The sequence below is a fragment of the Acanthochromis polyacanthus genome, chromosome 23 (assembly GCF_021347895.1).
Source record: "Acanthochromis polyacanthus isolate Apoly-LR-REF ecotype Palm Island chromosome 23, KAUST_Apoly_ChrSc, whole genome shotgun sequence".
Taxonomy (NCBI): Eukaryota; Metazoa; Chordata; class Actinopteri; family Pomacentridae; genus Acanthochromis; species Acanthochromis polyacanthus.
The window spans coordinates 25,217,808-25,285,440 of NC_067135.1; the positions used below are offsets into that span (position 1 = coordinate 25,217,808).

General features: G+C 40.2%; 6 protein-coding genes across 7 annotated transcripts; 3 read left to right on the top strand and 3 right to left on the bottom strand.

Moving 5' to 3' along the window:
- The first annotated feature begins 10,452 nt into the window (after nucleotides 1–10,452).
- On the top strand, nucleotides 10,453–12,138 carry LOC110971358 (tripartite motif-containing protein 16-like). Its single transcript, XM_022221706.2, has one exon. It carries the CDS (start codon nucleotides 10,462–10,464, stop codon nucleotides 12,136–12,138), a length of 1,677 nt encoding a protein of 558 aa, XP_022077398.2. The 5' UTR covers nucleotides 10,453–10,461.
- A 1,967-nt stretch (nucleotides 12,139–14,105) lies between these two features.
- On the top strand, nucleotides 14,106–19,254 carry LOC110971360 (RLA class II histocompatibility antigen, DP alpha-1 chain-like). Its single transcript, XM_022221710.2, has 4 exons — nucleotides 14,106–14,239; nucleotides 14,346–14,591; nucleotides 14,986–15,270; nucleotides 16,028–19,254. Exons 1-4 carry the CDS (start codon nucleotides 14,167–14,169, stop codon nucleotides 16,147–16,149), a joined length of 726 nt encoding a protein of 241 aa, XP_022077402.1. The 5' UTR covers nucleotides 14,106–14,166; the 3' UTR covers nucleotides 16,150–19,254.
- Nucleotides 19,255–21,941: 2,687 nt separating this feature from the next.
- LOC110971359 (H-2 class II histocompatibility antigen, E-S beta chain-like) lies at nucleotides 21,942–25,657 on the bottom strand. Of its 2 annotated transcripts, XM_022221709.2 has the most exons (8): nucleotides 25,549–25,652; nucleotides 24,978–25,080; nucleotides 24,577–24,849; nucleotides 23,738–23,951; nucleotides 23,375–23,442; nucleotides 23,183–23,296; nucleotides 22,917–23,030; nucleotides 21,942–22,400 (listed from the first exon to the last, which is right to left on the bottom strand). In XM_022221709.2, the coding sequence occupies exons 2-8, from the start codon at nucleotides 25,030–25,032 to the stop codon at nucleotides 22,378–22,380; spliced, it is 861 nt and encodes a 286-aa protein (XP_022077401.2). In that variant the 5' UTR covers nucleotides 25,033–25,080; nucleotides 25,549–25,652; the 3' UTR covers nucleotides 21,942–22,377. The 2 variants fall into 2 exon arrangements, with proteins under 2 accessions (XP_022077401.2, XP_022077399.2); XM_022221707.2 differs by having other exon boundaries at nucleotides 23,183–23,442; nucleotides 25,549–25,657.
- Nucleotides 25,658–39,043: 13,386 nt separating this feature from the next.
- On the top strand, nucleotides 39,044–43,004 carry LOC127532387 (uncharacterized). The gene is made up of 5 exons (XM_051943980.1): nucleotides 39,044–39,245; nucleotides 39,503–40,503; nucleotides 40,859–40,928; nucleotides 41,205–41,370; nucleotides 41,932–43,004. Exons 1-5 carry the CDS (start codon nucleotides 39,044–39,046, stop codon nucleotides 42,050–42,052), a joined length of 1,560 nt encoding a protein of 519 aa, XP_051799940.1. The 3' UTR covers nucleotides 42,053–43,004.
- Nucleotides 43,005–45,928: 2,924 nt separating this feature from the next.
- LOC127532499 (tripartite motif-containing protein 16-like) lies at nucleotides 45,929–47,638 on the bottom strand. The gene is made up of 2 exons (XM_051944245.1): nucleotides 46,967–47,638; nucleotides 45,929–46,885 (listed from the first exon to the last, which is right to left on the bottom strand). Exons 1-2 carry the CDS (start codon nucleotides 47,636–47,638, stop codon nucleotides 45,929–45,931), a joined length of 1,629 nt encoding a protein of 542 aa, XP_051800205.1.
- A 10,684-nt stretch (nucleotides 47,639–58,322) lies between these two features.
- On the bottom strand, nucleotides 58,323–60,014 carry LOC110971361 (tripartite motif-containing protein 16-like protein). The gene is made up of 2 exons (XM_051944246.1): nucleotides 59,717–60,014; nucleotides 58,323–59,482 (listed from the first exon to the last, which is right to left on the bottom strand). The coding sequence occupies exons 1-2, from the start codon at nucleotides 60,012–60,014 to the stop codon at nucleotides 58,323–58,325; spliced, it is 1,458 nt and encodes a 485-aa protein (XP_051800206.1).
- Between the last annotated feature and the right edge of the window lie 7,619 nt (nucleotides 60,015–67,633).

Below are 67,633 nucleotides of genomic sequence, written 5' to 3' on the forward strand. Positions count from 1 at the left end.
GGAAACCGACTTCATCATGGTTTTTGTGCCAGGTTAGTCCCATGTATGTACTTTCATGTTATGATGTATGGGTGAATGACAGATAGAAAAGTTTGATGTGATTTTAGGCAGTTGTGGTTATTTTGACTTTGACCATTTTCATGCATGGAGATGCATGAAATACGGGCCGCTGAAGTTTAACGGGGTAACCCGTTAAACTTCAGCGGCCCATCTGAGCTTCGACAACAGCCTCCCTGTTCATTCACATGATTTCCAATTCAACAAACAGCTGACAGTTTTCTGTTCCCTATTTTCTGTTTTCCGTCCAACCTGCAGTCACTTATCAGCCTCATATGACCTGAACAGGCTCCGTGTTGTTCACCTGTTTCTGGGCTGTTAGCCGCCGTTAGCATGAGGATGCTGTTAGCCATATGCTAACAGCTGCAGCAGCGTACAGGCGGACAGGAAAACGTATTTTACTAAATTGACCGAAGTTGAAAACTCGATGATAGAAACATTATACACCCATGGAAAGCTTAGATTCTCAAGAATCCGCCGGTATAAACCACTTTCAGATGTGATTACCACAGCGGGTAATATAAACACATTTGTCCAACAAACAGCAAATAACGTAAACAGCACAACTCACCTTTGAAGGCTCAAAACTAGTCAAAAATATTCCACAAAAAATGGCGATAATCCAACCTTGGACATCCAGACAAAACAAGCCAGTAAAATATTTTGTCCAAAACATGTCTTCAAATCAGTAAACAATCCATAGTTTTCGTGAATGTGCACCTCGCGCTGCGCGTCCCATATTGACAGAATGGAAACAAAATGGCTTCAAATCCCCAGTTGTCGCCACTCTCATTATATAGGCACTCTAACTAAACCAAACAAATTTCGATTTTAAGACACTTCTTCAAAGCTGACCAAGGTGTTGATTTCACACTGCAAGAATCTGCTGCTAATTATAGATCATGTTTAATAAGGCATTTTAACTTACATATAAAGCTTGTGTATAATAAACAGATTTTTTCATTAATTTAAAAAGTATGCCTGTCATTAAAACAATGGGTTTATTACTGTTAATACACAAATACAGACTATAACTACAATAATAAACTCTCAAGTATATGATGAGTTTTAATACATAACTTCAGATAAAATAAAGCCTCGTTATTTTACGTTATACTCTGTATATTTTTTGTAATTTTAGGAATATGTTTTGTGTATTTAGGATATGTTTTTACTTGGAAGTTCACTTAAAAATATCAGGTATATTTAACTTGTTTATGATTATTATATTTTTCAACAGATGTGAAAATTTAATATTTTTTGCAATCTCATTAATATTTTTATGTTTTTAAAAAATGCTGAAAAAATAGAGAAAATAAAGATGAAAAGTTTCAGAAAATGGCAGATTATTTTCTTATTGCTTTTTGTACAGCACAGAACCCTTTAAACAGTCACTCAGGCAACACGTATATCTGATAGTTTTGTTTGATTTTTTGCGGTGTTTTAACTGTGGACTCAACTATTTCAAGCAATAATGGAGTTATGTTTGTCGTGGCCTTCACTACTATGTAATGCATCCCTGAATACAAGAGTTCTTTAAATAGCAAACACAGCCTCGAGATAAAAGATAATCCATAAACAGAAAACCTGCATGACTGTATTTCCTCTAAAACCAGGAAGTGACTGTGACAACTCCCAGATAAATTATCCCTAAAAACCAAAAACGCTGTTCTTCCCTGAGTTATTCCCAGCTTTTATGCTACTATAAAATCTTCATGTTTAGTGATTAATGAGCTATGTTGTTGTAAGGAACACAATACAAAAAATGGGCTGTATCATGATCTTCTCTCATATCCCACTCCTGAGCAGTTTTTGTGTTGAGTTGGGGTGCATTGTCCTGCTGAGTGTGGCAACTGGCATCATGGACTGCTGTTGCTTCTTTTTTCAAATTTAACCTGTATTTTTACAGGCAATCTCATTAGCTGGGTTTCCATTACCCTTAGATATGCGCAAAATGTAAATAGCGCAATAAAAAAACTGGTAATGGAAACACCTGAATTTCAAAAAAGGACTAAAATATCGCTAAAAAGTTTTTATGCTCTCATGAGGTGGTTTTTAAGACATTTCGATATTGAAAAATATCGCAAAAGCGCAATGGAAACACTTTTTCTGCAATTATACATCACCGGACATGGCGTACCTGGTCACATGACCAGTTCTCTCGGAGTAAACATGGCGCGGTACGTGTGGACAGAAGAGGAGACCGAGACTTTTCTTGCAATTATTCTTGAGAAAAACATCACTGCCATACTAGACAGCAAACAGCAGAGGAATGCAGAGTGTTATAAGGAGATAGAAACAGGTTTTGGGCATCCATCTTCCTGCAGTGAAATCTCGCGGGATGATATTTTACGAGAGTTACGATGCTTCTGCCCAGAACAACCTTCAATGGAAACACGTTCAAAGCGCAAATATACTTTGTCAAAATTTTAGAAATATCGCTTTTATTTTGCGAAAAACTGTAATGGAAACCCAGCTAGTGAGACATGAAGTCTCACTCTCAAGAAAGACCTGTCCTCAAACAGCATAACAAAACAACACTGAGTTACTGACAAACAACACTAAGGGGCCTGTACTAGTCTGCCCATGGACAGTGATGACCAGTTAACCAAGGAGCTCAAAGTTCAGTGATGTGTGAGAGCTTTACAGCCTGTTACAAATCTAAGTGCTCCACGATAAACAGTATCCAACAGTTTGAGAAAGTGGGTCAAGGCGTTCATGTAAACTACATCTCCATAATCAAGTAAGAAGGTGGCATGCACAAGCTGTTCCTGGCATTAACAGAAAAATCGGATTCTTTCTGGAAAAAGAAACCCAATTCTCAAAATTCTCAAAACTCAGTGAGTGCCATGAACGAATGAAGGGCTGGATGGTGGATCTCTTCCATCGCTGAGTCTGCACATCTGATTTTGTCTCACTAAACCTTGATATACATTGTGCCTTCTCTTGAGGAGTAGCCATTTTTTAGGGTTTCATTTAACAGTACCTCTTTCACCAACAGGATACCTGAAACACACATTTTCAATGTAATTATAGACTTTGATAAACACTGATCACAATAAAACAAATCTAAGATATCTTATCAACTGCCTTTGTAATAAATTCTTAAAATTGTAAAGAGATTTTATGGACACCCTGTATGTCACAGCAATATTCATTGATGGGCTGCACAGTGGCTGGTGGTTCACACCGTCGCCTTGCAGCTAGAAGATCCCAGGTTTGCGTCCCAGCCTGTACCTGGGATCTTTCTGCATGGAGTTTGCATGTTCTCCCTGTGCATCCCAGCTACTCTGGCTTCCCCACACAGTCCAAAAACATGCTCAGATTAATTGGTGATTCTAAATTGTCCATAGGTGTGAATGTGATTGTTTGTCTCTATATATGTAGTCCTGTGACAGACTGTAACCTGTCTTCACCCTCAGTCAGCTGGGATAGACTGCAGCCCTCCCATGACCGTAATGAGGATTAAGTGGTGTATAGATGTTGGATGGATGGATATTCAATAAATTATTAAGAACTCTGTGCATGGTTGAGAAAAGCCAGAAAATGAACGGCATGTTGATTAGAAACGTGTAAAATGTTTCAGACAAACATAATCCACGATGAATTATGTTTCTGCTGCAACATCATTAAGAATGCAGTTTAGTTGTGTGATAACATGATTTTGTTGAGACAGGGTTGTCATTTGTAACCCTGTGAAACCTTTCAGGCTTCACTCCTCCTCCACCCCAAGTTCCCTGACGGCTCTCCAATTCCAACTGAAAGCTAAGTAATGTAGTTTCTGTTTTGATTATTGTTGACCATTGTTGTCTAGTTCAGCTAGTTGTGTATTCTCTCACATTATGTTTATTTAGTGTTGCGCTTTACCGCACGTTCTGCCAACGTAGTATTGTGAGTTCATGTGTAGTGTTGTGCAGCACTTTTGCATTCTGTCACTGTGCTTTGTATTCTGTATGTTAACTGTCCTAGACTTGTGGTATTTGGTACCTTCTGGTTTGTTTCCCAACGCTTTCGCTTAATAAATTTGTAGGATTAAGTCTGTACTGTCTTCTGCAGGACAGCAACCCCACACTAATTGTCCCTTGTGGGCTTCTGGCTCAGAGTTGTACAGAAATAGGTGATACTCACATGTGAAGATGTTTGACGGATGAGTTAAATGTTTTTATTTTAGCTGACCCGGTTTGTCATCATCTTAAATCTACACAACCAGACTCGTACATAAACTATTTCTATCAGACCTGATGTCAGTTTTTTTCCTAGCTGTTCTGTGTTTTATTTTAGATACTGGCGATAATTTGAGCTACTCAGACACAAAACACATGAGAAAATGTTTGTATTTATTTATAATCAGCAGAGTTCATCTAAAGGCTGCTTAGAAAGAACAAGAAGCTCAATTTGACAATTTCAACGTTAACTTCTACAGTAAATCAACCTTAAATTCTTCTGTTTTAAAGACATTTATAGATGTAATATCAAGTTTTTCTTTTTAATGTCTCTAATGTGATGATTTAGCTGCATTAAATGACCAAACATGTCCAGACCTGAATATTATAGAAGCTTTATGACATAAAACAGACAGAGAAACAAATTAAAAACAATTCAAGTCTAAAGAAAAACTCCAAAACACTGAAAGAAGATTAATTTAATAAAATACAAGATTACTGAAGAAAACCTTAAGACAGGTTACACATGAAATTTGAAGATTTTCAAAAGGAAGTTAAATTGAAAAACTGACTTTAACCTGTAGAAGACGTTTTGTTCTGATTGTTTTAATGTTGTACATATTTCTGGTCTTCTCTGTTGTATCTTCTGTTCATTACAACTTTGATAAAACAACAAACCTGATGAGTTTTCCACAGAACTGAACATGAATTTGTTATATACAAAATGGATATCTGAAAACAAGATTTTGAAAACAAAGAAACAACTGAATTTGATATTTATTTTAAAAAAAAAAACACTCATCTTGGTTGATCCTGACAGAAAAATGATGTTTTACATGTTTTTTCACATTACAGCAGTCTGGCAGTCTTTCCATCGTCGGTGGTGAGGTAGATTTGATCTTTGTGTTTAGGCCTCCAGTCCCGAACGGCTGGACATGCCAGTATAACATCTTCAAGATATTTGGTGTACTGGTCTGGACTCCCCCAATAAAACAAAACTGCACCTTCCAGAGTGTCCTTTTATTGTGGGCAGTCTAAGGCACACCTGTGCACTAATCATGGTGTCTAATCAGCATCTTGATATGGCACACCTGTGAGGTGGGATGGATTATCTCAGCAAAGGAGAAGTGCTCACTATCACAGATTTAGACAGATTTGTGAACAATATTGGAGAGAAATGGTGATATTGTGTATGTGGAAAAAGTTTTACATCTTTGAGTTCATCTCAAAAAATGGGAGTGAAAACGAAAGTGTTGTGTTTAGAGTTTTTGTTGAGAGTATTTGAGGGGGAAATGATGTATATTAAGGATTATAAAATGGTAATAATTGATGTTATTTCACTGATATTGATCATTTTGTTCAATTACAGATAATTAGTTGTAAAATGACAGAAAATAATGAACTTCCATGTGAATGAAAAATGAAACGACAGACCAAAAGTGTGAATAACATCAACATGAAAAAAATATGAATTGGCTCTTTTCTGGTGTTTGTCCATAAAATGACTGTTTAGCTGTTCTTCAATCTGCTAAATATGTCTTTATTTTAGAAATGTCCTGTCTGGTTCTCAGTATTTTTCCAAATTTTGAAGCTTCCAGAAGCATTTGAACATATTTAGTGTCCCTTTGCTGCCAGACTGTGAATGTTTTTTTTTTTCTAGAGCAGATGAGATGTTGGTGGACACTCAGAGACTGTTGGTTTAAATGGAGCAGCAGTAAATCCATGAGTGAAGAGTTCGTGCAGTAATGAAGCTTGATGACTGTCAGCAGTTTGTTTCTGCAGTGAAATGTGCAGAGAAACACACCTGATGCTGACAGTGTGTGCAGGTGTGTGAGCTTGGAGCTCAGTGTGTTCACTCCAACACGCTAACATGAAGCTGCTGCTCTGAACACGTCTGAAGTTCTGATGAGCTGCTGATCAAACTCATTGATCTCCTCTGGTCTTTATTCTCTCTGCAGCTGGAAGAAGCACTGATCAGGACGGTGTTTGTGCTGAGAGGAAGAAGTGTGTCCTGAAGATCCAGAGGTTGAAGCAGCAGCTGGTGTGTACAGACTCTGACTGGACCATGTTACTGGGAGCTGGACTGGGAACCAGTGGAAAGTGTGCTGTTATCATATATGTATATTATAAAAGGTCATTTTGTGCACATTTTTATGCATTTTGGAGTCAGAGAGAGAGCAAACTTTCATTCATCTGGTCTTGTGCACGTGGAAGGTCAGTAAAGGGTTAATATCTAGTCTTTTTTTTTGACAAAAAGTTTTAATATTTTGACTTTTTCATGCCGATTTCTGTGGCTTCCATAAAAATAAAGCAGATTTTCAACATTTTAATATTATTAAGATATTTTAAATATTAGATATTTATATTAATTTTCTCTGACTTTTATTCATATTTTGAGGATATTTTACTTATTGTAATTATTATTAATTCCATAGCTTTCAGTTTTTAAAGACATTTTATTAATTTTCTTACATTTCTGGGATATATTATTATTTAGAAATAAAATAATGGTTTCCATTAAAACAAAGCAGATTATTAATTTATTTAATGATTTTAGTAATATTCTTGAGGTATTTTATTTATTTCTTGAAACACTATTATTGTTGTTATTACTTTACATTCATGGGATTTCATTCACATGTTTAACATTTAGTTTATATGTTTATGAATTTTTGTTTTGGGGATATTGACTTTTTAAATTTTATCATAAGCTTTCATTTTTTAAAACATTTTAGAAATGTTCTTAGATCTATGGTATATATTATTAATATCTTTAGCATTCTTTTTTTATTACTTTAAAGAATGTTTTTGGAATATTTTATAATTTTTTTTATAAATTCCAATATTTTTAGTATATTTACCTTTTATTTTCTAGATGAACAGATCAGCTGTTTGCTCCTCCTGCTGTATAAAACTATTTTTTCTGTGCATATAAAAAGCTGAAAGGTCATTTTACACAAGTTTTTATTCAGTTTGGAGTCAGAGATCAGAGTCTATATATTATTATTGACAATCTAAGTTGGTGTCTGAGCTGTACTTCTGTTTTCCATCCAGCAGGTGGAGCAAGACTCAAACAAAATCCGTAAAGTCTGAGGTTATTCAGCTTCTATTAAGTTTTAAAATTCACATTCAGCTGCAACAAAGACCTGTTAGAGGGTTTTTATTCATTGAATTCACAGATTATTTTGGAGAAACACATTTTGTCTGCAGAGGTAGAAGAAGTAAAAAATACCTCAGTGTAGAAATAATTTATACTCAAGTTCCAAGATCAAAGTATGATGAAAGAGATGAAAGTAAATGTTCTCTTTATGCAGAATAATAAATATTAAACCTGTAATTAAGGTGATTTAATGACTTTATATCTCCTGTTTGTGGACTCCACCTCAAGGATCAATAAAACTTTATTCAAATCAATTGAGCCACCTCATAATTTCTATAATTTCTGAGAATTATTGAATTAAATCTGCAAAGTAACTATAATTATGAAATAACTCTAACCAAAGTAGCAACAATCAATCTATTAGTTCAACTAATCAGTCAATCAACAGCTTTTTCTGATCATTAATATCATTTTATTTTCTAATAAAAACACAATTTGTTTAGTTTTCTTTAAAAAAAAAGTGCAGTAAAATGTTCAGTATTTCCCTCCAAAGTGTCTCGGAAAATGGAAATACTCGAGTACAAGTAACTAAAATGACCCTGAACTGCAGTACTTAGTTACTTTCATCTGGAACTGCAACCATTGATCAGTTTGTCGACATAATAAATTACCAAACATTTTGATGATTGATTCATCAGTTTGAGTCATTTTTCAATAAAATCAATCTAAGTTCTGTGATTTCAGCTCCTTAAATGTGAATATTTTCTGGTTTCTTTTCTCTGTGACAGTAAACTGAAGATCTCTGGACCAAACCAGACATTTGAGGAAACTCTGATCCACACTTTGAGACCAGATATCTGATTAATTTATCCAGAAAGTGAACCAACAATGAAAATAACCACTGCTTTAAATGTGTCAGAGGGTTTTCCCAACACATCAGAGTAGAATAGCAGCACCTTCAAAACATGGAAAACTTAATACATTTATTTGGTCAGAAACAAAAAAGACAAACTGAGAAACTCCAAAAGAGAAAAATACTGAAGATAAAGACTTCTTCATGTTAGTGTCTGTTGGCAGGAAAGCAGTCCAGGGTTAGGGTTAGCTTCAGACATCCATCAGCATGGCTTCTCTTTCACTGGGACGGAGGGCAGGAGGAGGACAGGCTGACCTTCTCTCCAGTCTCTTAGTACCTCAACTTGTGATATCTTTCTTCATTTTTAAAGTGTGAAAACAAGCTTCATGTTCTCAAGATTAACAACTCAAGCACGAGAGAAATTTACAAAAAAACCCCACAGTTTAAGAAACTGCAATCCCAACACAATCGCACTATTTTTAAACTCAATGTGGCGTTCTCATGTTGTCATGAGGAGATGATGACCCTCCACCACACCAGATATTCCCGTCTTGTCTTTCCAGAGCTGAAGGAGGGTCTGTAGAGGGCGGGCCAGTTGCCCCTCTACGTAAGATCTATGAGTAACCTGATCACTCTGTGTATTAACACTTGTAATTTAATTCTAAGTTCTAGGTCTCAAAATATCTAAGTCTCACCATTGAAACATCAAAGAATCCAGGAGTCAAATCTGCAGATGCCAAGAAGAAAAGTGTTTATTCGGTACAGTACAGACACAAACAAACACTTGAGAAAGGTCCCGGGAGCCTTCTGACCTTACTGTCTGACAACTGAACCCTTTATACCTTCTGAGCAGAGGTCAGTTCACGCCCTTAACCCATCCCTCTTTTTGCCACTGCCAGCTGCCAGTATTGTACAGTTAAGTCAAAGAGATGATGTTTAAGCGAATCTCTACTCCCAGTGGGAGACAGCCTCCCCCAGGTTTTCTCACGCGAACACCTGCACCTTTATCTCTTAACAATTACTGGAGTGATGTTGGCAGTTCTCCCAGAGGGAACAGCCTACAGGCTACCTGTAAGCCATTTCAGTCAGAGGGCAAAGGGCCTGCTGTCAGATACACACACAGACATGGATTTATTACAGCAGTGGATTAATTTTTACATAACAGGTCGTCATCTGATTGAACCACACCCAGCTACCTCTCTGACAGGAGCACCAGCAGCACAGCATTTGGGTTTCTGTTCAGGGTTGTTCATGCATAGTTTTGCTTGTTTTGAGTTCAAATCAAACTATTTTAGTCACCACAAAGTTACTGTATCTTCTGAACACTGAATACGACAAGCACACCAGGTTTGGTGCCATCAAGACTGGAAACATGATTCTGTATTCAAATTGTCAGCATTAACATCTGAAACCACCAGAAGGCTTCTGCAACGGTGATATTTGCAATCACACCTATTTATCTTTAACCTTTCCTCTTCATTTTTCCTGCTTTCTTTCCATTTGAAAGGATGAAACCAAACTTCTCATCGATCGCTCTCAAGTTATCTTCGGATACTTCAGTATACTCGCTGTGTAACCCATTTACTTTGACTGAAGTTTAGATTAAATGCAGGATTTCTACTTGTGAACGACCATTTCATCATAGTGTCAGTAAATGCAGAACCTTTACTGTCTGTCAGCAAAACATCTGACTTTCTGCAGGTGATGTGTAACATATTCTGGATATTTACTGGAAATATTCTCTGTGAATGTGTACAAGTGGCTCCACACTTCTAACATTCAAACTGGGAATGCTGTCAAACTAGAAACTGTTTCCTTGAACCATAACATACCAGGACAGGGTAGGACAAACTGAATCTGATGATAATCTCACTGACAAACAATGAAACAGATTTTTTATTTGCAGCCACAAGCTTTTTGCTCAAGTCCTAAACTGAAGAACAACAGGAATGGCTCAAACATACAATTTAAAGAAGTCACGATATGAAGTGAAAACCACAGATTTAAATCTGTAGACGTTGGGTGAACATGCTGCCAAAGTAGCTGACAGAAGGTTTTATATCACCTTGAATGTGATGAACACTTCTCTCCAACAGAGTCCAGATCTGATGGTAGATTTCCTGCCTCCTCCCCTTTTACAAATCTGCCAGCTGACAAGCCCAACTCATGAAAATCATACACAAAAGGACAACAAAAAAAAATCCTGGGTGTGGCCTCCTGAGTGATGCTTTAAGTTGCTTTGAAGGAAGAAAAATCTCTGCAGACGTTTGCAGTTGCTGGGAGGTGAAATGGCGCAGAGAGGAAATCAGCTGAATTCAGAGAAACTTTCTTGTTCCATCTGTCTGGATCTATTGAAGGATCCAGTGACTATTTCCTGTGGACACAGCTACTGCATGGACTGCATTAATACACACTGGGATGGAGAGGACAGGAAGAGAATCTACAGCTGCCCTCAGTGCAGGAAGATTTTCACGCCGAGGCCTGAACTGGAGAAAAACTTTATGTTGGCAGAATTAGTGGAGGAGCAGAAGAAGACTGGAGTCCAAGCTGCTGCTGCTGATCTCTGCAATGCTGGACCTGAAGATGTGGCCTGTGATGTCTGTACTGGGAGGAAGATGAAGGCTGTCAAGTCCTGTTTGCGCTGCATGATCTCCTACTGTGAGCAACACCTCCAACCTCACTATGATTCACCTCCATTAAAGAAACACCAGCTGGTGGAGCCCTCCAAGAACCTCCAGGAGAACATCTGCTCTCGTCATGATGAGGTGATGAAGCTGTTCTGTCGCACTGACCAACAGTTGGTGTGTTATTTCTGCACAATGGATGAACATAAAGGACATGAAACAGTCCCAGCAGCAGCAGAAAGAACAGAGAAGCAGAAGGAGCTGGAGGTGAGTCGACTGAACATCCAGCAGAGGATCCAGGACAAAGAGAAAGACGTGGAGCTGCTTCAACAGGAGGTGAAGGCCATCAATGTCTCTGCTGATAAAACAGTGGAGGACAGTGAGGAGATGTTCACCCAGATGATCCATCTCATTAAGAAAAGAAGCTTTGATGTGAAGCAGCAGATCAGATCCCAGGAGGAGACTGAAGAGAGTCGAGTCAAAGAGCTAAAGGAGAAGCTGGAGCAGGAGATCAGGGATCTGAAGAAGAAAGACGCTGAGCTGAAGCAGCTGTCAGATACACCAGATCACACCCAGTTTCTCCACAACTACCCCTCAGTGTCAACATTCAGTGCGTCCACAAACTCATCCAGCATCAACATCCATCCTCTGAAGCACTTTGAGGACGTGACAGCAGCTGTGAAAGAGCTCAGAGATCTACTGCAGGACATTCTGAGGGACACCTGGACGAACATCTCAATGACAGTCACTGAAGAGGATGCTTTACTATCAGGACCAGAACCAACGACCAGAGAGGAATTCCTGCAATATTCACGAGAAATCACTCTGGATCCAAACACAGCAAACAAATATCTGTTGCTATCTGAGGGGAACAGAAAAGTGACATTAATGAATCAACAGCAATCCTATTCTGATCATCCAGAAAGATTTAATACATATTTTCAGGTCCTGAGTAAAGAGAGTCTGACTGGACGTTGTTACTGGGAGGTGGAGTGGAGAGGAGGAGGAGGAGTTAAGGTAGCAGCCGCATACAAGAATGTCCCTGAACAAGGGACATCAAATAATTATGTATTTGGATTCAATGACAAATCTTGGGCTTTACGTTGTTACACAGACAGATATACGTTTTTGTACAACAAAGTCCAAACTCTCCTCTCAGGTCCTCGGTCCTCCAGAATCGGCATCTATCTGGATCACAGTGCAGGTATTCTGTCTTTCTACAGCGTCTCTAGAACCATGACTCTCCTCCACAGAGTCCAGACCACATTCACTGAGCCTCTACATGCTGGACTTCTGCTTTGTAATGCTGGAGTCACTGCTGAGTTCATTGAACTCAAATAGAGTTTTTCAGTGTCTGACAGTCGGCTTCTGTTCAGCCCTGATTTCGGTGCATCATGTATATTTTACTTCTGTAGTTTTCTGAAGTAGCTTTGAAATTTTGGCAGATGATAAATTCATGACATTAGTGACAGAAGAAATTCTTCCTTTGTGACTTTTAAAGTGGTGAAAACTACAGAAGATGTGTTAAGTAGCAAAACTTGAGTTAGTATAACAGAAATGTGTCTTCCTCTGGTGTCTGAAAATAATACTACAGTGATTAAATGTGTAACTACATTTACATTTATAACTGTAGTCTATCGTTGCTGTAAACATTTTCCTGATGACTGTCAAGCAGAAAAACATGAGGAAACTGAGTGATTTGTAAATGTTTAAATCATTTTTAAAGCTGTTTACAGCTTCTGAAACATGAACATATGCTGGTTTTCTGCTTAAAACGTGACATTAAACTGAATTTTAGTTTTTGATTTGAACTGTCGCACAAAAAAAATCTGAATTCTTGAACTTTTCTAGATCAAAATGGTGTTTTTTATTGTTGCTGTGCAGTCAAACTGTGAGAATGATTGAAAAGTGTTGGTTTTTGTTTGGATTTAAGAGTGGAATGTTTGGTTCTACATGAAAATATCTGTCACAAAGAGATTTCTGTTTCTCTCTCAAACACTACGGTCACAGTCATTAAACTGGTTTAAAACCAGTCCAACAGGTTAAAGACATCATTCATGACTGTTTCCTCTTTTGACCATCTGTCACCAGGTTAGACAAGATCAAACCTGCAAACAAAGATCAGAAACTGAGTGAAACATCCAACCATGACGGTTTATTCAGGAATCAAAGCAACATGGACACAGAGAGATTTCCTGTCAGTAAACATTAAACACTAATGCCTCTAAACCAGGGTCCCCAAACGTTTTCCTGTGAGGGCCACATAACTTTTCCCTCCTCTGGTGGGGGGCCGGGGTCAGTTTGTAACAGAAAAAGTGTGACGATTGCAGGGGTGCCTAAATGTAAACATTGTTCTCCAGAAAGCCACACATAACCAAATATTAATAACCCTTTCTGGGATGTTCAAAAAAAAATCTGGAAATAAATAATAACACTATTTATGAAATAAATAAGAACCAAATAACCCTCTCTGGGTTCTTCACAGAAAAAAAGTCTGTATGTTCTAATGTCCTCTCTTTGTACTCCAGCGCTGAAGCAGCAGCATCAATGCAAAGAAACCAAAACATGTCCTTTAAAGAGTCCAGTCTGGTCACACATTATCACACACACATCAAAATATAACCTAAATGAACCTAAATTATTTGACATGATGATGATGATGACATGATGAGAAATAGCTGTTAAAAAATTCAGAGTTTTATCTTTAATAATTCCTGAAAAATTGTTGTTCAAACAGCCTCAAATTTCAATGTGTGGAACGCAACAAATGCTGAAAAGTGTTTGATATATTGAGTTGAAATTTCACAAGTGTCTTTATAAATATCCATAATTTATGTAATGAAAAACTGAAAAAAGATGGTTGAGTGGATGTTGTTCCTCATGATTTGAAATTCTACTTCTGTGCTCAGTACAAAGTGAAACAACAATGCCACTAGAATCAGTTACAGTCTGACCACTGAAAGCTGCGGCTGAGCAATAAATCATGTAGTTTTGTTGCATCTGCTTGTATTTCCTCATAATAAATCTGTACAGTAACCAGAGAGAAGTAAATAGTTCTCTCTGACACGCGAACCAAAGTCCAGAAAAAGCCACAAAGAAGTTGATCTAAAACATTTTCAGTCCATTTTTTTCTCAGACAGATAAAAATTCTTCTTTAAATGTTTAATTTGTTCATGAGAAATGTGCTTTTGTTTCACATCAGCTGAACTGTGGGAACATTCATCTGATCGAGCTGTGAGGTTCAGAGCTGCTTTTTTCTGCCCGGAAACTGGTGACGCTGCTCTGTGATTGGTGCACTTTGTGTCACTTTGTGTCCGACTACCTCATGTCCAAAGTTCAACAGCCAAACTGTTATTGCTGCTGCTGCTGATGATGATGATGGTCATGAAGATGTCAGAGCTGCTCCTCGTCCTCTGCTGCATCCTCTGGGTCTCTGCTGATGGTGAGTTTTTACTTTAAACTGTCAGTCGATGGAACCTTCTGTTGGTTCATCTGAAACCCAACAGGTCAGCAGGTTAAGGCTGACTTTGATTCTGTTTTCCCTTCAGGACTACATGAAGATCTTGCGGTCGGTGGCTGTTCAGACTCTGATGGAGAGATGTTGTACACACTGGACCGTGAAGAGGTTTGGTACGCCGACTTCGTCAGCCAGAAAGGAGTCATGCCACTGCCAGACTTCATAGATCCACTTAGTTTCCCAGGAGCTTATGAAGCAGCTGTGGCTGATCAGCAAGTCTGCAAACAGAACCTGAATGTGTGTCGAAAGGCAATGAAAGATCTCCCATTGGAACACGGTAAAGAGAAATATCATTTCAATCTCTTCTTGAAATTCCTGATGTAACTGAGCTGATTTTACAGTCACCATAAAGTGTCAACGGTAAAAACAGCTTCATCAGCAAATGGACAAACATCCACTGGCTTTTATTCATTTTAAGCATAAACATTATGTGTTAGTACAGGTGACTATTGGTGAAAGAACCTGTTCTGTATTTTGTATTTGCACAAATACACTTTCCAACAGCCATTCAGATGTTTTTGTCTTTAATGTTGCTGATATTCAACTTTGCAGTAGTGATACACAATTTTTATACGGAGAGCACTGAAAAGTAAAGAGTTTGCTGCAACATGTACATTTTTATACCAACTGCTGCAGCTGTGATGATTGATAGGAACTGTGCTTCTGTTCAGATCCTCCCTCCGACCCGATCATCTACATCAGAGACACCTTGGAGCTCGGCAAGAAGAACACGCTCATCTGTCACGTGACTGGTTTCTATCCGGCTCCTGTCGGAGTCTTCTGGACCAAGAACGGAGAGAACGTGACCGATGGAACCAGCATCAATATTCCCTTCCCCAACAAAGATGGTTCCTTCACCCAGATCTCCAGACTGGAGTTCATCCCACAGCTGGGAGACATCTACGTGTGTTCAGTGGAACATGTGGCCCTGAGCCAACCACTGACTGCAATGTGGGGTGAGTAGTTTACTGAAACAGAGACCTGACCTCAACATAGCCGCTCACAGACAACTGACCCCAGATGTGTAGGTTCATGTATTCAGATGTGCAACTTTATGGGTCCCAAAGTGCAAGTTTATGTCTACAGATGTGCTGTTGATGTATCCAGATGTGCAGGGTCTCATCTCTGGGTGTACACGGTCAGGTTTAAAGATGTGTATGTTTCAGTATGTTCAGGTTCATGTGTCTGGATAGGTAGGTCCTCAGATTCATATTACTGGATGTGCAAGTTTATGTCCCCAAATGTTCATGTTTATGTGTCCCAAAGTGCAGGTTTATGTCTTAGATGTGCTGGTTGATGTGTCCAGATGTGCAGGGTCTTGTCTCTAGATGCAGGAGTTCAGGAGTAAAGATGTGGATGTTCCCATATGTTCAGTTTGATGTGTCTGGATATGCAGGTCCCCAGATGTGCAGATTCATGTGACTGGATGTGCAGGTTTATGTGTCCAGATTGTCAGGTTTACGCATCCAGATGTGCAGGTTGATGTCTCAGATGTGCTGGGTCCCATCTCTAAGTGTACAGATCCTTGCATAATAATGTGCAGGTCCCCAAGTATGCAGATTTATGTCTCCATTTGTGCAGGCTGATATCTCCAGATGTGAAGGGTCACGTGTCCATGTGTACAGGTTTCAATGTAAAGATGTACATGTTCCCATATGTGCACGTGGCTGCGTCCAGATGTGCAGGTCAATGTCTCTGTGTTCCTATGTCCAGATGTCCAGACGACTCCGCCCAGTGTTGGACCTGCAGTGTTCTGTGGAATTGGTCTGACTGTCGGCCTGCTCGGTGTGGCAGCTGGACTCTTCTTCTTCATCAAAGGAATCAAACGCAGCTGATTGATCGAGGCGGATGATGACATCATTGTTTGGTGTAGATTTATCTAGAGATAATCCAGATGTTTCCCTTTTTATTGTCAATGAATGTACTCGTGCTTCATCCACATGAATCAAACTTCTTCACTGTTCTTTCAGTGTTTAGTTTGAACAACTGGTTCCACATGTTTTCACCTGAAGATCCACTCTGACTGTTCTCTGCTGTTCAGCTGCTGCAACAACAACCTGAAAAGTGTCTGCTCCGTCAAATCATCAGATCTGTTTCAGTTCAGTTCCAATGCTCAGTGTTTCTCCTTTCTGACGGGTGTGTTCAGTTTCTGTTCAATCTGAAAAGTTTCTGTTCCGTGTGACCCACAAAACCTCCGTTCTGTTGCTTTGACTCAGACTCCTTGTCAGACTTCAGTGAAAATGAGCATCTGTGATACAACCAGCTGCTGCTGTGAATTTAAATAGTCTTTTTATAACCAGCTTCAAGTCACTGTGAAACCAGAAATGCATTAATGACAAAAACAGTATTTATTTCAATCATAGCAGCTTCAATAGAAATCAGCTGGACTTCTCTGTAAGTCCAGCTGATTTCTATTGCGACTCCTGTGATGACCATGACCTGGATGACTGAGAAACTGCACTGATGGTGTTTACTTCAGTTTCTGAGTGTGATTTATTGTAGCTACTTTCAAATACAAATCATATCTAAGCAGTATTAAACTAAATGTAAACAGCCATTAACTACAGGTCACTTCAAAACCATGATAAACGATTACATTCTTGAATGTAACTGTACTGTAACTTAACTGTGTTCAGTGTTTGTCTGCTCTAATTGTTCCCTCAGCACTATTGGAAGTCAGGGCTTAATGGTTTTTGCTGATTGAAATAAAAGTTAAAAGACTGAAAAATGGAACGTCAGAGATAAAGTTTGAGTCTAAAGTCAAAGAAAGCTGTACTAGTCTGGGTCTTCTGCCTTCTGAGAGCTACTAAATGTTAAATGGTTTCTTCTCACTTCGTTCTTACTTTTTTGTAAAAGAAAACTGATCCACAAAATTCAGCACAGAGCAGCAACTCCTCAGGAACAATTCTTCTAGCAGAAGGGATCAGTTTATCTCCTGAGTGAAGATTGTCCATCAGGGGAAAGCTTTTTCAGATCCATCCATGCTTAAGTCAGATGAAGAAAAGATCGCCATGGGAGCCTCAGCACTGATTCTGAGCCTGATCTTTGGTTTGACTGGATTCTTCTACTACAGGAGCAGGACCCGGGGTCAGACAAGTTTACGCTAGTCTAACATCTGTTCACACCAGTTCAAGACCAGTTTACACCAGCTTGCATCAGTTTAACACCAGTTACTGACAGTTCAATGTAGTTTATACCAGTTTTCGCAAGTCTTTTATCAGTTTACAGTGGTCTAAGTCCAGCTCATGCCAGTTTGCAGCAGTTTATACCAGCACCCACAATGTATACCTGTCTGACCTGTCTGTCTCTCTGTCTGTGCTCAGATCAATTCTTGCTTGAGTCAGAGAAAAACAAGATCTCCGGTCTACTCCAGACAAATGGAAGTTCATACCAGTACACACAGTCAAAACCAGTTCACACCACTACCAGTCCAACACCAATATTTACCATTTTACACCAGTCTAACGTCATTCTTTTTGCAAATTCCTGCTTAAAAGCAAATTATGTAGACCATGATTCAACACTGACACACTTCCAAATGGTTGAATACTTTTTATAGTCAGTTTCATACCAGTCAAACATCAGTCAAACACTAGTCTAAAACCAATCAAAAAAATTCTTAAAACATCAAACTTAAGCCTTAAAATATTATTAGAACTTAAATGTAATATTAACATTATGTTGATGGAACATTCCCTGCCAGCTGGGGTGAAAGAAAATCAAAAAACAGCTGAATCTGTGCAGATTCTCAGTCATTCGGGTTGTGGTAAAACTCAGAGTTTCAGTAAGAAGCTTCAGGCCCCATCCACACGAAGACAAACCGAGGTCTGAATGCAGAAGTTTCTTGCCGAATCTGCGTACCATCCACATGAAGACGGCGTTTTGGGGGTCTGTAAATGATCATTTTTGAAACCAGGTTCCAGAGTGGAAAGATTTTGAAACACCTTATACACAGCTCCGTGTTTACTGGCTCTCCGCTACTTTTCAGATACACTTGCGTTTCGTATCTTCATTGACATGCATGCGCCACACGCGGCAACGACAACAACAATGGCGGCGTACAGTGTAGCAAATTTGCTGACGAAGCTAGTGACCCTACTATTCCTGTTGCAGCAAAATCTCCTTCTTCTCAATCACTACTGAGTTGAACAAACTATTATCGAGGACACATTATGGCCCACTCATTCTTCCCGGCTTGGTCTCTGTTTACAACTTTTGCCGCAAGTGCGCATGCCCCCTATTTTTTCTTCTGTTTGCGCGTGTTTCCGTCATATCGTTACAGCGCCCCTAGAGGTCTGGCATGCGTTTTACAGCATTTCCATGCGTATCAAGTGCATTCATGTAGACGTACACATTTTCTGAGACGCCTTCGTCTTTATGGCGATCGTTTTTGAAATTGTTAAGCGTTTTGTCTTCGTGTGGACGGGGCCATAGTCTCGCTACTTTCTCTTTTACATGTGACGACCCTCCATCTCAACACCAGGTGTGCTTGATCAGGAGCTGAGGGTCGCCACCGGACTGAACCACACTTGCAATCAGGGCTCAGCTGTATTTAACCGCCTTCCTCTCTAGTTGAGACTGGGCCTCGCTGACAGGAGCGGGTTTTGTGGAGCTCCAGACCCACATGTGGGTTTTTGTCCCTGTAGGGTTTGACAATCGCGTGGAACTCTTTTTGATTGGCAAAAAAAAGCCGTACAGTGGTTGTCTCCGCGTCTTTGTTGCAATTAGAGAGCCGAGTTGTAACATGCTCCATAATTCACTCTGTGTTTTTCATGTGTGTTGACGTCTTAAGTTTTCTTCCAGACTGAAAAAAACAGAACAATTTTTTTTAAAAAAAAAAAACTGTAAATAACTAAACATATACAAAGTTTTCATGAAAGACATTCATGGCCAAACTGTTTTAGATTATTTTTTAAAATAAAGTTGTACATTCAGAGTCCTTCCTTCTCATGTAAATAAGCAGATGTTATAAGTTCTGTATTTACATTTAGCTGTCCTTCAGGCGAATGTATTGGCTCAGTGATTTTTTTTCATGAGGAGAAATCCAGCTGTGATTAGAATGAAATAAAATCAGCTGCTGCCGTTCAGACTCTTGTCTTTGTGCAAGTGCAGAGTTCAGCCTGTAGATGGCAGCGTGCCTCCTGAAATGATTCGCTATGTTTTCACATCGTCAAACACTCGGTTGGTAAAACATGACCTTAGGAGTTTTACTCTCGTGGAATAATACTCCACCCACTACTAACTGTTATTCATTTATTAAGAATTCAGTGTGGCGCTTCAAATAAGAAATTAAATTCAAGTAAAATATACTTCAAATATTTTTTCCCGTCAAAGCTGATGTCCAAAGTGGTTCTGATTTGATCATTTTGTACAACAAAAGTGTATCAACTACAAACATTTACGAGTTAAATCCAGACCTTCAAACCGTTCTCTGAGATTATTGATCACTTATTAGAAAAATCAGATGATGCTTGTCTAAATATTCCATGTCCCTGCCACACATCACACTCTTTATATTTACAGTAGTAAAGCATCACAGCACTTTTCTTTACTCAGGAATTCATCACCTCCTGAAGCTCTGAGTCGACTCCTGCATCATCAAGAATATCAGCCTGAGAACAGAAAAAACACTCGATGACCAGACCCGTCTGGTTCCTACAGTTTATTGATGACATCCCTACAGGGCCGTAGCCAGGATTTTGGAATAGGTGAGGTCCATGATGAGCGCGCAAAGCGCGTGCCGAAAATTTTTCAATGTTTTTTAAAAATATTTATTTTTATATACAAGTCACACAAGATGTTTGTTGTTTAAATATCTTTTAATGATGTGAAATCAGCATTTTCCAAACAAAAATGTATATTTTTTCAAAAAAACAAATCAACTTTTTTAATCAAAGGCTAGCTGAATCCTCCTGTGACCAGAGGCATCCCACCGTTGAAGGATATTCTCCCGGTTCACCTCCACTTTCTGATGCACATGCATCATCGCCAGGCCTGTCAGTCTGTCGTTGGACATGGTAGATCTAAGCCATGTCTTAAGTCTTCGCATGGCTGAGAATGACCTCTCACAGACACAAGTCGTCACTGGCAAGGTTAGAAATATCTTCAACATACATTGTATGTTGTCTGATGAGCCAGGCGCTCATCAAAAAAAAAAAAAAAAAAAAAGCGCCGGACGCGCTCTCCGCTGTGGATAAAAGTAATTAAACTCTTTGATCAGATGATCTGACAGGCCGAACTAGTGCCGAATTATCTAAAAAAATATATTGTGGTCACCTTGGTGTAGATGGGCGGGGATGTGGTCTACAAAGTGCTAATAATAAAAACATTAGTCTTTGAACGGGGTTTGGCCCGCTGCCAAGCGCGTCACAGGGCGCATTTGCGGGTACGTGCATCAGCTGATCAAACAGCTTTTCACCGCAACACGCACACAGGCACAAACAGAACACAAAGCCCATGGATGTTTACCACAATTTACAATTTACAAGCACGTTTCACAGAGAGGTTTCAAGTTTTTATGAGTTTATGTTTTATTCAGTTGGGCATATTTGGCGAAAAAAAAAAAAACTCGGAAAAAATAGGTGAGGTCCGGACCTCGCTGACCTCATACCTGGCTACGGCCATGCATCCCTACTGTGTAAACTGGAATAAAATGGCTAAAGTGGAGTAAACTATTTTTAAAACTGCTATAAACTGGGCAATGCTGGTGTAAAATATTCTGTACACAGGTTTAAATCAGTGTAAATTAATATAAATTGGTTATGAAAAGTGTAAGCTGGTCTGTAAACTGTTTAAACTGGTGTAAGCTAATTTACCTGGTGTAAACCACTCTGTCCACTTCTTCACACCAGTGTAAACTGATATAAACTGGTTTAATCAGGTGTAAACTAGTATGTTTAAAACTGGTGTGAAGTGCTGCAAACTAGTTTTATCTGGTGTAAACTGGCCTGTGAACTGTACTAAACTGGTGCAATCTGGAATAAACTAGTTTAACTGATATGAAATAGTCTTTTAACCATTATAAACTGGTGTAAACTGGTATGAAATGGTTTAAATTGATGTCAACTAGTCTTTAAAATGCTATAAAGTGGTGTAAATGGCCATAAACAGTTTTGAACTGTTTTAAATCGGTGTAAAATGGTATAAACTGGTAATGGGCAGAAATGACAGTAGAACAAAAATGTGAACACATCTGCATGTGTCTGCCCAGGTAAATAAGTCAAAGTCAATTTAATTGTCAATTCTTCAATATGTACATGACATACCAAGAATCGAAATTACGTTACTCTCTCTTTGTGCAACAGTAGACATTAAATAAACACTTAGAAGGTTCTGAAATTAAGAAAAAATACTGTATATTTAGAAATGTAATGTACAAAATAAGATATAAAAAGGCAAAAACTACGTAAATGAAGAACTAGAGAGCAAAAAAACAGGGAAACTAAGAACAAGGAAGCAAAACCAGAACCAAGCAACAACTAGGAACTAAGAAAAGCAGAACTGAGTGAAACGTAAACACAACCATGAGATATAGCGGCGGGTTTAGTGCAGAATATTCAGAACAGTGCAAACGAGTAACAACAGTCCAAGAAGTGCAAATATGCTTGACCAAGATGAACGACACAAATCAGATTTTAGGATGCTTTATGAAAAACATACACAAAAATGGATAAATGTGAAGCAGTTGAACTACAGCCACATATCAGTCAAACATCTGGTTACAAATGATTTCAAAGCTGTCGGTCTGCAGATACAAAAGGCTGGAAATGTTCTGTTTTATACAGTGAAGATCAGAGACTCATATTAAACCTGATCCAGGACTGGACCAACACACATCACTGAAACATTGCAACAACCAGCAGAACTGGATTCACACTGTGGTGGTCCTAGACCAGGTCCAGACTAGGGTAGCATCAGACTTCAGCCGTGTCAGGTTTAGAGAATTCAGTCCAAAAAGGATCATCTGTCTGCTGAGCTGCAAACAGAAAGCAGATTCAAGCAGCAGCTGATTTTTCTGTCATTTAATAGACAGAATCAGGACCAGGACCAGGATCTTGCCTTGGTTAGTAGGGACCCAAAATACGTCCTGGGAAACAGAGAAGAGACAATGACTGGGTCAGAAATAGAACACTGACAACACTGGTTCCATCAACTGTAATGGTCCGAACTGAAGTAAACTGGGCTGATGTCGTCTGAACTGGTCTGGATTGTTGGTACACTGGTGTGAACTGATCTGGATCTGGTTTAAACTGGTCTGAACTGGTGTGGATCAAACATTACCAGCCATTATTGATTTCATTACATCAGGAAAATAGACGACTAAACTGGATTTAAACTAGTGTTGACTGGTGTTTGACTGGATTTAAACTGGTGTTAGACTGGTGTCAGACTTGTGCACAGTGCCTACTAAAATGTATCCACCCACCTGGAAGTGTTTCCCTTCTATTGCATTTCAACATTGAATGATAGTCAAAATGTTTTGATTCTTGGACAACAATTTGCAAAAAGAGTGATGCTAGACTGGTGTATAGTGGTGTTAGATTGGTACAAACTGGAGGTGAACTGGGGTAGACTGGTTTTGACTGGTGTAATGCTGTCTTACCTTGGGCATTCTTCTTGTAGTAGATGAATCTAGCAAGAGACAGGACTTGATCCAGAGTCAGTCCTGAGGCTCTGATGGCGATTTTGTTTTTCTCTGACTCAAACGAAAACAGATCTGAGGACAGACAGAGAGATAGACAGTTAGGCACTGCGGGTGCTGTTATAAATTGGTGTTAGACTGGTACTGATGCAAGACTTATGCAAAGTGGTATAAACAGGTATTGAACTGTTGTGAACAGATGGTAGACTGGTGCAAACTGATCTGACCTTGGGGCCTGCTCCTGTAGTAGAAGAATCCAGCCAGACCAAAGATCAGACCCAGAATCAGTGCTGAGGCTCCGATGGCGATCTTTTCTTTATCTGACTTAGGCATGGATGGATCTGAGGACAGACAAACAGGTGAGAGACAAACAGGTGAGAGACGGACAGACAGACAGGTAGACATGGACAGGTGTTTACCCCAGTAGGTCTTCAGAGGTGCTTCCAGGCTGGCATGTTCCACCACACAGGAGATCGTCTCTCTAGATCTGCAGAAACACAAACCAACATCACTCAACCATCAAACTGGACTTAGACCTGGACATGAACCTAAACTTGGACCTGCACCTGGACCTGCACCTGCACCTGGACTTGGACTTTAACCTTGTCTTGAAAATAAGACATGAACCCGAAACTGGACCTGCACCTGCACCTGGACTTGGACTTTAACCTTGTCTTGAAAATAAGACATGAACCCGAAACTGGACCTGGGCCTGACCGTAGACATGAACCTGGACCTACACCTGCACCTGCATCTGCAGCTGGACCTGGACCTGGACTCACCTGGGCGTGTACTCCAGGCGAGAGTGGATCTGGTAGTACCAATCACCATCCTCCATCACATTGGTGGAAGTGACTTCTGAGGTGACCTCCTGCCCGTCTCTGAACCAGCTCACTTTGATCTGTTTGGGGTAGAAGTCGTAGACGCTGCAGACCAGCACGGCTGGATGGCATTTAGAAGGAGGCGCTGTGGTGTGCAGAACCACATAGGGCCGAACTACAACACACAGATTACTGTTAGTGCTGCTAGTCACAGTAACAGAATCAGTGTGAGTCTCAGCTATTTCATGAAGCAGATGTCCAGTTTATCCAGATTTACTACAGGTTCAATATTTGGAAATTCAGCTTTGGATTGAAATCCATGAAGTCCAAAACCTAATGTGGTCTTCAAAGAAATCACCAAAAGGACACAGTTTATCAACCAGAAACTGTACAAACAGAATGAACTGTCAAATTTTGAACTTTGAGACTGAAGGAAACTTAAGAACAAGTATTATAATAATTAGTTTTATTAACAATGGAAAATTGTATTATCACCTGCTATAATCAGTGGTTGTAGTGGCAGAGGTTCAACACCAGGTGGAGACTTTAACCTTTCCATTATAAGAATAATTTAATCAGTAATCATGACAGTCAAAATTTTTATGACTGATTTTGTTGTTGTTTTTTCCCCCAGAAATTAACGGATCAGTAATAGACAGATGTTTTAAACTTGCAGCAGAAATGCTGATCATTTGATCTGTAAGTTAAACTCTGTTAATGAGAAAACAGTCAATGACAAAACTGTGCTGTGTCAGTGATTTGGTGAAAGTGCTGATGGTGTCACACAAAGACCGACTCACCTGATTTGGTCAGAACATTACTGTACCATATTCCAATATTGTGTTGGCAGTACATCTCCTTCTGAGCTCTCTGGCGGTTCACCTCTAGGGTGTCATTGTTCAATCGTTCTGCAGTCTTCACTCCAAACTCAGTGTATCCAACAAACTTCCCCAGAGTGCTGCTGAACCTCAAATACTCCAGTTTGTTGTAATGGAAAGAGGAGATGTACTCGATGTCCTTCAGCTCAGTGGAGTTAAACAAACAGCGGTACATATGATAGTGCAAAAATCCATCTGAGGGACAAAACAGTAACAGATTAAACCTCAGTGAGTCTTGATCAGCAATCAGAATATTGGTCCTGCCTGCTGTGTGGACGATGATGAAGTATAACAAGTGAGTTTGATCAGAGTATTGGTCCTACCTGCTGTGTACACGGTGATGAAGAAGAGCAAGAAGCTGATGGAGGATGAAGCCATGATCCTCCTGTTAACTAACTAATACTGATTCAGTGTGACAGTCAGCTGCTGTAAAAAACAGAACAGGAAGCTGTGACCTGCAGCATCAGCTGTTACCAGGCAGAGGACTGGCTTTCGCCGCCCTCATAGGTAACAAAGACTTTTCCTACGTGACATTTGCGGCAGCATTAATACATTTACATTGTAATGTGTCCAAACCAACAGTGATCATTGGTCCATTCAGTACAATTAAAAGTACAAAGACAGATTAGACTATGATCAGATCTTCACCTGATGGAGTTATACAGACAAAACCTTTCTGTCACGAAAGATAATAATGATAATTGTAGAAGATCAAATGAACCTGATGCAAAACCTAGTTTAACATGTCTCATTCTTTTGACAGCAACATATTTCTTCACAGTAAATATTTTCTTTCCAGAGTGAACTTTTCTGAATGTGTTCCACTCCAGACACATCGTCTCATTTAAACCAGATTTCACGATCAAAAACAGATTTTCATGTTGAGGCACTGACCTCCTGCAAACAGGAACACCTGTAAAGACAGTGTGTATCACAACAGCAGCTGGTTGTATCACAGATAAGCAGGTTCAGACCTGAAGCTGAGCAATCACAGCTGATGGGATCATGCCCATCTTCACTAAAGTCTAACAAGGAGTCTGACTGAGTCAAAGTAAGAAAACTGAGGTTCTGGGTGTCAGAGGGAACAGAAACTTTTCAGATTGAACAGAAACTGGACACTGATCACAGCTGACAGAAAGGACAATCACTGAACATGGAAGTGAACTGAAACAGATTTGATGATTTGATGGAGCAGACACTTTTCAGGCTGTTGTTGTTGCAGCTGAACAGCAGAGAACAGTCAGAGTTGATCTTCAGGTGAAAACATGTGGAACTGGTTGTTGAAATTAAACACTGAAAGAACAGTGAAGAAATTTGAGTCATGTGGATGAAGCACGAGTACATTCATTTACAACAAAAAGGTTCATTGGTATGAAACACTGATAAAACACAAATGACATCATCGGCAAATTCCACAGAACACTGCAGGTCCGATACCGGGTGGAGTCATCTGGACATAGAAACACAGAAAGACAGAGACAATAGCCTGCACATCTGGACACATGAGTTTGTCCATATGGAGATGTAACCCTCCACATCTATACATGTCAACCTGCATACCTGAACACATCAACCTGCACATGGGGACCTACACATCTGGACAGCTGCACATCTGGAAACTTGCATAGCTATATCAATGAACCTGCATATCTGGAGACATCAGCCTGCACATCTGGACACCTGAACATTTGAAGACTTGTACATTTCTGGAGACCCTCTCATCTAGACACATTAACAAGCACATATGAACACATAAACCTGCACATCTGGACAGCTACACACCTGGGAACCATATCTAGATCAATTCAATTCAATTCAATTCAATTTTATTTATATAGCGTCAATTACAGTCAAATCGTCTCAAGACGCTTTACAGAACCCATATGCCTGACCCCCAGAGCAAGCCCAAAGGCGACAGTGACAAGGAAAACACCCTTTTAACAGGGAAGAAACCTCGAGCAGAACCCGGCTCTAAATAGGGGGGACCCATCTGCCTGCTGGCCGGGCGGGTTGAGAAGGACAGAAGAGGGCAAGGGGGAGGGATGGGAGAAGAGGGAGGGGTGAGAAAGCAAGGAAAACACAACACACATTTGGATACATGCATGACAGGATATGTGACACAGACAAAGTATAAGCTAACATTGAAAACTGACTCATAGTTTACTCTTATGATGTACGGCTCTGACATTAAACATACTCCTTATATAGCTAGCAGTAAAATTCAAACAGTATGTAAGTTAGCATAACAGTATATTGAAGGCGATGCAGAGTTGACTGGTGGAAAAAGGGAGTTGGAAGCAGAGGGCTGGAGGAAGGTCAGTAGCAGCATCCCACAGTGGACATGGTGGAGACTGGACCAGCTGGTGGAACATCGACCGCAGATCTGAAGCATCCAGCTCTGGGACCAGGGACACTCGGAGAAATAACACAGGGGGAAACAGAGTGAATGTACTGCAATAACGGTATACATATTAAATGTAAAGGTAGATAGAGAAGGGCTCAGTGCGTCAAGAAAAGTCCCCCAGCAGCCTATAGGCCTATAGCAGCATGACTAGGGGCAGAACGAAGGGACGTCCAAGAGGGGGTCAGCTGTACAATGAAGACACAAGCCGAACCTCTGTGGGTCACCCAGTCAGCCCCAACTATAAGATTTGTCAAAAAGGAACGCTTTAAGCCTGGTCTTAAAAATAGAGAGGGTGTCTGCCTCCCGAACCCAAACTGGGAGCAGGTTCCACAGGAGAGGCGCCTGATAACTGAAGGCTCTGCCTCCCATTCTACTTTTAGAAATTCTAGGAACAACAAGTAAGCCTGCAGTTTGAGAGTGAAGAGTTCTACTAGGATAATATGGTACTATCAGATCTTTAAGATATGATGGAGATTGGTTATTAAGAGCTTTATATGTCAGAAGAAGGATTTTAAATTCTATTCTGGATTTAACAATCAATGAACTTGAATGTCTGGACACATGAACCTAAACATCTGGGGACTTTTGCATCTAGACACATAAACCAGAACATGTGGACACATAATCTTGCACATCCAGACCAGTGGCGCCTGCAGAAATTTTTCATAGGGGTGGCCAGGTGGGGCCACTTAAAATCTCACCAAAACTAAAAAGTCATCATTTGAGGAATTTTATTTTACTAGTACTATTATTACTCTTTTTATTATACTGTACTATGTAGGCTAGCAGAAAACTATCAGAAAGGCTTAAGGAAGCCCCTATTGATAAACTTGTCTTTATTATGGTATATTTAATGTTACTAATGATCTAATGTGCACAGACTAATAACAGTACAGTTAACATTTTGAGTTTATTTCCTCCCTTCCTTCCTCCTCCGTCTCCTCATCACTATGCCTCTGCTGCTCGACCGTTGGCTCTCTCTCTCCTCCTGTGCTAGTTTTCTTTTTGAAGTAAGAAGAGATGTCTGTTGACTTCTCTTCATGGTCTGCAAATTGAAACGAGAAAAGCGTTCAGAGAGTGCAGTACTCTGCCAAGGCTGCTCAGTTGATGTATTATTTACAACAGATGAAATCTTTAATAAAAAAATGACCTTGCGCTGAGCACAAGCATGTGTTTTGCATGTGCCTGCTATGTATGGATACGGAACTGCATGTAAATTACACTTGTGAAGGTGTGTTGATCAGTTCATCATTTTTGGCAAGCTAGTGTTAAAATAACCGTTCCCTCAATGCTTTTAATTTGAAGATGTATTTTTAATGTTGCAGGCTTTTATTTTGTCACCGTTCCAGCGGCACAGGAAGTTTTGTCTAAGAAGCAGTTTCTTGACATGAAGAAGACGCTGTCGAAAAGTCCTAAAATCACATAAAGATGACAGAAAACGGTTCAACGCTGTTGCTGTCTAGTAAAGGATGTTTTTAAACTTATAAGCACCTAGTGGGGACAAGGTGTTACGGTGAAGAAATGAGGGAAGGACAGAAAGGTGAATGTGTGTTCAGATAAGGCTGACGGCTGAACTTAAAGCAGAACTTCGTTTTTTTTCAACCTGGGGTCTGTTTTCATATGTCATTTCATACATGTGAGTGATGGAGAAATGAATTTTCGACATAGCTCCAGTATTTAGCCAGGCAGGCAGCTTAGCAGCTCAGCTAGCAGCTCAGCTAGCGAAAAGTATAGGTCAACTTGCCCCCCCGTGTCAAAGTCCACCCTAACGTGCTTTTTTCCCCACACTGACCAGCTCGGATAGTCTCAATGAGTGTCCCACAACATACTAGAGATGAGAAGTGAATGAAAACCTCCACATTACCTGGCGATCGCTCTTTGTTGTGGTCTGTATCCAAATCTCAGGACGCTAGAAAGCAAATCTCGTTCCGAAATCGTGCGATAGCTCCCGCCAAAACCGGTGTTTTGGCGGGAGCTCTCCCACAATTTCACGAAAATTCATTTCTCCATCACTCACATGTATGAAATGACATATGAAAACAGACCCCAGGTTGAAAAAAACCGAAGTTCCCCTTTAACTGTGTGGTTAGGATTTGCTACATCGTGTGGCCAAAATATGTAGTGGTCGGCAGGAATTGATGGGACTCAGAAATACCCCACAGTTTAATCATTTGTTCCTTGTATGATTTCCAGCTGATAAATCATGGTCAATTTATAGGAGGATCGCAATCATGTGATCATCAGCAGGTAGCAGACACAGTGTTCACATCATGGTTACAGCTGCTGTGCAGGCTGCTGTATCTAGCAATGGGAAATCTTTAACAAAGCGTGCTGAAATTTAATCACTTGGTCCTTGTGTCATTTCTGACCTTCCCTGAAAATTTCATCCAAATCTGTTGCTCTGTTTTTGAGTAAGGTTTCACACGGACAGACAGATTCACAGACTAACAATCACAGACAACATACGCCGATCATCCCATAACTCCACCATGCCTTGGCGAAGTAATAATAGCAGTAGCTAACGGGAGCTGGCTATGCCTGTAACTCAAATAAGTTGGCTGGGAAAGTGTGGGCAGTCTGAGCCTTGTCCTTGCTACGGTGTGAGTTTAACTGGCCATTGATATTTGTAACTGGCCAGCAGATTTGTAGGGGTGGCCGCAGCCACCCCAGGCCACCGCCTGGTGGCGCCATTGATCCAGACACATGAACCCTAATATCTGGGGACCTTCATATTTATACAAATGAAGTGGCACATTCAGACATACAGTCTTGCATATCCGGTAATGTGCACATTTAGACACATCAAACTGCATATTTGGACACACAAATGCACAGATTTTGGACATTCATGTCTTCACACATGAATTTGTACAGCCCTAGTTTTGAACCTGGGCTGCACAGTGGAATAGTGATTAGCACTTTCACCTTGCAGTGAGAACATCTTTGGTTTGTGTCCCGGCTTTCCTGGGATCTTTCTTCATGGACTTGCATATGTTGAGGTTAGCTGATTATTTTAAATTGCCCATAGGTGTGAGTGTGATTGTTTGTCTGTATATGTAACCCTGCGACAGACTGGCGACCTGTCCAGAGTGTTCCCTGCCTTCGCCCAAGTCAGCTGGGATGAACTCCAGCACCCCCTGCGACCCTAATGAGGATCAAGCGGTGTATAGATGACGGATGGATGGATGGATAGTTTTGAACGTGGATATCTGAAGACATAAACCTGTGCATTTGGGAACCTACATATCTAGAGCCATGAAAGTGTGCATCTAGACAGGAACCTGCACATCTGGAGACAGTCGAATCTCAGAACCTGAATATGTGGACATGTGAACCGGCACATCTGGATCCTAATGTGAACCCGCATGTCTGGACACATGAACCTGAACATCTGGAGACCTGTACATCTAGACACACAAATCTGCCCATTTAGGGACTATTTGCATCTAGACACATTAAGCAGTACATCTGGGGAACTGCACATGCAGTCACATGAACATGCACATCTGGGGACATGTGCATCCAGCCGCTTGAACCAGCATACCCAGACACTTGACCCTGCACATCTGGACAGAAGAAGGCAAACACCTCGGGACCTGCACATCCAGACCCACAGACCTCCAAGTCTGGGGACCTTTGCTTCTAGACGCATTAACCAGCACATCTCAATACATCTGGACAGCTACATATCTGGGAACCTGCGTAGTGAGATTCATGAACCTGCATGTCTGAGGACATAAACCTGAACATCTGGTCACCTGTACATCTAGACACATCAACCTGCACATCTGGATAATGTTACATTTGGACACAAAGTAGCACATCCAGACACATAATCTTGCATATTTGGGCACATGCACATCTGGCCCTTTGCATTTGAATGTGCATAATGCGAAAAATTCGCAAAATCTGGACACGTGAACCGACACCTCTGGACACAAAAATATAAGCATTTGGGGACCTGTACATCTAGACACACAAACCTGCCCATCTGGGGACTATTGCATCTAGACACATTAACTAGCATATCTGGTTATCTCAAAACATAATGGTATAAACTTAAGGTATTTTAACATTTGACATATATTGGAATAATATGCATGAAATGTATCACAAAATAAAGGTAAGATGTGGAGCAAAAAGTCTGAACATGTCTGGGCGTGCTCTGTAAAAGACGACTGAATGATAACTCAGTGCGCATGTCTTCTGTAAAGTGAGATCTAGAGTGAAATGTGATAACCTGGCGTCATAATCTGACCGATAGATTGAGAAAGGTATAATGATGTCATAACAGCCACTCCTATCATATGCACTATAGGCGTGGAAATATGATCAACGCTCACATAATAAAGGATGCGCCACAGCTGAGTATCATCAGTTCTTCTTTGGGTGTTATCACTGCTAAGAATTGCTCCTGGATATTTGTCGACAAATAAATCCTGCTGCCCTCCAAATGCTGACTTCTCTTGGTATTTTTTTTCGAAGATCATGAAAGAAACTTTCAGACGTTGGAACACGGTCAAGTCGTAGACTCTGGCCTTGATTTGTAACTTAGTTTACACTTCATCACTATTTCTAATTTGAATCTGCAAGTTTGAGCTTGTCTAACTTGGTAGAAGTTCATCAAAGAGGAGAAAATAATGCATGATGTCTTTAACCCGTTGGACTCATTTTGCATCAGTTTAATGACCTTAACCACAGTGTGTGTGTGAGAGACAGAAATGTGTTTGTGACAGATAATTTCATGTATAACCAAACATTCCTACTCCTTAATCCAAATAAAACTGCAACAATTCTGAAGCATTCTCAAAATTTATAGCTTTATTTAATTTTCAAATACAGTTTAACTGTACTATCCAACAATCACGGTGATTTTAATGATCAGAAATTAGTTTAAGTAAAACAGAAAAATGCACAATACAATCTTAAAGAATTCAAATTCCTTTCTATATTTGAACATTTAAAATCCAAAACCCAAAGAAGTTTTTGTCATATGTGATAAAATGTTCATGTTTCAGAAGCTGGAAGCAGAGTCACAAACAAACAAAGACGGTTACAAATTAATTAGTTTCATCATCATCTGACTAATCACCACAGCTCCAATGTGTTTCTACATTTGACTCAATGACAGCTATCAGGAAAAACCTCTACAGAAACGATGTGACAGGATTATTAACCAAACTCAGTAAAAATTTAAGACATGCTGAATATGAAGAGTAGTATCACTGGAACCTATGTGAATCTCAGACCTAACAAAAAAGCAAAATAGTTATTGATATACAACATGTAAATGTAGCTACAAGTTTAATCACTGTAGTATTACTGCAGGATTATTTTATTTTGGAAGACACCTTTCTCTGTCAGACTAACTCATGTTTTGTTACTTGACACATCTTCTGTAGTTTTCACCACTAAAAAATGACAAAGGAAGTATTTCTCCTATGATAAATGTGATCAACTTATCTGCAAAAATGTCAAAGATCCTTTCAAACACTGCAGAAGTAGACTTTATACAGCCATGGCCATAAGTTTGGACACAAGTACCATGACGCTTGTGAATCTTAGAAAATACCAAATTGACATTCATCTGATCTCCCTTCTCTGCTGATGTTCTTGTATACGACTGCGACCTCAACTCCTCTTATTCCTCTCCACTCCACCTCCCAGTAACAACGTCCAGTCAGACTCTGTTTACTCAGGACCTGCTGACATTCAGCGAATCTCTCTGGATTAGGAGGGTAAAGAGGAGGGTACTGCTGTTGATTCATTAACGTTGCTTTTCTGTTTCCCTCAGATAATAGCAGATATCTGTGTGGTGTGTTTGGATCCAGAGTAATTTGTCGTGCGTATTTTAGGAATCCAGCTCTGGTCGTTGGTTCTGGTTGTGAGTCTGACAGAGGAACATCTGGTTGAGTCCCTGCCATTGAGATGTCTGTTCTGCTGTCCCTCAGAATGTCCTGTATTTGATCTCTGACCTCTGTCACAGCTGCTGTCACATCCTTAAAGTGTCTCCGAGGATGAATGTTGATTCTGGATGAGTGGGAGGATTCACTGAATGTTGACACTGAGGGGTAGTTGTGGAGAAACTGGGTGTGATCTGGTGTATCTGACAGCTGCTTCAGCTCAGCGTCTTTCCTCTTCAGATCCTTGATCTCCTGCTCCAGCTTCTTCTGAAGCTCTTTGACTCGACTCTCTTCAGCCTTTTGCTGGGATCTGATCTGCTGCTTCACATCTAAGCTTTTTTTCTTAATGAGATGGATCATCTGCTTGAATATCTCCTCACTGTCCTCCACTGTTTTATCAGCACAGACATTGATGGCCTTCACCTCCTGTTGAAGCAGCTCCACATCTTTCTCTTTGTCCTGGATCCTCTGCTGGATGTTCAGTCGACTCACCTCCAGCTCCTTCTGCTTCTTTGTTCTTTCTGCTGCTGCTGGGACTGTTTCATGTCCTTTATGTTCATCCATTGTGCAGAAATAACACACCAACTGTTGGTCAGTGTGACAGAAAACCTTCATCACCTCATCATGACGAGAGCAGATGTTCTCCTGGAGGTTCTTGGAGGGCTCCATCAGCTTATGTTTCTTTAATGGAGGTGAATCATAGTGAGGTTGGAGGTGTTGCTCACAGTAGGAGATCATGCAGCGCAAACAGGACTTGACAGATTTCATCTTCCTCCCGGTACAGACATCACAGGCCACATCTTCAGGTCCAGCATAGCAGAGATCAGCAGCAGCAGCTTGGAGTCCAGTCTTCTTCTGCTCCTCCACTAACTCTGCTAACATGACACTTTTGACCAGCTCAGGCCTTGATGTGAAAATCTTTTTGCATTGAGGGCAGCTGTAGATTCTCTTCCTGTCCTCTCCATCCCAGTGTGTTTTAATGCAGTTCATGCAGTAGCTGTGTCCACAGGAAATTGTCACTGGATCCTTCAGTAGATCCAGACAGATGGAACAAGAAAGTTTCTCTGAATTCAGCTGATTTCCTCTCTGCGCCATTTTATCTCTCAATAACTGCAAACATCCACAGAGGTTTTACTACCTTCAAGGCAAACAAAATCATCACACAGGAGGCCACACCCAAACAGGTTCAACCATCACATGTCTATTTGCATGAGTTAGGTGTGTCAGGTTTTGTACTTTGTAGGATTGTAATGACCCCAATCCCTCAGCTGGCAGATTTGTAAAAGGGAAGGAGGCAGGAAATCTACCATTAGATCTGGACTCTGTTGGAGAGAAGTGTTCATCACATTCAAGCTGATATTATACCCTTCTGTCAGCTACTTTAGCAACATGTTCACCTAAAGTTTACAGATTTAAATCTGTGGTTTTCACTTCATATTGTGACTTCTTTAAATTGTACAGCCATGGCCATAAGTTTGGACACAAGTACCATGACGCTTGTGAATCTTAGAAAATACCACAAAATTGTCACTTACAATACAGTACACAACTCCTGAGAACTACACTGTAAATAATTACCAGGATTTCACAATATTCAATTGTACTTTTACACAGTAAATTGCTGTACTATCACTTTACAGGATTTAACTTTAATGTTCACAATATAAGACTGTAATTTCTAAATTTACTATAAAACCAGTGTCACTACAGTAAACTGCTGTGATATTTGCTGTTTTGATTATTACCAGGATTTCACAGCATTTTATTGCATTATTCCACTGCAAAATACTGTATTAAGACTATCCACTGCAAAAACACAGCAAAATCCATGAACCGCGCTGAATTGTGGGACGTGCCGCGGATTTTCAAGATTTTAACGGTTGATGCCACCAAGAAAAAGAAGTTGGTTCTGCATATTCTGTCAAGGTAGTTTACCCTCGATTTCCACCTTTGCTTTCACTACATATTGCTATTTTGAACGAGTGTGATGTTCGCCATATTAATTCCTTTTTTCTCTGGCGCTTTTTATTTCAACACAGTCAATGCTGTTCCTGTGAATATCCTTGTGACGCCCATCTCACTGAAGGCTGCGAGTAACGGCAACCACACCGAGGATTAACCTTAACACGGTTAGTTGGGTGGATTAACTGTTTCTGTGAGCTATAAACCAGTGACGTTTTGCATCGCGGTAGAGTGAATCTTGGCTCCACATTTGATTTGAGACTGTGGCTGTGGTAGTAGATGCCGTGATTTCTCATATATATTATAACACGCGCCCCATTTTTTCATGTTTTTTAGGAAAACGCTGTACTCAAATGCATGGGAGCGCCCTGTGTTAACACGTGAGTGGTACCGTAAAACCAGAATTAAATGATTGATTATTACTATATACGAGACATTACAGTCGTTGGTTTGATACTGTGCAAACACCCACGCTAGCTGACGTTTCTCTTGCATCTTGCTTATAAAATTCTTTGTACAGCAGCACCTAATATAACGTCAGGTGATTTTAAGCCCATTTCACATATCTATCAACGGCTTGTAACCATGGTGTCTGTCTTTGAAGCTACTTTTTAAAGCCACCAAATGATGGAATAAAAAGTTGATACTGTAGCTTAGGTCATTAACCTGCTGCATATGCTCTCGTTTATATAGTTAGATTTGCATTGGTTTTCCTGGTTCTTTGTAGTTGAAGAGATTTTGCTGCAGGATATCGATCCATTTTCCTCTTTACGTAACCACCCGCAACATATATTGTTGTTATTATTTTTGCCTGTTATTTCCTTTTCTAGTTTATTAATTCTATTGTTTTGGTGAATAATGTTCCACTGTAAATTTAGTGGGTGTGTTTATGAGTCTGAGAATGTTAGTCACTTTATTAAGCACATAAAGCTGCACAGCAACACTCCCAATTATCACTATCAGTGTGGTGTGCCTGACTGCACAGTGATGTACCGCAAAGCCACTGTTCTACAAACGCATATGTATAGAGAGCACAAAGCAGTTGGATTGCAATGCAAGCAAGTGGACACAGCCTTAAAGTGTATGGCTCAGTCTTGTGCATTCAAGAGTGATACTGTAACCTCTCTTATAAAGCATTTGAAAACACACACAAAAGATGGATTGGAAATCAAATGTCCATTCAGAGGCTGTGACTGCAGCTTCACAGTTTCATCCAGTTTTGACTCACACATTTCCAGGAAGCATAGAGGTAGACATGTAGAGGATCTAATTGATTCAGTTCTACACAAGTCTGTTCCCACAGAGCCTTTGAGTGAGCCTGAACCGGGGCCCTCATGTTCAGACATTTCTGATAAACAACATGAACCAGAAGTGCCATTTGCTGTGGATGAAGCCCTATTTTTACATAATCTTACACTTCTCTACTTAAAATTACAGGCTAAGTTATTGCTACCAGTAAGTACCATTCAAACAATCATTGAGGACTTTCAAAATGCCCATGAAATTTGCCTGTCACACATGTTTAACACTCTGAGTGAAAAATTGAAGGTTCTTGGAATTCCTGAGACCACAATAAGCAACATTATTGATGAAATTAACAGTGAGGATCTACTCAAGCTCTATAACACAGGAGCTCTGAGCACAGATTTTAAGAGGAAGAATGCTTTTAAAAAGAGTTTCCACTATGTTGAGCCTGTACCTGTATTCTTGGGAAATGATGAAAATGGTAAGGAGTGTTTTGCTCAATATGTACCTGTACAGGAAACATTGGCTGCACTGTTCAAAAGTGAGTCTGTGCGAGAACAGTATGCCGCAACGCGTGTGCAACCCTCCACCATTAATGTCTATCAGGATGTTAGAGATGGAGAGGTAGTTAAAAGTAATCTTCTGTTAAAAGCTGAGCCGTCCTCAGTCGGCGTGATACTATACCAAGATGCATTTGAGGTTGTTAACCCGCTTGGTTCAGGAAAAAAAAACACAAAGTGTTGGCTGTGTACTCAACTCTGACTGACATTTTGCCTCACAACAGATCCACTTTAAATCAAATGCAACTTGTCCTCCTATGTAGGGAGCAGGACTTTAAGTACTTTGGGATGAACAAAGTTTTGGAACCACTTATCAAGGACCTTAAAGTCCTAGAGGAGAGAGGTATTGTGACAACTGACGGTAGTGTTGTAAAAGGTACATTGGTTGCCATTTCAGGAGATAACTTGGGATCCCATTCTATTGGGGGCTTTTTAGAAAATTTCAGCCGGGCTGACTATTTCTGTCGCTTCTGTGAGGTAGACAGAGCAGCATTTTTGAACGAACCTCTGTTGTGCGGTACCCCCAGAACAGCACAATCTTACCAAAGTCACTTGCAAAATCTAACAACTACTGTCACTGACTCGGTATGTGGCATAAAGTGCGACTCTCCTTTTAACCAGCTGGCTCATTTTCATGTCTGTCAACCTGGCCTTCCACCATGCTTAGGTCATGACTTGTTTGAGGGTATTGTCTCTTATGACCTTGCATTGTTCATCAGCAATTTAGTCAAGGAGAAGCATTTTACTTACCTGCAATTGAATCGGTGCAAGAGCCAATTCAAATACCAAGGAAATGATGGCTTTGACAAACCAGCAGATGTCCTCCCTGGAAGTGAGAGATTAAGTGGGCATGCAGTTCAAAACTGGTGCCTTCTCAGATTGCTACCTCTCTTGGTGGGAGACAGGATTAAGGATCCTTGTAACAATGAGGTTTGGCAGCTTATTTTGCAGTTAAGGGAGATAGTGGAACTTGTCTGTGCACCAGCCATTACAGCAGGTCAAGTAGCCTATCTGAAAGTCATCATTGAAGAATACATATACCACAGGAAAAAGCTCTTCCCTGGTCATTCCTTGAAGCCTAAGCACCATTATTTGTGCCACTATCCAGAGCTGATCATACACTTTGGCCCACTTATTCGCCTGTGGACTCTCAGGTTTGAAAGTAAACACACATTTTTCAAGCAATGTGCCAGAAAATTACAGAACTTCAAAAGTATTTGCAAAACTCTGGCCGAGAGACACCAACTTCTGCAAGCCTATTTGAGTGCAGGCAACCTTTTTCCTACACCTATACAAGTAGAAAAGGGTACAGAGTTTTATGTAAATGATTACAATGACAAGATCAGGGCATCTGTTGCCAGTTATGAGTTCGAGTCACAGTCTGCCGTGGCTTGTAACAGTGTCACAGTTAAAGGCACTCTTTACAAAAAAGGAATGTTTGTTTTACTTGGGAACAGTGATGGAGAACTTTATGCTGGGGAAATATACCTAGTCATTATTTGCCATGACTGTGTGCACTTTGTGACAGAGAAACACACCTATGTGAAGTTGAGCGACATGGGCATCTACTGTGAGTTAGGCACAGCCCAAGAGCATTATGTTTGCATCAAGCATGATGATTTGCTTGACTACTGTCCTCTTCCAGCTTACAAAGTGTTTGACCTGTCACTAATTGCTCTTCACCATTCTTTTTTAGAGGCAGTTTAAACAGGCAGGTGATGAAAGCAGACAGGACATCTCAATAATGGAGCAAGCTGTTGAGGTTAAACATAACTTTAGGTTGAAAGAAAAATAGTGTATGGTGTGTAATTTGATGAGGCATTTGGTGGAGTATCAAACTATATTATTCTGTTATATTCATAAATGACCACAAAATTGCTGTCTATTTTATATAACTTGTACCTCAACATTATTGGAATGCACTCAGCAGCCATATTTTATATTTCTAAAGTATATTTTGTTGAGCTGTAGTTCAATGTGTCTATCTTACAATTGGAGTCAAATCCAGAGTGACACACAGTGTGTTTAGAGTCTAAAAGTTATGGGAGTGGAACAAACATATGCTTTATTTTCTATTTTCATAGTACAGTTTAAACTCGATAAATTGGCATATTTATTTTAACTTTTTGAGATGGCTCCTACCCTTAATTAATGAACAGAGCTATTGCAACTGGGAACAAACTGAGATGGGAATACTTTGTCTTAGTGATGGCACTCTTAGGGTCCCAACTGTTATAATAAATAAAGCTCCACTGAGTGAAGACTGTACATTGCTGTAATCAATCTGTCTGTCACTCTCTCTGGTCTTAAAGAACATGAATCGTGAAGAGATAGAGGAAGCAATCTCAACACATCTACCTGGCCTGTCTGTTGAAACTCTTACTTCCCTGCTGGAGGCGTTGGAAGAGCTTGGTGTTGAGAGTAGAGCAGACCTTGCTTTAGTTCAAGAGAATGATCTGGTGAAATGCCTTCGACCAATCCAGTGCCGTAAGCTGCTGAATGGCCTCAAGAATGAAGGTAAATACGCGTTTAGACACTGCCATAAGAACATTGACCAAATGCACCACCAATATCAAATTACAGTTTAAGCTTTTGGATAATTTTAATTTTTATTAGAGCATGAGTGGGTCATGATGAACATTTGACCTATGATATCAGCAAAATAGCACAAATTGCTTAATGTAATTAGTTTATTAATTTACTCTTTTTTAGCAATATATTTATCTCATGCCTTACATTTACTTGTTGATATTTTTTTGTCCTCCAACCTCTAGCACTTCGAACAGTTGAGATCGAATATGCTGCTGTCCCTTCTTTACCTCTCATAAGTACTCCTGATCCTCCATCCTCGAGTTCGGCAAGAAGTTCAAGCCCCTCTGTGCCTTCATCTCCACTGGCTGGCAGGCCATGGTATATAGACTTTCGGGTCAGATGGGACAGGATGACAGCATCAATTCGAAAAGCATTGTCAAATCAAGCAAGACCATCACCAGGGGACAGAAAAGACATGGTGAGGGCAGTTGTTGACCAGATGTTTGAGCATGATCTCAACCCAACAAGAGCAATATGTCACAGCATTGCCCGGAGCATTGTACGTGACTACCCTAAATGTTTTGCTGATGTCGGGAAGAAAGGTGATATTGTTGGAGATGGCAGTCACTCTCTTCTCCAACAAATTAAAGCAAGAGTGGAATACAAGAACAGAAAAAATACCCTTGCGCGGCATCGCAGAGAAAAAAGGCCACGCACTGCAGTGGTTGAGGGGGGCAGACTAATGGCAAGAGGCCCTGTGGATCAATACGGCTGTGTAAGGTGGAGTCCCACAGAACTCCCATCTGGAGAAACTATGGAGAGCTTGTATGAAATCAAAAAGCAACTGTCCAACATCTACTCGGAGAAAGGAATGGGTGGAGCAGAGACAGCAGAAGCTCTGATGGAGAAGACATATGTTATCCAACGCCAGTACCTCAACAGTGTCCCTGCACCAATGGTTGCAGAGATTCAGGAGGAGTGGCCTTTTCTGTTTTCGCAGAGAGGCCTTTACACCCACTTCGGCCTACTGACAGATGTCGCCATCCTCGATAAAATGCAAGAGGCCATAAACAACAAAGGCAGTACCATCATTCGGTTCTGCCAGGAACTCAGCCGTCATCCCTCAATTGAGGAAATCCTGGCTAAATATGAGCCAGAGACATCAGACAAGGCTGTGTGTGTCCTTCTGCTCCTGATGGCATACTTCAAAGAGCCCGAAACCTCCATCATGCTTGAGACTGATGTAAGTTGTTAAAAAGATAAGTAAGCATGTTTTGATTACATTAGTAATCAGTACTGGTATCTTTAAGACTTGCATGCATTTAACCTTTGTGCACCCTGTAATTTTTGATAACACATATGAGCAGTGTTTCTTAACCTTTTTTGGCTTCAGTACCCCCTTTTGTCTGATTTCTTAATCCAAGTACCCTAAGGCCGTAGGCATATATTCAAAGGGGGCCCTCCAACTTTTGGCAAAGTTAGTCTTATTATGTGTCATTATGACACATAATGTTCCGACTGATGAATCTCTAAATCAGTGTGCACCGTGCACAAACTGTGGTGCAACAGATGTATGATACAGTTATCTTATTTTACAGCCATGTACCACTGCCGCTGATGTGCAAAGGATGCAGGTGCTGCCAAACACCCCCTGCTTGATTGTACAAGGTACTGTTATTTGGATTTTATCTTGATATTTGTAGGGAATATGTGAAAACTGAATATTTTATAAATGATTGAAAATGTATTCCATAAGTTTACATATTGTAACTTGCTGACTGGTGTTTTGAGCATGTTTTTGCTCAATTTTGTATCTTATGTCCATCTCTTATGAGTCTGATCTTTTCTGATTATCTTTTCTTTCATCATTCAATGTTGCTAATCATCTAAATGAAACATTCAGCATTCCACATCCTTATGACAGTACATATCTGTTCATTTCAGGTGACCTGATGAAGCCAAGGGCGTGGATGCTGTCCATTGAGGAACAAGTAGTGATGGGACCACACAGCAACATCTTGAGCGGGTTGGCTGCGCTTTTTGCCAGCTTCTACAATCTTAATCTCCAGTACCCTGAGAAAAGTTCATGCACTTTGGAGTTTATTCAGAGGTATGTTAATTTTAAAATTAACATTTTATTGGCTTCCTCTGTTCACACCCTTGCTTAAGGGGAAATTTCACTCAAAAATGAGACTCTAACACATAAACACACTAATGGACACTATGGGACAAAAATGTCTACTAAGGGTATAACTATGAGTGTTTTTTTATTTCAAAACTGAAACTACAAAAAAACTAATTATGGATCAAAATCAGTCTTGTTACCAATCTTTGACATATCCAAGGTCTGATACCACATAAAAAAACCTCTTGTCTCCGATCACTTTTATATTGAAAATCAGCCATTTTCGGTCATTTTCAACATCTAAAACAGATATAACACCAGATTATAGATCCTTTAAGGGTATAAATGAATGCATTTTTTGAAAAAAATTACAAACCAAGTTTTGACAAGTTACATAAAATTAAGCATCCCAGCCAAAAGTCATACAGTGAAAGTTATGGCCAAAAAATAAGGGAAAATTTCCCTCAACGGACAAAAAGTCCAGAGGATTGATAAAACATAAAAGATCACCTGATATTAATGCTTTATCGATTATTTGATTTACAGATGCTTCTTGAGTATCAACCCAGAAACGGGCTCCAAGGCAAAGAGGAAGCGTGGAGGCATCAACCCACATGTCAGCACACTGATGAGGAAACTTGTGGACTTTGAGTGGCAGGCAATGTAGACGGAATGATTTTTTTTTCTTTAACAACTTAAGGGTATCCCTTTTTGTTTGTTATGACCCCTGGATTCTGTTTGGCAGCCATTTTGATTTCATGTACATTTGAATAGCAAAAAAACACCAATTTTCACTATTCCTGATCCAGACAACATGTTTATTACTTTATTGTTTAAACACTGGAAAACACCGGTTATGGTCTTCAACCTGATACAACCACGCTGATATCTGTTTACTTTGTCAGCATGAAAACATCTTAAAAGGACATCTTTAGACCACCACATTACAAATAAGAGGCAGAATCTATTTCTCCTGTCTGACTTTGAGTGGTTTTACTGTTGCACATTTTTGCTGTTGCACATTTTATATTGAATCGTTTTTAAAAGTGTTTGTTGAGATGTTTACATTTTGTTCAGAATATGCAGGCATGTTTGCCAAGGGAACCTATGTCTCCTACTTGTTTTATTTTGAAATTGTTTTGGGCATGGGTTCTCAAAGTGAGGGCCTAATGAGGGCCATTGGAGGCATTTTCTGGCAGCTCATGATGAGCCAAGGCAGTGGTTCTCAAATAGTCCAGTCTTAGTACCCAAATTCAAAGTTGCATCCCAAAAATTTTTTAAATTTATTTCACAAAAAAAGATGTGCAGTAATACACAATCCCTTCATGCACAAATGAAAAGTGCTTTAAAAAATTGAGAACAATCACAATAAAGTTTTCAAAAAATATATATGAGAAAATGTAGTCTTTATATTATTATTTTAATACAAAATTAGATGCTACTATAGCACATTTTAGCCTTTTTTAAGGACTAACGTCCCCACAGACGTCTTCACTGAAAACTTAGTCTTCATATTTCATACAAAGTTAGGCACAATTTTGCCTCTTTTTTAAACAAAACTTTATGTAATATAAGAACTAACTTTTCCATGGACTTAGTATAACAAAGTGACATGTGAGTTTTTTTCTTTGATGGCCCTCAATCTAATGTTGGGTCCCAAAACTGGCCCTCAGTCATTCAAACTTTGAGAACCCTGTTAAACTGTTTATAACGCTGTAGGTGATTATTTTATTCAATATAATGCAGTGAAATGTAACATGTATTCTATTGTTCACATTTTTTTCATACTGGCTTGACCAAAAAAAGGCATGTCTGCCATGTTCCTGTTAAATTTAATTGCACTTTGCACTTACTGTAAGCAGTTACATTAAAAAGTTAAAAAAACAAATTATCATTTTTTTTCTGTTCTTTTATTGAGCATATGAAAGCATGGTTGTGTCGGTGCAGTAAAATCACAATTAACAAGTGAATTTTACAATATCTTACAGTGTGAATTAAATTGAACTTTTACAGTAATTCATTGTAAATATTTCCACAGCAATTAACTGTATTTATTTCATGGTAATTTACAGTAAGTCCACAGCTAAATACTGCTGTATTACTGTAATTCCTTGGGCATGGCAACCGTGAATTTACAATAAAGTGTTGTTGTTTTATTGTAAATTACTGTGAAACATTTACAGTAAACTACTGTAAATTAATTACAGTAAATTGCTGTGAAAATATTTACAGCGACTTGCTGTGAAAGTAATGCAATTATTAGCCAATAATTTACTGTAATTTTACAGTGAAAATTCTTACAGTGTATGTTAAGTTTCACATTTAAAAAAAACATCAAAAGAGTTTGGTGTCATTTTGTTATTCTTACCAAATTCGGTTGTGAAAGTACTGCATTTTTTTTGTTATTTTCTTCTAATATTATGTTTTGGGAACAAAGTTGTTCCAATTGTTGGAATTTATTGATAATATTATATCCCTTGTTGATTTGTTGACTAATTAAACTGGTGCTGTCAAAAATATTAGTTATGTTCTGTAATAGACATCAAAACAGACATAGTAAGTCATGCTGTGTCCAAACTTATGGTCATGGCTGTATGTTTGAGCGATTCCTGTTGTTCTTCAGTTTTGGACTTGAGCAAAAAGCTTGTGACAACAAAAAACAACAACAACAAAGAAAAAAACAGATAATCACTTGCATTATTTGTCAGTGAGATCCTCATCAGTTTAAGCTTACCCTAACCTGTTCTGGTATGTTATGGTTCAAGGAAACACAGTTACTAGTTTGACAACGTTCCCAGTTGGACTGTTAAAAGTGTGGAGCCACTTGTACACATTCACAGAGCATATGTCCAGTATATGCCCAGAATAAGCCTCACACCTGTCACCTGCAGTGTTAGTCAGATGTTTTGCATGAGTTAGGTGTGTCAGGTTTTGTACTTTGTAGGATTGTAATGACCCCAATCCCTCAGCTGGCAGATTTGTAAAAGGGAAGGAGGCAGGAAATCTACCATTAGATCTGGACTCTGTTGGAGAGAAGTGTTCATCACATTCAAGCTGATATTATACCCTTCTGTCAGCTACTTTAGCAGCATGTTCACCTAAAGTTTACAGATTTAAATCTGTGGTTTTCACTTCATATTGTGACTTCTTTAAATTGTACAGCCATGGCCATAAGTTTGGACACAAGTACCATGACGCTTGTGAATCTTAGAAAATACCACAAAATTGTCACTTACAATACAGTACACAACTCCTGAGAACTATGTTAAGTTTCACATTTAAAAAAAACATCAAAAGAGTTTGGTGTCATTTTGTTATTCTTACCAAATTTGGTTGTGAAAGTACTGCATTTTTTTGTTATTTTCTTCTAATATTATGTTTTGGGAACAAAGTTGTTCCAATTGTTGGAATTTATTGATAATATTATATCCCTTGTTGATTTGTTGACTAATTAAACTGGTGCTGTCAAAAATATTAGTTATGTTCTGTAATAGACATCAAAACAGACATAGTAAGTCATGCTGTGTCCAAACTTATGGTCATGGCTGTATGTTTGAGCGATTCCTGTTGTTCTTCAGTTTTGGACTTGAGCAAAAAGCTTGTGACAACAAAAAACAACAACAACAAAGAAAAAAACAGATAATCACTTGCATTATTTGTCAGTGAGATCCTCATCAGTTTAAGCTTACCCTAACCTGTTCTGGTATGTTATGGTTCAAGGAAACACAGTTACTAGTTTGACAACGTTCCCAGTTGGACTGTTAAAAGTGTGGAGCCACTTGTACACATTCACAGAGCATATGTCCAGTATATGCCCAGAATAAGCCTCACACCTGTCACCTGCAGTGTTAGTCAGATGTTTTGCATGAGTTAGGTGTGTCAGGTTTTGTACTTTGTAGGATTGTAATGACCCCAATCCCTCAGCTGGCAGATTTGTAAAAGGGAAGGAGGCAGGAAATCTACCATTAGATCTGGACTCTGTTGGAGAGAAGTGTTCATCACATTCAAGCTGATATTATACCCTTCTGTCAGCTACTTTAGCAGCATGTTCACCTAAAGTTTACAGATTTAAATCTGTGGTTTTCACTTCATATTGTGACTTCTTTAAATTGTACAGCCATGGCCATAAGTTTGGACACAAGTACCATGACGCTTGTGAATCTTAGAAAATACCACAAAATTGTCACTTACAATACAGTACACAACTCCTGAGAACTATGTTAAGTTTCACATTTAAAAAAAAACATCAAAAGAGTTTGGTGTGATTTTGTTATTCTTACCAAATTTGGTTGTGAAAGTACTGCATTTTTTGTTATTTTCTTCTAATATTATGTTTTGGGAACAAAGTTGTTCCAGTTGTTGGAATTTATTGATAATATTATATCCCTTGTTGATTTGTTGACTAATTAAACTGGTGCTGTCAAAAAATATTAGTTATGTTCTGTAATAGACATCAAAGCAGACATAGTAAGTCATGCTGTGTCCAAACTTATGGCCATGGCTGTATCATGCATCTAAATCAGGCCTGAGCATGGACCGACCCTCAGACACTGGAATTACTCGATTTGAGTTTAATGAACTCAGCAGAGTTGTGAAGATTCCAAAGATGAAATCCAACTAGTAGAGGCTCAGTGAATGTGGTCTGGACTCTGTGTAGGAGAGTCATGGTTTTAGAGACGCTGTAGAAAGACAGAATACCTGCACTGTGATCCAGATAGATGCCGATTCTGGAGGACCGAGGACCTGAGAGGAGAGTTTTCACTCTGTTGTGCAAAAATTTATATTTGTCTATGTAACAACGTAAAGCCCAAGATTTGTTGTTGAATCCAAATTGACATTCATCTGATCTCCCTTCTCTGCTGATGTTCTTGTATGCGACTGCGACCTCAACTCCTCTTATTCCTCTCCACTCCACCTCCCAGTAACAACGTCCAGTCAGACTCTGTTTACTCAGGACCTGCTGACATTCAGCGAATCTCTCTGGATTAGGAGGGTAAAGAGGAGGGTACTGCTGTTGATTCATTAACGTTGCTTTTCTGTTTCCCTCAGATAATAGCAGATATCTGTGTGGTGTGTTTGGATCCAGAGTAATTTGTCGTGCGTATTTTAGGAATCCAGCTCTGGTCGTTGGTTCTGGTTGTGAGTCTGACAGAGGAACATCTGGTTGAGTCCCTGCCATTGAGATGTCTGTTCTGCTGTCCCTCAGAATGTCCTGTATTTGATCTCTGACCTCTTTCACAGCTGCTGTCACATCCTTAAAGTGTCTCCGAGGATGAATGTTGATTCTGGATGAGTGGGAGGATTCACTGAATGTTGACACTGAGGGGTAGTTGTGGAGAAACTGGGTGTGATCTGGTGTATCTGACAGCTTCTTCAGCTCAGCGTCTTTCCTCTTCAGATCCTTGATCTCCTGCTCCAGCTTCTTCTGAAGCTCTTTGACTCGACTCTCTTCAGCCTTTTGCTGGGATCTGATCTGCTGCTTCACATCTAAGCTTTTTTTCTTAATGAGATGGATCATCTGCTTGAACATCTCCTCACTGTCCTCCACTGTTTTATCAGCACAGACATTGATGGCCTTCACCTCCTGTTGAAGCAGCTCCACATCTTTCTCTTTGTCCTGGATCCTCTGCTGGATGTTCAGTCGACTCACCTCCAGCTCCTTCTGCTTCTTTGTTCTTTCTGCTGCTGCTGGGACTGTTTCATGTCCTTTATGTTCATCCATTGTGCAGAAATAACACACCAACTGTTGGTCAGTGTGACAGAAAACCTTCATCACCTCATCATGACGAGAGCAGATGTTCTCCTGGAGGTTCTTGGAGGGCTCCATCAGCTTATGTTTCTTTAATGGAGGTGAATCATAGTGAGGTTGGAGGTGTTGCTCACAGTAGGAGATCATGCAGCGCAAACAGGACTTGACAGATTTCATCTTCCTCCCGGTACAGACATCACAGGCCACATCTTCAGGTCCAGCATAGCAGAGATCAGCAGCAGCAGCTTGGAGTCCAGTCTTCTTCTGCTCCTCCACTAACTCTGCTAACATGACACTTTTGACCAGCTCAGGCCTTGATGTGAAAATCTTTTTGCATTGAGGGCAGCTGTAGATTCTCTTCCTGTCCTCTCCATCCCAGTGTGTTTTAATGCAGTTCATGCAGTAGCTGTGTCCACAGGAAATTGTCACTGGATCCTTCAGTAGATCCAGACAGATGGAACAAGAAAGTTTCTCTGAATTCAGCTGATTTCCTCTCTGCGCCATTTTATCTCTCAATAACTGCAAACATCCACAGAGGTTTTACTACCTTCAAGGCAAACAAAATCATCACACAGGAGGCCACACCCAAACAGGTTCAACCATCACATGTCTATTTGCATGAGTTAGGTGTGTCAGGTTTTGTACTTTGTAGGATTGTAATGACCCCAATCCCTCAGCTGGCAGATTTGTAAAAGGGAAGGAGGCAGGAAATCTACCATTAGATCTGGACTCTGTTGGAGAGAAGTGTTCATCACATTCAAGCTGATATTATACCCTTCTGTCAGCTACTTTAGCAGCATGTTCACCTAAAGTTTACAGATTTAAATCTGTGGTTTTCACTTCATATTGTGACTTCTTTAAATTGTACAGCCATGGCCATAAGTTTGGACACAAGTACCATGACGCTTGTGAATCTTAGAAAATACCACAAAATTGTCACTTACAATACAGTACACAACTCCTGAGAACTATGTTAAGTTTCACATTTAAAAAAAACATCAAAAGAGTTTGGTGTCATTTTGTTATTCTTACCAAATTCGGTTGTGAAAGTACTGCATTTTTTTTGTTATTTTCTTCTAATATTATGTTTTGGGAACAAAGTTGTTCCAATTGTTGGAATTTATTGATAATATTATATCCCTTGTTGATTTGTTGACTAATTAAACTGGTGCTGTCAAAAATATTAGTTATGTTCTGTAATAGACATCAAAACAGACATAGTAAGTCATGCTGTGTCCAAACTTATGGTCATGGCTGTATGTTTGAGCGATTCCTGTTGTTCTTCAGTTTTGGACTTGAGCAAAAAGCTTGTGACAACAAAAAACAACAACAACAAAGAAAAAAACAGATAATCACTTGCATTATTTGTCAGTGAGATCCTCATCAGTTTAAGTTTACCCTAACCTGTTATGGTTCAAGGAAACACAGTTACTAGTTTGACAACGTTCCCAGTTGGACTGTTAAAAGTGTGGAGCCACTTGTACACATTCACAGAGCATATGTCCAGTATATGCCCAGAATAAGCCTCACACCTGTCACCTGCAGTGTTAGTCAGATGTTTTGCTGACAGTCGGTAAAAGTTCTGCTTTGACTGACGCCAAATCATGAGAAGGTCACTCACAAGTAAAAACCCTGTATTTAAATCTAAATTTTAAAGTAAACAAGTTATACATGGAATATTCTGAAGAATCCAAAGTGAAAGTAACTTGAAGTTAGGTTTCATACTTTCAAAAGGAAAGAAAAAAGGAAAAATGAAGAGGAAGGGAGGTAAATCAGGACCACATAAAGAAAAAGGCCTAAAAAAAATCTGACTGTAATTACAATGCCTTTCCTTCAGAAAATGCTAGCGTAATTGCGAAGCTCATAGATGCAGAACCCTTCTGGTTGTTTCAGATGTTAATGGGCGAGAATTTGAATGCAGAATCATGTTTCTAACCTTGACAGCACCACACTTAGTGTCCTTGTGGTATTCAGTGTTCAGAAGATACAGCAATTGTTATTGATTTGGCCACACCCATGATACACAATATGTTAAATCAAATACTTGGAGAATGTTACAACTCCTGCAAACATGCTATATACAAAGTTTAATTAAGATTGGACGACATATGTGAAAAACGCAGGCAAAATTGTAATTAATAAAACATTCACAGGGACAGAGAATTTTAAGCAATATCAACAAACTTTTAGGGAGCTAATTTGGTTTCTTCATGCTGGACAGTTTAAATGCTGGATTATTTTTATACCTGTTAAAATATGCGAGGAGTCACACTTATTTGAGCATATTTTGTTTAGTTTAAAATCGTGCCAAACTGCATGAACCTGAGTGCATGCATTCACCACAAAAAAAAGAAAAAAAATGTGCGTCAATAAATGTTGCACTGATTTATCTGTCTGCTGGCACAACACCATGGATTGGAAAACTGTGTAATATCTCTGCCACAAAGCACATTATTGCATGGTGATATCGAAGTCTCTGGGAGAGAATAAATCTGATAACGGTTTATTTTGTCATTCATATTTATGGCAAATGGAAAAATAACCTTAAACAAAACCAAAATTAAATGAGAATGACTATAAGGGAATGCAAAACCATGAAAACGATATCAAATTAACACAAAAAATTACCACAAAGAGACATAAAAAATCATGGAAAGGGCCAAAAAAATGACTGTACAAAATGACTGCACAGAGGTCCAAAATGAACTCGGACACAAAGGCTACGTTCAGACTGCAGGGCTTAATGCTCAATTCCGATTTTTTTGTGAAATCCGATTTTTTTGCGAGTTCGTTCACATTTCCAAATAAATGCGACTTGTATGTGATCTCCTGTGTGAACCTCACACGACCCAAAAGTGTCCCGCATGCGCAGAAGAGGACAACAACGACACGCAGAGAGCGTGTTCAGTATTTACGGAAGTAAACATGGACGCTAACAGCAGAGCATGTCTGGCCATTTTTAAGTTGTTGTCCAGCCGGAGCCAGCATATTTTTAATTTAATCGTTTCAAGGAGATGGGCAAGAAGGACGAGAGCCAGGATTTTGGCGATGGCAGCAACGTCTGTCCAGAGAACTGTGTGGGTGCGGAGTCGCAGCCAGGAGTGGTGGGATAGCGATGTGAGAGGCTTCACAGATGCGGACTTCATTCACAATTTTCGAATGACAAGGGCGACTTTTACCTACATATGTGAGCGCCTCTTTTTAACACTGTCACGGCAAGACACACGTCTTCGGCAGCCCATATCGGTGAGCAAACGTGTTGGCGTTGGGCTCTATTGGCTGGCAACAGGTGCTTGTTACCGCACGATAGCCAACCTCTTTGGCATAGCCAAATCCACTGTCTGCTCCATAGTCCACGGGTTCTGCAGAGCAGTTCGTCATGTTCTCATGCCTGAGTACATAAAACTACCACAGGGAGATGATCTGCAAGAGGTCATTGAAGGCTTCAGACGGAGATGGGGTTTCCCGCAGTGTGGAGGAGCAGTAGATGGGAGTCATATCCCCATCATTGCTCCAGAGGAGAACCACGCAGACTATTTTAACCGCAAAGGGTGGCACTCGGTGATCCTGCAGGGTGTCGTGGATCATCGGTTCTGGTAAGAAATACTGATATTTGACTATTCTAAAAATCAAAATATAATTTAAAATTATTGTGGTTCATTAAATATTTACTTTGTGTTTCACCATTTTGGTCTAGCCATACATCTACTAGAATGCTACCCTTTGAAACTAGAATAAATCTACCATTATATATTCACCAATTAAGCACTGTCTTCCAACAGCTTCACCAACATTTATGCTGGATGGCCAGGAAGCGTCCACGACGCCAGGGTTCTCAGGAATTCCACTGTCTACTCATTGGCAGAGAGAGGAGAGCTTTTTCCACCAGTGAGTGTTTAACATTCAAGTAATAGTGATGTAAGATTTTCACATTCTGCCTTATTTTTAACTTTGCTTTTGTGTACTTTACAATCTTAAGGACACTGAAGAAATAATGGGTGTTCAAGTGCCAATCATGTTGCTCGGTGACCCTGCTTATCCCCTCCGAAGCTGGCTGTTAAAAGGATATTCAGACACAGGAACACTGACAGCGGAGCAAAGGTACTTCAATGAGCGCCACAGCAGAGCCAGGATGACCGTGGAGTGTGCATTCGGCCGGCTGAAGGGCCGGTGGAGGTGCCTTGGTAAACGCCTGGATGTTGACATCTCCGCCATCCCCACCATCATAAGTGCATGTTGTACACTCCACAACATGTGTGAAATGCATGGTGAGGCCTATGAAGAATCTGGTGAAGCTGTTCCTCGTGTTGAGAGATGTGCTGAAGGAGGGGCCTTAGCAGACGTGCAGCCAACAAGAATCAGAGAAGCACTGACTCAACTTTTTAATAGCCAGCGTTGAACCACAAAAAAGCTTTTACCCTCTTACCCTGCCTCACGCCTAATCTCAGCTGGGATAGGCTTCAGCCCCATAACCCTGTACGGATAAGCAGGTATAGAAAATGGAAGGATGGATAGATTTTTGGTATTCCTATGCTTAATTGTTACCACAGCTGCATTAAGTTTTTACAAAATAAAATGTTTAATACTGTTATTTGTTTTTCTTTATTTCACAAAAAATAGTGTCGCTATAGCAGTGCAGTGCATTTTCTATCCACATGTATTTAACACTGCAGAACTGCTACGCAAACATAAAACTGTTATCAACAATACAAAAATATTTTCACAGTGTATTAGCAGAAAGTACTATATCGCTATACTATACTTCAAAACCAACATGGTGTCAAGTACTTTATCAAATAAGTCAAATAACCATGCATAGAAATAACATTAACAGTTAAACCTTAACATTGTGCAAATCTGCATCATTCAATGAACATTTTAGAACTGTTCATAACTTCTTAACGGTCCTTTAGATTTCATCTTCATCTTGTGGCTTGAAGGGTGGAGAATGACCCTGGCTGATGAAAGCATGCTGATTTTGTGTCTGGAAAAAGGGCTGAGTGAGATGTGAATGAGCATTGTTGATGGGCAGTGGTTGACCTAACTCTTGAAGAAAGGACAGAGGCTGAGTAGGAGATGGAGTTGAAGCCACAGGAAACGGTGAGGAATGGTGAGTAGGTGGCTGTCTTGGGTTGTAAAGCTGAGAGGGCTGCATTGGTGCCTGGTAAAAAGGTGGCTGTGGAGGGTGGTTTGATCTCTCCATGAACTGTGTTAACATGGCGAACATTTTGCGATCATGCTCATGCTGAGCTGCTTGCATCTTCAACAGAAGGTCTGCGTCTTCATTTTTTAAGGCACTGCTAATCTTTTCAGCAAAGACCTCCAGCGTTGCCTCCATCTTTGATTTTCTTTTTCTGGTTTTGGCAGATGTAGCTGTATAAAAGAATAGATAAATTTACACATTACATGTCAGTGTTGTCTTTTTTTTGGTAAAGTTGGTACAACTGGAATAGCATCAAGCAATTCAGTTTATATACAGTAATATCACGTATAATATATAGAACTCTATTAAAAAATATGACATTTTCAGGAGAGGAAACAAGCCGAACGTTCAGTTAAAAAGGACTAGAAATTAACTACATGTATTAAATAATGCATTAAATATGATCACGTTTTTAGACAAAGTGCAGAGAATTTCTTACAGCCAGTGGATGTGGAAGATGCACTGCTGTTTAGGGATGTATCTTCACTTGGTGCAGAACTTTCTTCTGAGGTAGAGGCAGTGGATAGTGATACAAGGGTCACATCACCTGTGTAGGCATTTAACATAATGCTGTCACACATATTTCAATGTTATCAAGTTAAGTCCCAGATGACTATAGGTAATGTGTAAATAACCCACCTGTATCACCGCTTGAGCTGGTAGCTGGGCTGGCTGCGCTAGCTGCGGGACCTGAGCTCGTCTCCTCGGGCTCCTCTTCGGCAAAGCAGCTATCCAGCAGTTCTATCGGCTGAACGCTGGGCTTGTCTCCTAAAATGCGGTTCAGCTCTTCATAAAATGGACAGGTAACACGTCCACGGCCGCTTCGTTGGTTTGAGTCTTTAGCCTCTTTATATTTGGCTCGGAGGCTCTTTATTTTTCTTTGGCATTGGAGCCAGGACCGTTTATATCCACGCTGGGCCATTTCTTTGGAAATATTTTCAAAAACCGCCCGGTTCCGATAAGACCCTTCAAGTTTGGCCTGAATAGAGCTGTCCCCCCAAATATTTATAAGCTCAGAAACCTCGCTTTCCCTCCATTGACTGCACTCCACCGTATCGTCCGCCATGATTCTTGTTTTGGTTGAACGCAGAATAGTGACGTTTGTCGTGTACCAATGACGTACAGGTCGGATAAATGCGACCTGGCCGTTCAGACTGAAGTCGCATGGCAAAAGATCTGATACGTATCGGAATTAGGACCACATATCCAAGTGGCCTGGGTCGCATTTGAAAAAATCGGATCTGTGTCGTTCACACTGTCATGAAAAGATCAGATACAGGTCGCATAGGGGCAAAGAAATCGGATTTGGGTCACTTTAGCCTGCAGTCTGAACGTAGCCAAAGTGTCCCAAATGAGTAACAAAAGAAAAACTAAACGATCAGAATGACATGCGAAAGAGATGCAAAGTGACCACAAAGAGAAAGCACAACCACAAAAGACGCAAAATGATCAAAATGTGGTTTAAAAAAATCTTTAAAGCAAATAAAATGACCACAGAGAGACACAAAATGATCCAAAAATGACACAAGGGAGATGTGAAACAAGCAAAACGCCGCACTAAAGAGATGTAAACTGATCACAGGGAATATACTAAGGAAGTTCAGCGAGGTCAAAAGAGGATGAGGAGGTAGACACAGAGAGCCACACTCAAGGGCGTAATTTGCACTGGGGATATGGGGGTCATGACCCCCGCAAAAATCACGTTCAGCTAATGTAACCCCCACAATATAATCACATTTTTCCAATGTAATAAAAGCATTAATTATCTTGTTGATTTTTATTATTAATATCATTTGCCAACAAAACAGTAGCAAGTTTAATCATCTTAAGGTAACCCCCCACACCCCCACCGAATACTTGGTATCACCCAACCCGCGGCGCCTCCTCTACGTAATGTTCACTTTTCTCTAACCCTGTATACTTGGCATGGATGGAGACAGCAGAGCCGTGAAGAAATGAAAGAAGCGCGAAAAGGAAAAACAACAGTTCTTCATTGTTGGTCGACACCGACAACTAAAAAAAAAGGAAATATCTTGACCAAAAAGAGGTAAAATAGCCTACCTGTCTTGTTAAGTTAGCTGATGATTTGTGACTGGAGTTGGTTTAAGCTTGTCCTGTGAGGTACAGCCAGAGAGTGTCGGGGATGTACTGTGTAGGAATGTCAGTTTTCACTGAATTGTAACTTAAAGGGCTGTTTGCTGACTTTGCTCCAATACACAGTGATGGATGGCGGCGTAGTTAAGCTACATTTCTCGGGGGAACCGGGCAGGTCGTAACGTTGTTGTTTTCCCACATCAAATATCTTTTCAGTAGTGAAGCTATTTTACTGATCAAACAACGCAATAGCATACACAGAAGCTACATTTTTCCAGGCATTTCTAAATCCTGAAGGAACAGGAATGTCTCAGGGATGGGATCAGCAAATTCTGATTCTAGCGGAAAGTTTGGGGGGGGGGGGGGGGGGGGGGGTGCGCACACGTCTCTGTAAACGGCCCAGCGATTGGGCCGTTTACAATCGTCGTTAACAAGCTATCGTTAGCGTCGTTACCATCTCGTGGGAGTATCAGCGACAATAAAGTGTTCAAACTTGAAATGAAATCCGCGGAAATCCGCGGATCCGCGGTAAATTCCCATCCCTGAAAAAAAGCGGAATTCCGCGAATTCGCGGAAAAATCACATCCCTGATGTCTGCGTTGGTCTGAAGCGGTAACCGTGGTGACAACAGACGCTCTGCTGCAGCAAGGTGGCTGTGGAGCGTGCAGCCGGTGACAGTGACAGAGGAGGGGAAGAGAAGTACTTCATCTCGTGAATCTTGACAAAATTTGGGAAATACCTGAATGTATTTATTTCCTCAAATTGTTCTTTGACCTTACCGGTCATTTTTAACCGGGCTGATACCATTTTAACATTAACTAAGCATTTTTTTATACCAGGTTCAAGAATATGATTGCTGAACAGGCCATGAAAGAGAGGCAGGTGGACAGAGAAGGAGAAGCACAGTCGCAGATGAGGAGAGAGAGAGAGAGAGGAGGTGACAGAGGAGGTGCAACAGTTGAGCAAGAGAGAGGAGGAGGAGGTGACACAGGAAGTCCAGGTAATGGAGGATCATCAGGTGACCAAAGAGAGGGAGAGAGAGCACAGGGAAAGGCAGCACAGGAGGCACAAATGACCAGGTAACATACCTTAGCCCTTGTACTGTGTTAGCTTTCTCTATACATGCTCCACACCAGAATAGGGGTGCAAGCTGCACTCCAGTGTGCCACCCTGTATTGTGTGATGTATTGAGTGTTGCCATGAATTGTGCATAAGACATTTTCTGTTTGTACTTTAGTTGTGTCAATACAGTGATGCAACTGATTAATCTTTAAAGTTCTTAATTTTTCTTTTCATAGATAGTTGACATAAACCCAAAATCAATTAAGTGGAAGCTGCTATGGTCTTGCTCGCTAGTACTTAAACACAATAGGAATTAATTGGTCATTGTTGCATAAATACATAAGTACACAGCTGCAACAACTTCAAGTAAATCACCAATTTATTTCTAATACAGACATGCCAAATTACCACTACTCCTTTTACAAAAGTAAACGATTCAATAAATACCAATCAACAGGCACAGAATTTAACCCCCCCAATGGAAGACCCAAAGTTACGCCCTTGGGCACACTGGAGACTCAGATGACTTAAGCCGTGTGTCCACTAGATGCGATTTTCCCACACGGCAACACACTGCATCTGAAAATTGCACAGACGCCGAGTGGACAACAACATTGTCACATGACCACGCTTTCAGCTTGACAGTCCGGCCGATGAGTCAGATAAACACAGTGGCTCGGCCGCAAACTTTCCCTTTTATTTTGAAAACACTGATGGTTACGATGTGTGCAGATCCAGCTGTTATAAGCTTCTCCTCCACGGTGAACTGTGTTCAACACCTTCTTTAAGCACCTTACCTGCCCCTGACTGGACAAACACATCGACTCAGGGGCTGGTCTGCTCCTGGATTTCAAGTCGGACCAACATGGCGACTCGGCCACAAACTTTGTCTAATATTACTAAAACACCTTAGGGAAAAGTATTTCTGAAGAAAGAAATAAGTTGTGCAGTCCTTGTTTTATTTCACCCATGGCTAGCTTGGATGTTTGAGGACAGTTTCATGATGTGTGGAATCTCCACACGCTGGAGTCCAGTCTACTTTATGCAAATGAGCTACAGCCTGCTCCAGGTAAACACACCAGATCATAGCTGGGAACACACCGCATGTGGCATGCTGCTCCCGCTGCGTTACCCTAACACGCAGAATCTTCACAGAAAACACAGCAAAAACCCAACAAAAGTTGTCTATTATTCATTTTTCCCTCTGTTCATTGAGTTCAATTCCCATTCTTTCTCTTTCTTTTTCTTCATGAACCATATACTGGGTGGGTGTGATTGTGGTATTACTCATAAATCTGCACTGAATTACATAGCAATAAAGACCCCCACCCACCTTCCTTTAATTACTCTGATTTGGTGATTTCACTTTTTTGAATCAAGTTTAATATCTATTTGACGCAAAACATTCACTCAAAATAACTCAACATGTGACAATGGTGTTTGTGGGTGAGTAGATGCTACAACCTTTTGTGTGGCTGTGAGCATGGTCATCACACATGGTTTCAATGCAAATGGAGGGACCTCTGTCAATCTTTCCAACATAATCCACTGAATCTGTAGACACCATCATTCTTCTGCACATAATGGTTGCAGAGATATGAAGCAATATGATTGCGTGTCATTTTTCAGCTACTTTTTTTTGGATGTGTGACAAATTTCCATAGAACAGCATTAAAAAAAAAGATATTTATAAAATCACATATTATAGATATTGGCACCAGAATTTAAAACCCATGACATCACATTAATGTGCCAAAGTTTGTCGCTTTGAGTCTCTGCTTCACTCATGGAAAATCTCTCTGCATCCATGTTGCTTTGATTCCTGAATTGCACTTTTTAAAGCATCACGGTTGGATATTTCAGTCTCTTTCTAATTTGAATCTGCAAGTTTGAGCTTGTCTAACTTGGTAGCAGCTCATCAGAGAGGAGAACATAATGCATGATGCCTTTAACCCGTTGGACTATTTAAAAAAAAAAACAGTTTAATGACTGTAACTATTGTGTGTGTGAGAGAGAGACAGACATGCTTGTGAGAGATATTTTCACGTATAACCAAACATTCCTACTCTTTCATACAAATAGAACTTGAACATTTCTGAAGCATTCTAAAAGTACATAGCTTTATTTAATTTTCAAATACAGTTTAATTGTCAATCATTGTGATTTTAATTATTAGCAAATAGTCGAAGCAAAACAGAAAAATGCACATTCAAGTCTTAAAGAATTCATATTCCCTTTTTGTATTTGAACATTTAAAATCCAAAACCCAAAGAAGTTATTGTCATGTGATAAAATGTTCATGATTCAGAAGATGGAAGCAGACAAACAAAGACCGTTACAAATGAATCAGTTTCATCATCATCTGACTGACTAATCACCACAGCTCCAATGTGTTTCTACATTTGAATCAATGACAGTCATCAGGAAAACCCTCTACAACAACTAGACAATAAGCACAAAATTTAAGACATGCTATACATGAAGAGCAGTATCACTGGAACCTGAATCTGAATCACAGGAAAAGGCAAACAAAGTTATTGATGTACAACATGTAAATGTAGCTAATCACTGGAATATGACTGCAATATTTTCTTTTGGAAGACACTTTGATCTGTCACACTAACTCATATTTGTTACTTAGCACTACTTCTGTCGTTTTCACCACAAAAAAAATAACAAAAAACAAAAGAAGCATTTTTTCTATAATAAATGTATTCAATTTATCTGTTAAAATGTCAAAGATCCTTTCAAATACTGCAGAAGTAGACTTTACATGATGCATCTAAATCAGGCCTGAACATGGACCGACCCTCAGACACTGGAATTACTCTATTTGAGTTTAATGAACTCAGCAGAGTTGTGAAGATTCCAAAGATGAAATCCAACTAGTAGAGGCTCAGTGAATGTGGTCTGGACTCTGTGTAGGAGAGTCATGGTTTTAGAGACGCTGTAGAAAGACAGAATACCTGCACTGTGATCCAGATAGATGCCGATTCTGGAGGACCGAGGACCTGAGAGGAGAGTTTTCACTCTGTTGTGCAAAAATGTCTGTCTGTCTGTGTAACACCATAAAGCCCAAGATTTGTTGTTGAATCCAAATTGACATTCATCTGATCTCCCTTCTCTGCTGATGTTCTTGTATGCGACTGCGACCTTAACTCCTCCTCCTCCTCTCCACTCCACCTCCCAGTAACAACGTCCAGTCAGACTCTGTTTACTCAGGATCTGCCAACATTCAGCGAATCTCTCTGGATTAGGAGGGTAAAGAGGAGGGTACTGTTGTTGATTCTTTAACGTTGCTTTTCTGTTTCCCTCAGATAATAGCAGATATCTGTGTGCTGTGTTTGGATCCAGAGTAATTTCTCGTGAATATTTTAAGAATCCAGCTCTGGTCGTTGGTTCTGGTTGTGAGTCTGACAGAGGAACATCTGGTTGAGTCCCTGTCATTGAGATGTCTGTTCTGCTGTCCCTCAGAATGTCCTGTATTTGATCTCTGACCTCTTTCACAGCTGCTGTCACATCCTTAAAGTGTCTCCGAGGATGAATGTTGATTCTGGATGAGTGGGAGGATTCACTGAATGTTGACACTGAGGGGTAGTTGTGGAGAAACTGGGTGTGATCTGATGTATCTGACAGCTTCTTCATTTCAGCATCTTTCCTCTTCAGATCCCTGATCTCCTGCTCCCACTTCTTCTGAAGCTCTTTGACTTGACTCTCTTCAGCCTTTTGCTGGGATCTGATCTGCTGCTTCACATCTAAGCTTCTTTTCTTGATGAGATGGATCATCTGGGTGAACATCTCCTCACTGTCCTCCACTGTTTTATCAGCACAGACATTGATGGCCTTCACCTCCTGTTGAAGCAGCTCCACGTCTTTCTCTTTGTCCTGGATCCTCTGCTGGATGTTCAGTCGACTCACCTCCAGCTCCTTCTGCTTCTCTGTTCTTTCTGCTGCTGCTGGGACTGTTTCATGTCCTTTATGTTCATCCATTGTGCAGAGATAACAGATGAGCTGTTGGTCAGTGCGACAGAAAACCTTCATCACCTCATCATGACGAGAGCAGATGTTCTCCTGGAGGTTCTTGGAGGGCTCCATCAGCTTATGTTTCTTTAATGGAGGTGAATCATAGTGAGGTTGGAGGTGTTGCTCACAGTAGGAGATCATGCAGCGCAAACAGGACTTGACAGATTTCATCTTCCTCCCAGTACAGACATCACAGGCCACATCTTCAGGTCCAGCATAGCAGAGATCAGCAGCAGCAGCTTGGAGTCCAGTCTTCTTCTGCTCCTCCACTAACTCTGCTAACATGACACTTTTGACCAGCTCAGGCCTTGATGTGAAAATCTTCTTGCATTGAGGGCAGCTGTAGATTCTCTTCCTGTCCTCTCCATCCCAGTGTGTTTTAATGCAGTTCATGCAGTAGCTGTGTCCACAGGAAATAGTGACTGGATCCTTCAATAGATCCAGACAGATGGAACAAGAAAGTTTCTCTGAATTCAGCTGATTTCCTCTCTGCGCCATTTTATCTCTCAGCAACTGCAAACATCCCCAGAGGTTTTACTACCTTCAAGGCAAACAAAATCATCACACATGAGACCACACCCAAACAGTTTCTTTCAACCATCACATGTCTATTTGCATGAGTTAGGTGTGTCAGGTTTGTACTTTGCAGGATTGTAATGACCCCAATCCCTCAGCTGGCAGACTTGTAAAGGGGAGGAGGCAGGAAATCTACCATCAGATCTGGACTCTGTTGGACAGAAGTGTTCATCACATTCAAGCTGATATTAAAACCTTCTGTCAGCTACTTTAGCAGCATGTTCACCTAAAGTTTACAGATTTAAATCTGGGTGCTCACTTCATATCGTGGCTTCTTTAAATTGTATGTTTGAGCGATTCCTGTTGTTCTTCAGTTTTGGACTTGAGCAAAAAGCTTGTGACTACAAACAACAACAACAAAAACAAAAAAAAAAACAGATAATCACTGTCATTATTTGTCAGTGATATCCTCATCAGTTTAAGCTTACCCTAACCTGTTCTGGTATGTTATGGTTCAAGGAAACACAGTTACTAGTTTGACAACGTTCCCAGTTGGACTGTTAAAATGCTAGCCTAATTGCGAAGCTCATGGATGCAGAACCCTTCTGGTGGTTTCAGATGTTCATGAGAATTTGAATGCAGAATCATGTTTCTAACCTTGACAGCACCACACTTAGTGTCCTTGTGGTATTCAGTGTTCAGCAGATACAGCAATTTTTATTGATTTGGCCACACCATGATACACAATATGTTAAATCAAATACTTGGAGAATGTTACAACTCCTGTAAATATGCTATATACAAAGTTTAATTAAGATTGGACGACATATGTGAAAAACGCAGGCAAAATTGAATTATTAAAATAATTCACAGGAACAGAGAATTTTAAGCAATATCAACAAACTTTTTGGGAGCTAATTTGGCTTCTTCATGCTGGACAGTTTAAATGCTGGATTATTTTTATACCTGTTAAAATATGCGAGGAGTCACACTTATTTGAGCATATTTTGTTTAGTTTAAAATCGTGCCAAACTGCATGAACCTCAGTGCATGCATTCACCACAAAAAAGAAAAAAAATGTGGCGTCAATAATGTTGCACTGATTTATCTGTCTGCTGGCACAACACCATGGATTGGAAAACTGTGTAATATCTCTGCCACAAAGCACATTATTGCATGTTGATAACAAGTGATATCGAAGTCTCTGGGAGAGAATAAATCTGATAAAGTTTTATTTTGTCACTCATATTTATGGCAAATGGAAAATAACCTTAAACAAAACCAAAATTAAATGCAAATGACTATAAGGGAATGCAAACCACGAAAACGATATCAAATTAACACAAAAAATACCACAAAGAGACATAAAAAGTCATGGAAAGGACCATAGGCGTTTCTAGCCAATTTTTGGGGGTGCTCAAGCACCCCTAAATTGAATCCCAGCACCCCTAAGTTTGAGAGATTTTTTTTGTATTGCATGTGTAACCGAGTTAAAAGTAAAGTTATTTTGAATTTCATCAAAATCGATGTGCTGGTCATGATTGTTTTACTTTGGAGCCTCCTGGTGGATTCATGGCACAACTGCACATGCAGAGCTTCTCCGTCTGCACCGTCTATGCTCCGTCAGATGGGTGTATTCCTGAGCTGGAGATTGGACCTGATTAAACTGTGCAGTGTGAGAGCGAGCTTCGTGTGCCAGAGTCTCCTTTCCTATACTACAAATTAGAGAGGACAGTCCCACCATCATCTCACGAAGGAGTGAAACACAAGACGTTACACATGTCCTTTTTTTTAACAAACCAGAAAAGTGTCAAAATCAATGCAGCACTTGGTTGATACATAATGTTTTAACAACAAAAATACAGCACTCCTCCCCCCTATCTTGCCTCAAAAATGGTTTGATCCTGTCCATCTTTCCCGACTCTGGCTCTGAGCAATGTTGCCACTTAGCGACTTTCTCACTAAATCTAGCGACTTTTCAAAGTTCCTAGCGACTTTTTTTGTTAAAAGCGACTAGCGACAAATCTAGCAACTTTTTCTGCCGTTTTGGAGACTCTGATAGGAAAACTCGGCTCATTCTGCAGTTACTGTTTTCAACAAGCAGCAGGTTAGGTGCTGCTGTGAGCTTCTCCCCCTCCCAGTGCACAGGCTGTCAGTCCAGTAACCCACAGCAGTCCTTTGAGGGGAGGGGGAGGCCCACATCACTCTGCGGCCAGACGACAGATGAATTGCGCATGCGCAGTCACTACACATCCCATCCAGACTTACGGAGCCATATAGACCCATTTACTGTTGGTAAATAAAGAGGGCTGCGCGCGCACCCTGGCAACAGAAGTATGCCGGCTCGCAGTGGCTTGTCAAGCCATGCGGGTACATTATCAGTAAAAGATCGCGAAAAATACTTTAAAAACTCACTTTAACAAATGGCAAGAGGCTCCCACATCCCTGTACACTTACCAAACGGGACTATGACGTTAGTAAGTGGCCCAATATTCAGTGGCCTGATATTTATTTATATTTAGTTTAAAACCTAGCATGTACACTAGAGAGAAGCTGCGAGCAAAAAATGTATAGAGGTCTTTGATTATGCAATTTATACAAGGACACTGACAAAGAGTTTTGTGTTTTGATGTCTGAAATCCTACCCAGCCAAAGGCAAGGGCAGAAGGCTACGATGTATGAGGCATGGATGATCATCAACAAAGTGGAGAACTACATACACACAGCAACTGTACCTGTATGGCGGCGATTCCAACCGCTTCATTATTTATGTCCCCCTGTCACAACAGTCGACAGGGCTTTTATTAGTGACTCTAATCGTGTGGGAACCGACAGCTCGTCAGTATATTTTGTGCTGATTTCACTTTATTTGCCACAACACACATGTGCATTGGTATCCTCCTTCCAATCCACTCGCTTGATAGCCTGGAGCCACAGCCGCCTTCGGTTGCTCTGAAACGGCCGAGAGCCTATTAGCATGCGGTAGAACTTATGTCCCTCTTGAGTATTTCGGTTGGTACAACCAAAAACACAACAACTGTATGATGCCGACAGTTCAGTGTTAGCTTTTAGTTTTGCCGTGTGGTGCAAATAATGCCAGGTAAATGATATGAAGCGTTACTTCTGTTGCCATGATGCGCACGCAGCTTGTTGATGACGTATGCTCTGATGGGGTCTATAAACGAAAATGTTTCTTCACTGTCATGCTAAAATAAACCACAGCATTTAGCCTGTAGTACAAAACATATTTTGGGTGTTTTATATTCACTTCTTGGTCTCTTCCACAACGTTATTCCTCTCTCCTACAACGTTGATTACAATTACATGCAAACTGGGAAATATGCAAATTAGGCGATGACGTCATTTAGCGACTTCTAGCAACGTTTAGGACAGCCAACAGTAAAAAAAAAAAGGACAGCCAACAGCGACTTTCCTTGCTGAGGAGTTGGCAACAGTGGCTCTGAGCCTTTACCTGCAGAGCTAAGTGCTAGTGCTGCCTCCCACAGAAGCACATGTTCCGTCGTAGTGTAAATACCTGGTTTAAATCAGGATACGTGGCACAATTCTTAACTTCTACCACTCAATACCAACACATTATTATCATTACAAGTCCTCATTTTTGCTGCATTTAATCACAGGTTACTGTTTATGTTGTTGGTAGGAGTTAGCTGAGGTTTTTTCTAGCTAGCAAACGTTAGAGGTGGTCAGTGTCTGTTTGAACTGGACTGAGAGAAGCTAGCTGTTGTGTCAGTGCATGTGTTAATATTAAAGCTAAGGTGCTACTGACTAGCTAACTGACTGGATGCTCATTAACATTATAGCTCCTATTGTGTGTGTGTGTGTGTGTGTACAGACAGACAGAGAGACAGCCTCATCATGGACATAAGACTGTTTAAAAAAAAAAAAAAAAAAAGAGCCAGGATCAGGTAAGAGTGTAAGATCAAATGGTTTATCTGTCAAGAGTAATGTTGTAAGTTGGATCAGTGTATCAATGTTTATATCTCTTATTAGATATAAATGCATTGTTTGGTTATTTGCCTGTAGGTTGACAGTACAAAGAGAGAGAGGACGTTATTTATTTGTATTGTTATTGGTATTTTTTCATATTTATGTAATTTTTCATCTAGTTGAATGCAATCTATTTGTGTATGATTGTCAGTCCAAAGAGGGAGAGACGGAAAAGGGGGAGGAGAAGAGAGAGTGCAAGGTCAGGAAGAACCAGGTAAGAAAACAAATAGAGAATAGTGGCATGCAAAACAGCAACTGTTAAGATGACGAAGAAAAACATCCTTTCACAATGTAATTTTACATATATGTCATGGAAGTTACGTGTTCTCCCCACATTAAATGCTTTCCAGAAGCACACTTAACAGATATCAGTGGACTTCATTTTAAACAGGACGTCTTCATTACATTTTCCTAATTATCTATATGCTTTACTATTTGCTTAATTTCACTACAAAAGGAGGAGAAGAACAGGGAGAGACTCTGGGAAATGAGAGAGAACAGACCAGGGAAAGAGATGCTGTGCATTGCATTTTTTAAAAAAAGTCAAAAATTAAGTACAAGGTCCATTTTTGGTGTTTTTGGTACTCAGTATAGGGGGCTGGTTTACTCCAGAAACATACATGCTGTTTATGTGTATGTTAAGGAGCTGCTCAGGGCCGGACTGGGAAAGAAATTCAGGCCGGGAGATTTCCAATCAGTCAGGCCACTTCCGCCACCGCAAGGGTTGTGTCACGTGGGATAATGCACCAAAATTTTGTTTTTTTTCCTTCCAAAAATATGCCTTTTACAATTATGTTATAGCAATTACAACACTACTAAACAGACAGTAAGTCTATTAAACACAACCATAACGACAGCTCCATACAGTCCAGTACTTTTCTCTTCTGTAATCTCTTCACTACCCTCACCAATTTTTCCAATGTTTTCCTTTTCCTATTATTTATATAACATGTGGAATTAAATATATATATTATTTTGTCAGAAAATCATTTAGATGTCAGCTGGTCATAGCTAATAGTATATGCAAACACCAATGTTCATTTTATAACGAAAATTGTAAGTCAACTGCCTATCCTACCTGAAGAGGGGGTCTCAAACGTTTTCAGGCTTCCTGCAACCCACCTGACACCTGTGGAGCTTATTTGGGCCAGACATTTTTTATTATATTTTGGCCTTGAAGTCTGATGATGCATTTGTGAGAAGAATCGACCGTTTGTAAACTTACTTGAAGTAAGGGTGCTCCATAATCTTCGCTCCTTCCACTCTCTGGCCTCACTCTCATATCACCGCTCTGCAGTGCTTGCTTCCCCGTTCTCGCTATGAAGGGGCGGGCCATAAAGCAACTAACCAATCATGGCACGTTTCTTCTAAAAAAATGTCACTTTGACCAATCCCTATCCTTCTGATTTAGAGCTCAGAGCACGTGCTTTGTGTGAGTGACAGGAGGGTGGGCGTGTACTCTGTAAGGCTTCTAGCGCTGCTGTCTCTGGCCTGTCTGCCAAAAAGCCGATCAACTTTTTTTCATTGGCCTGCCAGTCCGTGGCTGGCCTGTCCAGGCAGGCCAATAAGGAGGCAGGCCACCGGGAAAAGTCCCGCCTCTCCCGATTGCCAGTCCGGGCCTGGAGCTGCTGCATCTAAATTAGTCACTTTTCCCAGAAATTAGGGTTGTGATAGGTTTCTTTTAAGATTGCAGTGCATTCCTCCTTTGCTGTGATTCAGCATTTAAATATCCTTTATCAGATTGGATGGTTTAGTCACAGACTTTTTCAAAAGTGTTGCTTTTCTTTGACAAATGTGGGAATGAAATTGCATTAATATGTATAAAACAGTGAAATTTATCTTGACTGGCCAGGCACCTCTGGGTGCTCAGCACCCCTAAACCTCTGATCCTAGAATCGCCCCTGGAAAGGGCCAAAAAATGACTATACAAAACACAAAATGACTGCACAGAGGTCCAAAATGAACTCGGACACAAAGTGTCCCAAATGAGTAACAAAAGAAAAACTAAACGATCAAAATGACATGCAAAACAGATGCAAAGTGACCACAAACAGAAAGCACAACCACAAAAGACGCAAAATGATCAAAATGTGTTTAAAAAAAAATCTTTAAAGCAAATAAAATGACCACAGAGAGACACAAAATGATCCAAATATGACGCAAGGGGGATGTGAAACAAGCAAAACGCCGCACTAAAGAGATGTAAACTGACCACAGGGAATATACTAAGAAAGTTCAGCGAGGTCAAAAGAGGATGAGGAGGTAGACACAGAGAGGCACACTGGAGACTCAGATGACTTAAGCCGTGTGTCCACTAGATGCGATTTTCCCGCACGGCAACACACCACATCTGAAAATCGCACAGACGCCGAGTGGACAACAACATTGTCACATGACCGCGCTTTCAGCTTGACAGTCCGGCCGATGAGTCAGATAAACACAGCGGCTCGGCCGCAAACTTTCCCTTTTATTTTGAAAACACTGATGGTTACGATGTGTGCAGATCCAGCTGTTATAAGCTTCTCCTCCACGGTGAACTGTGTTCAACACCTTCTTTAAGCACCTTACCTGCCCCTGACTGGACAAACACATCGACTCAGGGGCTGGTCTGCTCCTGGATTTCAAGTCGGACCAACATGGCGACTCGGCCGCAAACTTTGTCTAATATTACTAAAACACCTTAGGGAAAAGTATTTCTGAAGAAAGAAATAAGTTGTGCAGTCCTTGTTTTATTTCACCCATGGCTAGCTTGGATGTTTGAGGACAGTTTCACGATGTGTGGAATCTCCACACGCCGGAGTCCAGTCTACTTTATGCAAATGAGCTACAGCCTGCTCCAGGTAAACACACCAGATCATAGCTGGGAACACACCGCATGTGGCATGATGCTCCCGCTGCGTTACCCTAACACGCAGAATCTTCACAGACCAAAATGTTATTAAAAAAAAAAAATCACGAAAGCAAACAAAATGACCACAGAGACACAAAAAGCTTCTGTGCCCAAACCATCATTCAATCACTATGTGGTCAATAAACCACAAAGTATCAGCATCCAGATGTGAGATTGAGAAACAAAATGCTGCACTTGTGGCGTCTACTAGGGAGTGACGTGTAGAGGGTAAGTACGTCTTCTTCAATCAAGTATTTTTTTCGACACTTCTATGGACTTTATATCACTATGGAGAAAAGATTATTAAAACATTACGTTGTTGACCAAGTAATCAAGCACAAAAAAATACAGGTTTAAAGTTCCAAAAAAGGAAGGATTTATTTTGTAAAAGTAACTTTTACAAAACAAACGACTAAAGGAAATGAAATCAAAGTTGTAGGGCCCTTAAAAGAGGTCAACAAAATGTAATTCTACTAAAAATAAGACTGACAAAACCTAAACACCAACTCAAGTAACAGACCTGCCAGAATGAGACACTGGGGCAACATACACTATATTGCCAAAAGTATTGGCTCACCCATCCAAATAATCAGAATCAGGTGTTCCAATCACTTCCATGGCCACAGGTGAATAAAATAAAGCACCTGGGCATGCAGACTGCTTTTACAAACATTAGTGAAAGAATGGATCGCTCTCAGTGAAT

Coding starts and splice junctions, on each gene's coding strand:
- LOC110971358 (XM_022221706.2), top strand. CDS start 10,462: ATGGCGCAGAGAGGAAATCAGCTGAATTCAGAGAAACTTTCTTGTTCC.
- LOC110971360 (XM_022221710.2), top strand. CDS start 14,167: ATGATGATGATGGTCATGAAGATGTCAGAGCTGCTCCTCGTCCTCTGC. Junction 14,240..14,345: donor CCTCTGGGTCTCTGCTGATG/GTGAGTTTTTAC, acceptor TTTTCCCTTCAG/GACTACATGAAGATCTTGCG. Junction 15,271..16,027: donor ACCACTGACTGCAATGTGGG/GTGAGTAGTTTA, acceptor TCCTATGTCCAG/ATGTCCAGACGACTCCGCCC.
- LOC110971359 (XM_022221707.2), bottom strand. CDS start 25,032: ATGGCTTCATCCTCCATCAGCTTCTTGCTCTTCTTCATCACCGTGTAC. Junction 24,850..24,977: donor CATCACCGTGTACACAGCAG/GTAGGACCAATA, acceptor TTTGTCCCTCAG/ATGGATTTTTGCACTATCAT. Junction 22,401..22,916: donor CTACAAGAAGAATGCCCAAG/GTAAGACAGCAT, acceptor TCTGTTTCCCAG/GACGTATTTTGGGTCCCTAC.
- LOC127532387 (XM_051943980.1), top strand. CDS start 39,044: ATGAATCGTGAAGAGATAGAGGAAGCAATCTCAACACATCTACCTGGC. Junction 40,504..40,858: donor CCATCATGCTTGAGACTGAT/GTAAGTTGTTAA, acceptor CTTATTTTACAG/CCATGTACCACTGCCGCTGA. Junction 40,929..41,204: donor CCCCTGCTTGATTGTACAAG/GTACTGTTATTT, acceptor TGTTCATTTCAG/GTGACCTGATGAAGCCAAGG.
- LOC127532499 (XM_051944245.1), bottom strand. CDS start 47,638: ATGGCGCAGAGAGGAAATCAGCTGAATTCAGAGAAACTTTCTTGTTCC. Junction 46,886..46,966: donor TGGAGCTGCTTCAACAGGAG/GTGAAGGCCATC, acceptor CATCTCATTAAG/AAAAAAAGCTTAGATGTGAA.
- LOC110971361 (XM_051944246.1), bottom strand. CDS start 60,014: ATGGCGCAGAGAGGAAATCAGCTGAATTCAGAGAAACTTTCTTGTTCC. Junction 59,483..59,716: donor CTATGCTGGACCTGAAGATG/TGGCCTGTGATG, acceptor ATCTCTGCACAA/TGGATGAACATAAAGGACAT.